The sequence below is a fragment of the Diadema antillarum genome, unplaced genomic scaffold (genome assembly GCF_040938485.1).
Source record: "Diadema antillarum isolate AM-2024a unplaced genomic scaffold, OU_Dant_1.0 seq00000166_RagTag, whole genome shotgun sequence".
Taxonomy (NCBI): domain Eukaryota; kingdom Metazoa; phylum Echinodermata; class Echinoidea; order Diadematoida; family Diadematidae; genus Diadema; species Diadema antillarum.
Genome location: NW_027271236.1, coordinates 1,715,283 through 1,787,371, shown reverse-complemented (window position 1 = coordinate 1,787,371; position 72,089 = coordinate 1,715,283). Strand labels below are relative to the sequence as shown.

The following is a 72,089-nucleotide window of genomic DNA, read 5'->3' as shown; positions in this document are numbered from 1 at the left end:
GTGCCAAGAGAGTACACACGTAAGAGGAATATACACGCAATTCTACAATTATGCTGTGCCCATCCATGCAATAAACTTCCTGTCGGAATGTCTAATGTCTCAATCAATTCTAAGACCTCTATGACTTCCCTCTTCCTACAGCTCTTTCCTTCTCCCTAACATTCCCCTGCTACCATCAAGAAGTTTGCTACCATCATGGATGCCCTAGCGTCCCCCTTGCTATCATGAATATTCTGAACACAATTTTCAAGGAACCAAAAGCAGTGCATACCATGGCTAAGCCCTGCACCCCACCAGGAGAAGCTTTAGTGAAATATGAGCACACGGAAGACTGGTATTGGAGCTGGGGACAAGCATTTACCATGGTGAAGAAAAAAAAGAGAGGAATAAAACTGTTTCAAACAACTTCACTTCTGAGGAGGGTTTATATCTATTCCTGTTTTTTGCTCACATGCCAGTAGTTGCCTAGCAACTTGACATAAAACTGAAATGTACAAAAAGACTTTGGTTTTTTGGTGGTAGTGTAATAAATGCCTCTTATGTTGTATGTCACTGTTTATCACTGTCTAGACTACATGTTGCCTCCTACCATGCTCAAGGAGGCATTAGAACAAATACACTGTATGTCACTGGTATGAAAAACCTGCCCTAGGCTAAAAGATTACTCATACTCACTGCAAGATTAATCAGTATTTATGTCTGAAGTCTTATCATATTAGAAATGAAAAATATTAAAAATCAACGGTGATTGGCTGGAAGGAAACTTTCCTTCATAATGTTTGGTCACCATGCACACATCCATGGTGCTGACATTGCATGGCTTTAAGAAGCACTACAAATGAGTAGAACTACAATGTATAATCATACATGTAGGGCATTACGTATTACAGTTTTCGCTGCTGGCTTATGAATAGAAGAAGTGGACAAGTACTATAGGCCCTACACAATTTCACAGCAAAGTGTAGGCCTATTTGTGTTCCTTGCTTATTAAGTAAGCTTTACTTGCTGGTAACTAAGTATTACTCGCCCCAAGGCAACAAGCAAACACAGATATCTGAAGTCCCCCAAATCCTCTCACTTAATTAATTCTCTCTATAATCATTATTCTAATCATCATTTTATCATTAGTATCATAAGGATCACCATCATTACTATTATCATTACTACCTCTACAATTAGGCCCTACTTCTACAACAGTAAACGCAGAAATTTTCTTGGTACATTAATTTTCGCATATTTCGCACTACTCCCTGGCCAGCGCGAATACTAAAACCCATGAAAATATCTTCATGATTTTGTCTGCACATTCTGAAAGGGTTGACAATTGCACGTCACAAATTCAAGAACCCGTTTAATATGTTTTTGAGCCTCTCAGCAAAAAAAAAAAAAAAAAAATTAATCACGCAAAAATATTGATGTTTACAGTCCTATATACCAATTTTTTTTTCTTTCCTTCATACAGCAGAACAATTGATAACCAACATCATGCCTACAAAGAAATAGGCCACTAGCTCAAGCCATGTAAAAACATTTATCTCAGAAATACTTTTCAGCATCATGTTGACCACTTCACAACACTCTCGCAGCTAGCTGAAAGAAAATTATCACCAGGGTAAGAAGAGCCTCACCGAAAATAATTTGTAAGCAGTCTCTTCAACCATAGAGGTAAAGAAATCCTCACACCTGCCTGGCAAAAGGTAAACCACTCAATACCTTTAAGGTAAGGACTCAAACCTTCAATTTATAGCCATTAAAGTAATCCCCCCTGTGTATAATGCAGGGTGGAAAATGACGATGGAATAAAAGGACAGAAATTCAGACATTTTGACAGATGAATGAAGGAGATTTTACCTTTTATTGCTTCTGATAATCTTTTCAACAAATACCACACATGCTACAGAAGGCACATTTCACAGCAGAATGAAAATAATACCTTTTAGCATGTTTCACATTGAAAAATGCAAGTTCCGCAAACAATCTATTGTGTGTTTTATATGTTTATATCCTTCCCTTTTCTTCCTTTCTTCCTTACATCTCCTGTGTATGGTTCCTCTCTTCTCTTTCCTATTTTTCTTTTCTCCTTCCATTTTTATCTCCTCTTTTCTCTCCTTCTCTTTCTAATCTCTCTTCTTTTCTCTATACCCTTTCTTTTTTCTCTTTTCCTCTTTCTTTACCATCTCTCTTCTCTTTCCATCTTTTGTGCCTGATTCCACCCCTCCCTCCATCCCTCCACTAAACTATCCTTTTCTTCTATCTCTGGTGTCACCTCCAACACGGTTTCGCCAAAAAGCCGCTTAAGACGCCAGTTGGGGCGATACCAGAGTCACGAACTTAATTACTTGGCTGGGGAGGGGGGATAATGATTTTGGCCACAGGAAAAATATGATTTGCAATAAGCTACTTGGCTCGGCCCTCTAGTGTAATCACACAAACGTGTGAAATCGAGCCTGGAGACTAATAATGATATGCAAAATATCCTGCAGTGCTTGAAGTTCTGGCGACTGCCTTACTTATAAGGCTAAAGTTGTCTTTAATAGAGTCAAGAGGAAGAATGTGTACAATGTAGCTTGTACTCTGGCTGGTGACTGTACTTCATCTCAACTAAAATGAGTTTTTCCTCTCATCCATGGCCACGCAATAGTGGAACAATGAGTATTAGCGAACTTTATTCTACAATACTCAGTAGAAACTTATTGTCATGAATAAGTGCAATATAAGCTTCCACCAATTCAGAACTTACCAGGTGGTAAATGCAAGCTATTTAATACTGCGACATCTTTATACACTTGTAGGCCTATCTATTTAATAATTTGTTTTACTGATCCTATGGTTTAAGGGACCAGTCTGGGTGAGAATATTCAAAAGTCAGGTACATACAGATCACAACGCATTTTAATACTACATCTGTCTTGGATTACATTATTTCATATAATTCATCTTATTGTGTTGAAGTGCAGCTCCTGCCTTGGTTTGCTAATAAATGTATAGCACCAGCCTGACTCTCAACATATTTACAACCTTGCACGCAGCTACTGTGATGGTGTGTTCAACAAACATGCATGCTCAAGCGTTAGTACCCACCTTTATCCAAAACAGTTTGCATCACAGCATCCCGTTTGTGCAGCTCCAAAGGAACCAACAAACCTGGCACATTTCAAAGTGATGCATCTAATGTCTGTGTTCCTCCAATCTCAGAGTCACCTGTTTCCTGAGATCAAGGAGCTTCAAAGAAGCTCCTTGCTGAGATCCTCCCCCCCCCCCCCCCCTTGCTATCAGCTTTGCTTGTTACCTAGTGTTACCACACATTAAGAGTTTGGGGTGTTTTGATTTGTTCTTTCTTTGTTTTTAGGATTCATTATAATGGAAAGGCTAGACCAGCAACCATTAATCAGGTCAGTATCTCCACAGAATGAAACGACTTTAACCAGGTAATCTTTTTTTTTTTCATGTCCATTTCTTGATTTTACCTACCATTCCTGTGAGTGACTGATTCCATGGATGCAGTCATAAAAAAAAAGCAAAAAAGCAAAAGAGAAAGTGACATCGATGAGCACATGCCTGGAAACCTGACAAACTTGTGCACTCCTACCTGGTCATTGGTCAGGGCACAAATAAAATATACATAGTATGGCTAATAAATCTCTTTTTAATAAAGAGTGGACGTGATTGAGCCTTTAAATATGAACACAGATCAATTCTATACTCCTAGTACCCAACTTTCTTCATTATATTGGTATCACATTTAACCTGTCCCTGCCCCCCACCTGCCTCTGCCCCCTACCTGCCTCGTTAATCTCTTAGCTTGTTAGCTGGGAAAGCCCTCAAGACATCTTTTCCTCTACCACTATCAACCAATAGTATACCCACCCCACCAATCTCAACATGAAATTTCTTTCTCTCCTTTATAATAGGATTTTGCCGTTCATTGAACCATGTTCACCAGCTGAACTCACATTCAGGACAGACCACATAGCAAGAGTCTGCCTCTTGTAGGAGAGATGCATTCTGGTGGGAAGAGAGACGTCATGGTTTAGGGGGAGGCTTCTAAAATTCATTGATCAGAAAGAGCAGCTGCACTGGGAGAAAAAAGCCAATCTACATTGTACATTGTACTCTCTTATTTCTGGCATAGCATCAACTCAACTAAATCTGCAATCTCTTGGTACAGGACAAATGAGGGGAAGAGGGATTCTGAACTGAAACCCTGACTGGATAACGTCACACGACGTTCCAACCACTGATCATGTTTTTCAACCTGCAGAGGCCCATTTCTTCTATAATTTCGGCAATTTCTTATTGGCATTCTGCAAAAACAAACCTCATTTCCACCTCTAGATCATTTATAATTTTAGTTCTCTATCCTATCAATTTGTTTAGCTCAAAATGTACGTTTTCATTCATGCACTACCATCTGACCTACGACTAACCCCTTTGCTCTTTGGGCTTCAAATTCTTGTATTTCTAGCAGCATGTGACAAAATGCCACCATGGCCTAGCAGTTCTCTAAAGAAACCCACAAAAAGGGCAGACAAAAACCGCTTTCTTTTCGTATCTCTATTCTACAGTAGTAAAAAAGCCATCACTCAGTCAGACAAAGCCTATTTCATTCAAGCACACATAAAAGTGTCATCAGGCGAAATAAAAGAGTGCAGAACAGCACATCTCAACACAGCCAAGATACATTGTTACATTGTTGAATGTGAATACGGTTTACACTGTAAGAACACAATGAAAGACAGAGATCTACACAAAGAGGGAACTCTGGTGACAAAAAGACAGACACTCTCTTGCACAACACATCAGTGTTTGTTGTGCTTCTTTTAACATGGTACTCGTAAATATTGAGCTGAGGGATACTGCTTTGCACTACAATGCTATGAAGTTTTAGCATCATTCAATCAATCCAGGGTTTGGCACAGCCTAATCCTAAAACCACTTCATGTGTAACTAATATGTAGATCCAAATAGATCCACCACACTTGGGATGCAATGTGGAAGTAATTCCAAACTCTTTCATTGTTTTCTAGGATACTTGCAAATTGTGTGAACTAGAGCTAATAAGTAGTGCTGCTAACAAAGCATTCATAGCCCTGTCCAAGTTTTAAAAAAGGATATCATTCTAAAGAAATATATGGAATATATGATTTCCTGAATGACTGAGAAAACTATCATAGAGCAAGCATACAATTCTACTATATAATATCCAAATTGAGAGACCAGCCATTATCATGGGTTAAAAGGCAGACATTAAGATAGACTCAGAAGACATCACTGTATACAAAATGTTGTAGATCTGAATACGAAACATGTCTGTTTAATCCTATTGAATTACCAAAATTTCAACTTATGCACACACATACACACACACACACACACACATAAATGTTCAGTCATATATCTGAATGTGAATACACACATCTGATCTCTACGTTCACTGATGTAAAACCTCTCATTGTGCTCCAAGGTCCCATAAAAACTCACCAGCACATTAAAATATAATGCTCACTTGTAATTTTTCCTACTTTTATTTTGTTTTGTTTTGCTTTTGTTCTGTTTGTTTTGCTTTTTTTACCTGGGGATTGGGTCTCGAATAACTATCAACCAAAGATTTGTTAAACCTTTAGACTTTCAGCTACTTGCAATGAATTATCAACACCTCAAGTCACTTGTGTGTGAGGGATGTCTGTGTGTGTGTGCATATATGTGTGTATGTGTCAATGAATAGGGGTTAGTATGCTCCTTGACAACTGAATGACACTGTCTATCAAGCTTTGCCTTTTTTTTTGATAGAATTTTAAACAATGTTTGCATTACTCAACGAGCTTGCAATTCAAGCTAAAATTTAAGAAAACACTGTCCCTGACATAAAAAACCACCTTCTAATAAGGTTCATGAAATTTGCAATGGCTGGTAGTTCACACAGGCTTTGTATCTCTAAACTGTATACTCATGAAATGAGCAATCATTAAAAATCATTGGTGTGCAGAAAGCATTGGCCCTGTGGTTTTCCTGTTCATTTTATTTCAACGATGTATTGTATTTTGTCAGTGATGGGCAGCCAGGCAATTCAGCTCTGGCTCTCATTTAGAATTCTAAAACTCAATATGTATTATTGGACTATTACATGTACATCGTGGATAAACAAATCATTTCTGATCTCATATTCTGGGGTATTTTGCTACCTTATTCTGAAAATTTGAAAGATGTCCACTAAACATGGGTTAGAAGGATGAATTAAATATGATAAAAATGTCGTAATCAATGCGTTAAAAGATGGATTTTTGTAGATATTTTGTGTGTCTTCTGCAGCTTGCACTTCCACTGATTGTTTAACAAGATAATTGGAAAGCTGTTTGTTTGTTTTTTCACTAGATCTTGCTGACACATATGCCAGACCTACAAAAATCACAGATTCATTAAAAATGTTTCATCTTGTGTTACAAATTTTAATGTAAACCACTTGTGACTGAAACTGATAACTTTAGATGCTCAATATTTACAAGTGTTTTTATTTTACTGATAGCAGATTTCAAAGGCCTATATGATAAAGGATCTTCATTTTGCTTGCTTATACCCTAAATACTTTTATCTAACCTGGAAATACATTTCTCATACCAGCCAATGGGCCATTAATTGTGACAAATTTGTCAAGTATTGCATTTTCTTCCAGCTTTCATTGACTTGCCTAATTGCTAGCATGATTAATGATATAACAGTAATTAGTTCTTTCTTCAAATTTTAAAGATTAAACCATCATGATAAAAAGCATTCTCTTTTAAAAATTGAAATACAATACATCTCTATCAAAAGGTACATAGTAATGCAAAGAAACTTGAAGTGGATAACTAGACAATTGTTAGTATAGGACTGTTTTCATATTGGAAATAAAGTATATCCACACAATTCTGCAACAGGATTGAATATAGACCATGCACAATACAGTGAGGATCAATTCAACATTTGGCAGGATGCAAGCAAAAATCCAAAATCAATCCAACCTATTACTTGTCATTTTACCGATTTGATTACACATCTTTGAGTCCAATCAATACTTATGGAGAGACTCTGCTGTACTGTATTCAAACCAAGTCCCAAGTTTCACATCACATACACCTCTTTTGATACCTCTTATGTAAAATAACACTGTAAGATATGTGACACATATTATACATAACTGTATTCTACACTGACACAATCATTATTACATCTCATGACATAAAAAGTTCACCAGTCAGTGTCAACTGTTGGTAATCACATATTTACAAGTTTATTGTCAACCTAAATTTCCATCGGTATCCATAAGATAATGTTCTCTAAACTCCATCAACTCTACCCTATGTATAGAATGTATGACAGATACCACCACTTTGTTAGCAGTAGGCCTACACAACAACTTAGGAACTGGGACTAATGACATGTACTTTCATATCTATGTAGATAAAGATTCCATGTACATTAGATTGTACCAAAATCACTCGCATACATTTAAAACAAATCGATTATCAGATCAACACTGATTTTAATGTCACTACTCAATTACTCATTGCGAGCTTGTAATTCACGATCACAGCGTACACTGCCTACACAATCTGAAACTGAAGTTAGCAATCATCTTATGCGAACATGTAATGAGGGTTTAATTGCAAATGATTATGGAAAGTTCAAGTTGAAATAAGTGAGTTAAGAAATGGAATTCCTGGCCGGAGCAAACATGAAAACATTTGTGTACGTGCTCTTGGAACTACATGTAGGCCTACATTTTTTAATCATCGTATATCCATCAAACGACACCATTCGACATGCCATAATCACTTGTTCATTGCTTTTTACCTCATGTTTACCCAAAAAGTTGTCATACCTTTGTTTGCCCTTAATCATTTAGTTAAAATCAAATGGCTTATTTCAATTTCAGATTGTCTTGTCACTGGTTGCAGGCCACATACACTGCCACAAACCAAGCTCGCAAAGAGCTTGTTTTTGAGTAACGGCATGAAAGGCGACATCCATTCCTTCATAGTTCTAGATGACAGATTTGGTTCAAATTTACATGAGTGATTGGAAATAACCTATGAACATGATGAAGTACATTGTATTTACTGTGGTTTGGTGCAGCCTGGGAGCGTGGAATTTGAAATATCTACATGGATATGAAACTACATTGTATTAGTGCCCAACTTGACTGACAAGTATGTCTAATTCCGCGAAAAACTTCTCATTTATAATAATGACATTTGCTGGGTCAGTTTTTCGCGAAAAACTGACCCAGCAAATGTCATTATCATAAATGAGAAGTTTTTAGCGGAATTAGACGTACTTGTCAGTCAAGTGCCCAACATGCATTCCCAACATGGTCTAGTCTACCCAGTACGTGTTTGCATTGCGCTAATCCACATCCATCACAATTTGTCTGCTTATTTCATGATCTTTAGTAATTATTTTAATTAATGTACTAGAAAACATATCCACAAATGGAACTATCCTGGATACGTCACCATCACGAAGCGGCTTTCATACATCCTTTGAGTAGCACACTCAATAGAGTTCAGCAATCATCATAGTTCATACGCTGACTGCTCAGCAAAACTGACTGCTTTGCTTTCCGTATGCCGCACGACTGGTGGTGCTGTGAGGCAGCAACACACCGGGAGCAGCTGGCAGTGCGAAGCGGAGAGTATCGGCGGACAAGACATTACAATTGCGGTCACTCACGGGTGCTCACGCCCGGCCCTTTTTATCTACAATCAGTTCTCAAATTACGGAGGAAGACCTACAACACATCATTTACGACCCTTTTATTCACATAGTATACATGATAAATGCGAACTTTCTCTTAAACACTGATACTCACGTTTCGAAATATTCCACTATTATTAGGTAGATGCTCCCAGAATTGATCACACTCGCAGGCCGCTGTGGGCTAGCTGATTAACGTTAGATAAGGCCGTAGATGATTCTGACACGTTGTTCCGTACTACGAGTAGCTAGCTACACGGACCTACCTACTAGCTACCTGTGTATCATGAGAGTAAACCCTGCGATGAGCTATCACACACAGAACTGCATGGAAACTGTTACGTGCATGAGAGCAGCTAGACCGTTAAGGATATCGAGCGCCATAATCGAATAAAATATCGTGATAGTTTTTATATTATTTACGCAATATCTAAAGTTCTGTCCTGTAAATATTAAAATATTCTTTATCATCATGTCATATATTTTAATAGGGATATAACATGGGCTTCTACTTTGAAAAATATCTTGTGCAGGTGATTAGAATCAAAAAGGTAGTCATGCAAACTACGGCGTTCCATACTACTCCTTAATAAAAAAAAAAATAAACCGCAAAACGTACCTCTTTGGTAGCAGCCGTAACAGCATATACTTGTACGAGAACCTCTGAGCTGTCGGGCTATTGCGCCCTCTGTATTAAACTGAAGTAAAGACAGAATATAAAATATACAGTATCAGTCTGCGGCTCGCGAAAACTTTTCTTTACCCAATTAAGAAAATCAAAGCATCCGACGGTACCATTGCCCAAATGATTCATTCTTACGATTGATTTTGTCATCCACAAACTGACTGAGACGGGATCATCATTACAGGTGCACATGTCAGTCAAGAAATTATTTCAAAAACTGATTTCATACTAAATCTTGCCGGTACTAGTATGGAAGTATAACATATTACTGATAATTCAACTTAATTTGTCTCAAGGTACTAAATATAACTCAATAATGAGTATTACTAGTTGTGAATAAACGTACCAACAATACCCACTTACCAAAAAATATCATCAGGCATGTACCCGATAAATGACATGCGTGTCATTTCTTGAATACCGGTAAGTTGAAATGAGAAATAAAGTAACTGAAATAGACTAAACATTAAATGATAGAGTTATGAACATATGTCAAAGCCATGTGTTAACGAGGAACACTTAATTTAAAGGGGAAGGCTAGTAACTGATCAGTGGGAATCAGTGGGAATGCTGGAGGATAATTGTTCCAATCATTGTGGGGTTCATTTAAGAGTACATTATATATATTGATTGTTGTGTGAAAATTATTTGCTTCAGAATGGTCTCATAGTCAAGCAATGTGCAGTTTAATGTTTCCAGGTTAGCGTCCCTGGTCAGTGACGGGGCATTAATCTGTACATTACTTGAATATGAGACCGTTCTGAAGCAAATAATTTTCACACAACAGTAGATATATAATGTACTCTTAAATGAATCCCACAAGGATTGGAACAATCATCCCTCAGTATTCCCACTGATTCCCACTGATCGGTTACTAGCCATCCCCTTTAAGGCTATAGACTATTAATAGTGACTTGTTATTTGCACACCAAAAACAATTCAGTATATAATTACGTAGGCCCTTTATTTTTGCTAATGGTATTTCAACAGCAGTCCCCTTCCCCTTAAACCACGTACATGTAAAGGTTATTATTACAAATAACTATATAAATATATATGTGAAGAGTTTGTTCGCAAAAACCGATAAGTCCATTTTTGAAGATTTTGAAGTACGGTCTCTGTCATAAAGTACAAAATGATACCATTTAAATGACATATTGGTCACCACATATAAAGGTACATTTTTGAAGTTATGGTCAAAAGAAGCAAATATTTTCTTATTATTCTCTTTATTTTTCTTGACCTTTAATCGCAAATATCTCTATTTGTCAAATATGGACTTATCGGTTTTTGCGAACAAACTCTTCATGTGTATATATGTATATATATGTATGTATATATATATATATATATATATATATATACATATATAAAGTTGCATTGAACCTCCATTCTTGTTAAGTTGAGATATTTGTGATTACAACTGCAAAATACAAAATGAGAGGAAAATACAGGATTTTTTATCATAATTTCTAGAATATTCCTTAGTATGTTACAAGTGAGGTATTCCAGGAAGGTCTAATTTTGCTCTATCTGATGATGGTCTTACTTTGATATGTTTAAAATAACGCTTAACTTACTTTGCAAAAAGCAAACAAGCAAACAAACAAAAACACTTCATATATGAATATATATATATATATATATATATATATACATAATAAATGTCTCGACTATAATTCTTCCTATAAGATGACAGAGGCGTACGGTACGAGTGTCAGCATCATCGCACTATATACATAATATGTATATATATATGGAAGAAATCAAGTGAATGTTGCTTTCTACTTTCCCTTATATAAAAAAGCAAAACTTTTAGATGAATGGGGTTTTAGCAAAATAACTTTTTGCTATAGGAGTACATTCCTACATTTGAAACAGAAAATGAGAATGATCTGTTGAGCACACACTAAAGACAACATTCTCACTTTTAAAAAGTAACAAAAGTCATTATGGTGGGTCTTTAAAATATTATGTCTCTTGTCAATTCTCTCCATTGGACCTAGTGTTGCATAATTATGTATGACATGGATTTTTTTTTTGTTTTCAGTGATCTTTTTATTAATTCCATTTCCTTTGAGAATATAACAATTCAAAAAAAAATTACACACATTCTACATAACATTTGTCAAAAATCATGTAAATATTCCTACAGTTATGAGACATAATCCATAATCCATAAAACAAGAATAATCATTCAATTCATTTTAAGGCAGATATCACACAGAAGAGAGGAAATAGAATGAATTATCCGATCATTCCTTTTTAACTGCAAAACAAACAAGCAGAATTCATATATGCAATTGTGAGCAATTTAGCCAAACACTAAAAAAACAGGAAATGAAATTTCTATTATATCAAAAGAACGATGACAACAACAACATAAACCACCCTCATTCCCACCTTTCCACCATACCCAACCCTCAACTACTCATAACTTTAAACTTTAACCCCCCCCAAAAAAAAAAAAAAACGTCCTTCTCATCTCTAAACTACCTCCCCACCCTCTACACCACATCCACCGAGACAGACACACTCCCTCTCATCCACCTCTCATCTCATCCACCTTTCATCCACCCACCCATTTACACACCCACCCTGCACACACATCCGCTTAACACACACACACACACACACACACACACCCACTTAAACACACTTCCACACCCCCTGCACACACATTCACTCACCACAACACACAGTTATTCCTGCTCGCATTCAGAACATAATAATTATGCTAATTATGCTTAGGATATATGCTGCATACACACAATACATGCATGCACATACACATATCATACACACAATATACATATCCACATACCTGCATATATATTTTATATACACAATACTTATCTCTGAACTCAAAAATATCTAAAGAAAAGAAGTCAGTAATCAAACACACCCAAAAGGGGAGAAGTACGGGTGCATAAATAAACTAATCCTTTACAAATTTTTTAAACATTCCCATTTCAGCAAATGCAAACCCGGTTTATTTCTTCTTATGGCAATATCATTCTCTTCCTTTCGACATGTCATTAATGCCTTTTTTAACTCTACCAATGTCGGTGTTATTAACTGTGACCTCGCTTTATATAACATATGTTTAACTATAAGAATAAGAGTGTTGTACAGTTTGATTCTGTGAGAAGTTCCTTCTAAACCAATATGTATATCCCGCCAAGCTAAATTACGTAACTCTTCTAACTGAAAGTACTCAATGAAATCATGCCATAAAGATTTAACTTTTTCACAGTTCCAAAATAAATGCGAGTAAGTTTCAGAGTTTTTTCCACAAAAGGAACATAAATTATCAGCCACAAAACCAAATTTTAGGAGCTGTTCCTTAGTATAAATCATCCCGTGTAATAACTTATATTGAAATTCTCTTAAGTCTCCAATTAGAGTTGAACTTCTGGGCCTTATAAAAATATCTCTCATACTTTTATCAGCGAAAAAAAAATTTTGGTGTCCATCTCTAATTTCTAAACAGTAAGACTGCTTTAAAAGAGACACGAAATGTGAATAAATCTTCCTGGATTGTATCTTTTTTAAATCTGTAATTTGGCCAAAAAACTTTAAAGGTATATTAAAATCACTGACATCTACTTCATACCAATTGCATAAAATTCCATCATATTTCCCACTTTTCAAAATGGACTCACAAAAACTCCATACATAAGCAATATTTTCACTTTGTAAACCTAAACTTTGAAAATAACTAATTGGTCTTATGGATTGTTTATCAAATAATTGTTCTAAGTGATAAACCTTCCGCTCATATAAATCTGCATTAAATATAATTTTCCCTCTCAATAAAAAATCTTTATTATTAAATATAATTGGATTAATTTTCCCTTCTTCAAAACTTCTGCAGTTATATAAGTCTTCCCAGGCAGCTAACATTTCTAAATAAAACGATGGTGCCTTAAGTGAAAGTTTTTTAGTCTCATAATTGCAAAGAAATAAAATTCTACCTCCTACAGCTTTAAAACTGTGATCAAAGTATACTTTCCAACTCATATTTCGTTCTCCATACAAAAGTCTTTTTACCCACATCACTCTCTGAGTTTTCACAAACAATTCAAAATTCATCATTCTCAATCCACCATCCTTGTAATCCTGATACATAATGGCTCGTTTGACGCGATCCTTGCCCTTCCACACAAAATCAAAGCAACTTTTTTGAATTTCATCAAATAACCATTTTGGAACAACAGAGGATGACGCCACATAAATCAATTTAGATAAAGCATAAGTTTTAAGTAAGTGAATTTTCCCCATGATGGTGAGATCTCTTTGCTTCCACCAACCTAAAAGTCTTTTAAGTTTACTTAATATTTCTTTATAATTAACTTCCTCCATTCTCTTCCTTTCTAAAGCAAATGTAATCCCTAAAATCTTAATTTCTGTAACTATACTTCCAAACTGAAATTGTGCTACATTCTCTTCATCCTTACCAATGGATGTATGACGTGTATTGCACACACACACACACACACACACACACACATACACACACATATATATATATATACATATATATACATATATATATATATATATATGTATATGTATAGTATATTGAATATCACACACACACACACACACACACACCAGCCCAATTATCGATATAAACCTTAACCCATTTGCTCATTATTTTGATTTGACTCTAGTAAGGTAACATTGAGTTGAATTACATTGAATTACATTGAATTACATTGATGGTGTGCAGATTATACTGAATGCCTCAGCAATATGCCCAAATGTTTTAATCTAAATGTAAATTATGAAGTTACACGGCCTGCTGAGCGATTCAGAAGTCGTAAGTCTCATTCACACACACACGCGCGCGCGCGCACACACACACACACACACACACACACATAATAAGCTATATTACCTATTATTTTTCAATAAACGGGTTTAGAATAAATTGCGTCAAAATTTATCATTATCCCCATGTTATTTAGTTAGGATACTTTTTTCATGTCTTCATACCATTGAATAATGCCTCGTCAAGAGACATTGTTTATACATCTTTCATCATTGATATTACTAGCAAAGTACTGACTGATTTTAATTCTCAACTGAATAATGTTAATATGCTGTTTATTCAATTGCGAATCATGTTCTTACGTCATAATTTTACTTCCAAAATAAAACTCGAGTCCTTATTGAAGTTTCTTTGAGGCAAATGAAATATGAATTTCATTTACAATAAAATGAATTTAATCGATAATCATCCCAAAGGCCATGTTAATCCGTTATAAAGACGAGTCCCGAATATACTAAAGCAGGTTTCCATGAGAAACGTGTGTTATAGCAAAATCATCTCTTTCTCAACGGATTAAACAATGAAACACAAAATCATACAGATTCGGCAAAATTGCAAGAAAAGACAGGAATGCACTCGATTATCGTCGACTAACAAGAGATGGCGTTGTGCAGATTTCTCCCTCAGTCAGCACCGGATGACTCTGTGCTTCCCTTGCATGTTGCTGGTAACCGTTGCCAAATTAATGAATACAGGTGAAATCGATACGGTAATAATGACGATGGTATACATATGCAGGCCTACAAGACTAATACTGTGTGTTTCTGTCACTACAGTAATCACTGGCGTGAGAGTGACGTCACTTTGAGGGAGATTGAATTTGAAACTGACTGGTTAGAAGGGACTTATTAGAGAAAACGTTAGATAGCAGAAAGTGACCTCTTCAAGAAGACGCGACATTGATTTTTCTCTTGAGTAAGATAATAATTATGTCTCTTTTAGTAATCTCACATTTGACTCCAAAATGGCATCAGTCCATTTTATCTCTAGAGAATTGATACTTTTGGTGGAATTTACTCGAAACATATCATGTAAAATTCAGTGAACAACAAAGCAAAAACAAAGCATCAAAGAAATTTTCGGTAAGTCATTCAAATGATATGAATGTTTAAAGTTAACGTGAAATCCACATGCCATTATTACTGAATGGAAGTCTACAACAATGCGCCATGTCACGGAAGTACAATGTATAAAGAAAGCGTATAAAAATACACATTACACTCAAATTACACATTCATAATTTTTATTTTTACGAGCCTATTTGACGGAAAACTGACGGTCATGGTCCCAGATACTTAATTTTTGTCAGTAACTTGAGTATTGTGATAATACTTCATGTGGACTCGTTAACAGCGCTCTGATATTGCCGAATGTTCGTCTCATTTTCCATGCATCTGATACGAGTTACACTCGAATCGAGAGGGAAAACGGAAAATGTGTGCTCACTTCACTTCCTCGCCTCTCTTTATCCCGGTCTTTTTGCAGACACTTTGTTTCAAAATTGATAGAGCAGAATTCACATGAAGGACTTTGGATGTAAACTCATTTCATCCACTGACCCTCCACGGAAGACAACGGACCAACAAAATCTCCCTATAGTGAAATAGAGTCAAGAGATTCAATATTGCCGCGTTTTTTATCATGGTGATCATGGTGAAGGACCGGACGACCCCTCGTAGTCTGCTTCAACAAAGTTCGCAGGTTTTGAATCCCGTCTAGCGCCCTCTTTCATCCTGACCTAATCGTAGCACTCTGTGGCCCTCCGCCGCAACTGCCATATTATACAGTACCCCCTTTGAAGACAAAGATGACATTATTTACCCTATCACTGGTAGATTGGTTACAGCTCGTTATTCCGAAGGTTCGTTATTCTGAAGGCTCTTTAGTCCGAAGATTCGTTATTCCGAAGGTTCATTGTTCCGAATTTCATTTTCGGATTAACAAATCTTCGGAATAACGAACCTTCGGAATAACGCCACAAATGTTCGGATTAATGAACCCTTTTTCATTTTCGGATTAACGAACCTCTAGGTATAGGGAATTTGTGTGTTTCGGATTAACGACCCTTCGGAATAGCGAACCTTCGGAAAAGCGAACTTTCGGAATAACGAACAGCAGCCGGTAGGGTTGATATCATCACATTCTTTATGATCATCATGAATAAACTTTGTGCAAATGTCTCAAAGGCAAATACCATGACCTGTCGAGTTTGAGAGATACCAATATTGGTCTTGACTTATTCTGTGATAATCACTGAGGTTAAGAGTAAAGAATGTCAGATGGTAAGTGTGAGGAGACTGTTGCCCATCATGTGTGCGAGTCCCATGCTTGTGAGGTCTTTCCACTGACACGTGCCTAGTATTAAGTTACACACATGCACACAAACACATCCCATCATCATCATCATCATCATCATCATCATCATCATCAATGTTACAAGCTTTGAGTTTGTTCGCAAAAACCGTAAGTCCATATTTGCCAAATGGAGATATTTGCGATTAAAAGTCAAGAAAAATACAGAGAATAATAAGAAACATTTTGCTTCTTTTGACCATAACTTCAAAAATGTACCTTTATATGTAGTGACCAATATGTCATTTGAAAGGTATTATTTTGTACTTTATGACAGAGACCGTACTTCAAAATCTTCAAAAATGGACTTATCGGTTTTTGCAACCAAACTCTTCATATATTATGTAGTACAAAAGTACTACATAATATTGCACCCCTCAGAAAATAGTGCTATCAAAGTCACCTCATGTACATAGTTTTGACCAGAACCTCTTAGGCCCGGTATATTTGTTTAATATGACGTAGGAACTACTAGTATGTATATTTCTGAGCCAACATCCAGAATAATTTCAGCAACAGATGAATACTGTATATACAATGTATATCTTTTATGAGGAACAGAAAGTCTGTGATTCTACGATGCTAAGAAAGAAAGGAGTATCCATTTCACTCACAATCACACTACCTTTCACTTCTCTCAACTCTTGGGAAATTATGGACAAACAGAAGGACTTATATCAAAACATGGTGTTCAAGACAAAAAGATAAAATTTTATTGATTTTTTGCATGAATCGGAGGAAAACAAATCCACAAGGCTCCAACAAAGTAAAACTTATGAGAGCATGACGTTTGTATGAGTCTGTGTGCATGTGTGCGTGTGTATGTTTGTGCACATATAAATACATAAACTGGTAAGTAAATAATGTACACACACATACACTTGATACACATATTCATAAATACCCACCCACACACACCCTTACAAATGCAGACACGGGGCGTAACTTGAGAATACACATCGTGGATGTTATATTCCGACATGTTAATACATTCATATAGATAGTGTGTATACAAATGTACATGTTCATATAGTGAAAAGATAACTTTGAAATAAGTTACAAACACGGTACATACACTGTATATTATGACCCTGTATTTGTTGGCTCAACTTTTCACACCCTGGTGCCATCACCCTATCTAGTAGAATGTAGTAGTCCCAGTCATTAGTGATCTGCTGATAGTCAGGACTATTCCATTCACCACTATAGGGTGGAAGAACCAGTTAAGCAGGGAGAAAGAATAGCCTCATACACAGTTCACACAGCAACACACATGTACAAGTATCTGAATGGTATGTATGGACATTGAGATAACTACCAAACAAATTAACAATGGATGGAGAGCTGCATTGATATATGAAATTACAGATTAATTGATTGAATTTACCAATAATATGTTATACTTTTTTGTGTTTCTACTTTGTTACTTAGTTTACACAAAAATGGCAACTACATTTGTAGAATATGCCTGCGTATCAATATTTTCTTGCAATACGGTTTTTGCTTGGCTCTGAATGGTTATTATGTACTGTATAGTCAAAATATGGTTGAACACAAATCCTTCACAAACGGACCTGTAACAGGGACATGATAATGTGCTGAAATGTTGGCTTTAAACAATTTTAAAAAAAATGTACACATGGTAACATACTACAGCTGCTTTTATAACCCACAGCAAAATTGCATGAAAATGTATACAATGTTCAGATGCTGTCTATACCCCATAAATGATGTGTTGAAAAAACCTGAACTTGGACTGGTTTCACCCAAATTAATCTCTATTACGGTCAATTTTTTTTTTTTTTTTTTTTTTTGGTAGACATTGTCCACAATCACTTTTAAATTACTGGTGCCTAATATTCCTCTCCATACTAGGAACTGAACATTGGGACAAAGACCATTTTGTACAATCTGTGTGGTCATCATTTATGGCACACTCGGTGCTCCTGAATACACAGTTCCAAATGGAATGTCTTGAAGACAGGAGATTCTCCAGACTGCCATAAAAAAAAAAAAAAAGAACTTTTCATTTCTGCAATTTGAGAGCGTTATGAAAAGAAGTACATTTCTGACCAATTCCTGGTACATTGCAGCTTTAAGTATACAAAATGATGCCTCCGGAACTGTTGGGGCATCTGAGCTACAAACAACCTAGGTACACTGGACCAAAGTTTTGGCCTTTTTCACTGCAGTAATACTTGGGCAATTCCCTCGTCTTTGAGAGTATTTGGCTACTTACAAAATTGTTCTAGAATTAGATTAATACTCATGGTGCAGCTGGCAGTGGGAGCAATACTTTTGAGGAAAACTTGATACTTTTTGTGGATTTTTGAATGAATCACAAGAGATGAACTGCAAAGAAAGAACATAAACTCCAAGGAATACTTCATTTGATTAGTGTACTTATTGCTGCTCCAATCATAAACCACTTGGATTAGACAATACTGGGTGCTCTGAATGAAAAAGGGGGTAGGGTGGGGAATGGGAGCTACTTTTTGGCAAAAAATGTTACAAAATAGCTCTAGTTACTGCAAAGGGGGTCCTAGTATGACTGGATCATTTTGAGTCTACCAAGGAAATGACAGCAAGGCTAGCAAAGACTCTTACTCCTAACATTCTATGAAAAAGCTTAGTTGGAAGCCCAAAGTTTTGATCAAACCGATTAAAAAAAAGAGAGGAAACATCACAAACTAATTCTTCTTCTTTTCTTGCAACCCAACTTACACCATACACAGATTTCCTCATCTTCTTCCACAAACCTCTTCCACAGTTTAACTGAACTGAGCAATCAGTAGAATACTGCAGGGACTACGGCTGGTACCAATATTATTTGCATTGATATGTGCGCATTGCTAAACCGTCAAATTGTGCTGCAACCAGAGATTCACAAACCACATTTGCCCTGAGTACAACAATGTGGGAAGGGGGGGTGAAGGAACCAAGCAAAGTAGTGTCTTTACACTATAACACTATATACAGACTGTTGGTAGCTTTTCTAACAAACTTTGCACAGTGCATTCTGCAAAACGAAAACCCTTTTCTCAGACAGCATCACACTCGGTGCTGATATATTTCTCCTTTGTGGGTGAGCTCTCCATATCATGTGATGTTTGGATCACTTACACTTCCAATTCAGATCATTCAAAGTCTTTTTTTTTGTTCATTCTTTCCATGTTATGTCAAAGGAGAAAGAATCATTCAGACTTGAATTTTGAGGTTATTTGAGGTAAATTCTTGACTGTTGATCATACATAGCACACTTAACACAGTTGGGATGGATGTCATATGATCCTACAATGCAGACCTGTGAGTCTCTCTGAAGTTAAACGGAAATTGTGCATAAAATTTTACTTTTCTTGAAACATTTATTCACAGCATCTACTCTAATTTTTACATTTTTTTTATTTTATATTTTTTTTATTTTTTCATTTATTTTGTTTGGTTTTTTTTGTAAGTTTTCTCCATGTTTTCTTGATATATATACTGTATATACACATAAATACACAATGTACAGGGAATATTTTTCTCACTTATGTACATATCTTATTAGGTATCTGGCATCTGCGAAACAAAAACCCACAACGTCTGCGACTTTCACATCGGAAGTAAAAGCAGGGAACTTTTCTCTATGAAAACGCCAAGATAAATACATTACTGGAACGTCCACAACATCGGTGAAACATCGTCCTGAGAGTAAAAAAACCCACCGAGGGTGGCAAAGTCGTTGATATTTTGCTAAAAAGTTATCAGGCTAAAGAGGCAAAGGATGTTTGGATTCTGAGACATATCAACATATTGAAAGTGTGACTTTTGTGTGCCACCTCAACAGCTGCACTAGAATCAAACCGGTGGTTTGATCTATTGTATGACCTAACATATGAACATAATGGTCATAACTTGTAATTTAGAACTACCGGTAATGCAGCAAATATCTCATTCCATGTTCATGAAACTAATACGGACTGACTTCATGTTCTCACATTACAATACCCACTTTCCTGTATGTTATGACTGGGGAGCAGGAGGTATTTTTGTGCATTCTCACCTACTTGAAATACATTCATAGATATCTGTATCTACAGGCTGCCTCAATTTCTACTATTTACATATGTACAATATATACAATAAGCACACACAAACACACATGGCTGCAATACTTTCTAGAACAGTATAGTATGCATGTCTGTCCGTGAGAGGACCCTGTACTTTGTGAAACATAAAAATTGACGTTCCTGTGCTACTGTTCTCCTTTTACCTAAAACTATCAGCCAAAATTAATATAATAGAAATCTTAGACTTCAACGTCTTGGAATGTCTTAGCGGCACCTCAAAAACCATTGCCACAATGATAACATTCTAGATTCTACACAGCTATTTCACAAAGTATGTAAGGGTATCTATTCATACATTATTGTTTTTGTTCACTCTCTTTGCACTTTAAATGATCAGGTGGGGATGAAATTTAGTAGAATAGTCCAAACAGACGTCATTCCATCTGGTATTCTGATTCATCACTTGGTCTCTCCTCAGCAAACAAACACCGCTCCAATTACATTGGATTTAGAGTCGGTAACTACATGGTTTTGCATGGCAGTAGCTGATGCAATATCTATGTATCTCATACACCTATACCTTCTACCATGTATACAGGAGCTGACATCCTCTTGCATTGCCAACGAGGCAACTCATTTACCGAGTCTGCGGCGAACAGGGGGGCGTTTATCAACGAGTTCGTCGGAGTTTTCACCGACAAATTTGCTATAAGCCAATCAGACGCAAGGATTTCATTAGCTTTTAACAGTTATCAGTGTAAATCCTTGCGTCTGATTGGCTGATAGCAAATTTGTCGGTGAAAACCTCCGACGAACTCGTTGATGAAACGAGGAGAAGACCAATCAGCGACAATACCTAAACAGTATTCGTCTGCATGATGGGTTGGAGACCACATGCGAATTGTTAGCGGGATTTCATCTAACGAAAGAGGCACTTGAAACACACACGCCCTCACTCTGCCATTTCAGAGATGAGGGTTGGTAGAAATTGGATATTTTTATGTACAAACTAAATTTCAGGAGAACCGCCTGCCACTGCAGGGCGTGGATTGTTTGTCGAGATTCACGACCAGCGAATAAATAGTCACAAATTAGTCAATGGGATTGCAATCACTTTCTTTGTACTTCCGAGTTGATTTTTTTTCGCAACATTTATGGAATCCTCAACCACGATCTTCCATTTGCGAAACAAATGTTGGTGCAGAAGCACTTGGTGGGCATTCACTCTGGCCATACATCCAGGGGGAAGCTGCTTTACAGTTCTGGAGCTCACTTTCGACAGCAACCTCGGACAGATGTAGATCAGTGTGGTCAAAAGCAGTTAGATGGAGCAATCCATGCGGCCCTGCTTTTCACATCTTAAGCAGACCCAGCTGAAGAATGCTCAGATCACTTTAGTCATCTCTTCCCAACTGAGAATGTCACAGAGCGCCTCTTTTTGTCCAACGTGCTACTGCTGGCTTACTTCTTCGGCAGCAAGGTGGCCCCGAGGGGCCCGCTCAGAGGCCCATACGTCGTCGTCAGCGGCAGGTGGCGCAGGGTTTGCTACCACAGGCAAGAAGGGGAGAGGGGCGGGGTGAACACAGCCTTCATGACAGGGCAGAGAGATTCGTCTGGTGTGCTTCCTAGCTGAAGCTTCCTGGATCAGATCACCCCACTGCCCAGCACAAGTTGACTGCTGAGGGTTCCTCTTATGCACGACCCTGTTTCCTTGACCTTTGCACCACAGTTTTTTATTCTTTTTTTTTTTGTTAAGTTTCATTTTTTTTTCAACTTTGACTTTTTCAGGATATGTTTCAGTTTGCAAATAACCCGTTAGGAGGAATTTGCAAACATGGCAAATGGTCCTCACTCCCTTCGCTGCTGCCCTCAATCTTGCTCAAGCTGTAGTTCTGAGGGCAGCAGAAGGGGGCGAAGGGAGCATCGTTAGACGGTCTCCCTCAGTGGGGCGGGGTGGTAGACAGCCGAAGGTCCTGGGGAATATTTCTGGAGCTCGCCTCCCATGCTGGTACCGTTCTGACTGTGGACGTCCCAGGCGTGTTGCCTATTGGCCTCAACCATTGGTCCCCAGGATGCAGTGGGGGTAGTCATGGCCTTGATGCGCTGCAGAGGGTGGTACAAAGAGAGAGACAAAAGTTAGAAGTTTTGCACACACGACATCCATCACCCCTTGCTACATCAAACACTACCTCTACCACTGACATAACAAAGCAAGAGCATCGGCAAGATACATGGATATGATACAAGATCACTCGTCTCCCTCTTCCGAGTATACAGCACTGATGCCAACCTTATAACTAGCATTACAGTATTCTGACAGTTGAAGAGGCAAAGTTTGGGTGGAAAAACAGTACTGTATACGCTATAATTTTCGCGTACATGAATTTTCGCGAATTGCTGCTGTCACACATTTTCGCGAGTGGTTAAATTCGCGATTGGGGGACCAGAGAAAATATGAAGTGGCAAAGAAAGTGTGAATTTTCAACTTACTAGCAAGTAAGAATGATACTAGTTATACACTGCATGAAAAAGACTTGCCAAACTCTGCCAACTAGTAAGTTAGAATTCAACATTTTTGAAGTGGTTAAGTCCATCGCGCTAGATTTCTGACAAGTGGTCCCCTTGCGATAATGGATTGGCTCTCTACAGTATTCGTAAGTAGACGTGGACGTGCGTAAACAAGCTAAGCCAGTATGGTCTGTTCGGTAAGCCGTGACATGGTATACTAGTACTGAAACGTTCGTATCATCAAGGCAAAGGATTCATTCTGGAAGGTAATATTTTCGCGTGTTGTTAATTTCGCGAATAGCTCCCGACTCGCGAAATTCGCGAAAATAAAACCCCCGCGAAATATATAGCGTATACAGTATTTCCCATGAAATCTGCAGTAATTATGGCAAAAAACAATACAAAATACTGCAAAAAAAAAAGTAATTAAGTGGCATCTGTGAGAGTTATGGACATCCCCTGCATAACACCCTCAATTCAATAATGCATTATTGCACACAGGTGTCTCTATTTCTTATTTCTCGGCATGTCTTCACCTAGCTGTAGAGAGGAAACTTGCTGAAAGCATCTTACCTCTCGGAAGGAGTCTCCCTTGGCACTGACAAAGGCATACACCCAGTAGATTGGAATCCACATGATGATTGAACAAATAAGGAGCCAGCCCAGGACGTGGGCCCAGGGAGGGAAGGCGTACGTCTCGGTGGCCATCGGAGGTTCCCAAGAAATCCAGCTGAATAGCATGACAAACTGTCGGGGAAGAGAAGAAAACAAGGACACTTGAATAACACCCTGCTTGCACACAGCTCACACAATCAACTTCTACAGGTCTGCAACTGTTCCATATGAGCGCCCTACTAATGATTGGTTTCAAACTCGTAAACATTAAACTTCTGAACATGCACGGAAGAATGATCGCCTTACATTTAAAGTTTACTCTATCACACACTGTGCAGTTTGAGGTTTATACCACCCAGAGGTAGCTACAAGGAAGAAAGGTTCTTACAAAATATATGTCAAGAAGTTACACAAGAAAGTAGCAAATCTCTGCTAGATATGTATAGATCCTCTAAGAAAAAATCAAGTCAAATCTTATTTTTACATTTCATTTCAACCAATACAAATATTGAGAAAAAACAACAACATATACACATTTTCGGAATATATTCTCTTCCTAGGCATGATGTTTGATAAAGAACTCTTGATCCCCCATCAACTCTGTAAGGACTTGGCTACTCACTGAGAGCACAGCCGGTGTAAGGAAACACCAGTTGAGCTTCCACCAGTTGAAAAGAGGATGGTCAACGATCCTATCACCCAGCATGCTGCGGATGTCGTTGGTAAACGTCTTGACACCGTAAATCCAGCCCATGCCGATACATTCACTCATGCCGAAGATAAGCAAGGCAAAGTCGGCGGCATATTTGTCCATAAGGATGACCCAGTAATTTCCAGCCTGCAAAACAGGGGAATACAAGATTCACATCATGAGAGATTACTTTTTCCAATAAGATAGAAGTGAAAAAAAAAGCAAAGCATATTACATGAAGGCTCGTCTGGAGCTCCACTAAGCACTAAGAACTTACAATTACACAGCAGGGCAGTATATTAGACACAGATGGTAAAATACTACATAAGGGTTGATGAGCCCTGTTGTGAGCATTTGTACTACCAATAAAGATACTACATACTACATATAGGTAATTCTCGAGAGAGCAAGCCCTCAAAATGTTGCCTCAGACCCTTTCTTTCCTGTACTCCTTTAATTTGAATTTGTCTGAGTAGCCATACACAATGTGAGATTGAGAGCAAGAGAGGAAAGATCATTTTGCAAACACTCACCTGGGTCACGCAAATTAATCCAAGGAAGAAAGCCAGAAGGCAGTAAGCTCCAAGAACAAAGATTTTTCGCTTCCTGAGCAGGTTGGGGAATTCGTCAGCGATGGACGTTACAACAGTTTCAACTATACACAGCTGTGAAAGAGAATGCATAATAAAACCAGAATTAAACATCTTTAAAACATTCAGAAAAGGATAATGATCTTTCGGCAAGTATGATTATGCTACAAGATACTAAATCATACAAATATGTCTTTACATGCAATAATACGCAAATTTTTGATTTTGACATTATCAAGCCTTTTTCATAAATACATAGTAAGGGACATGCCAGTGTTGCTAAAGGAAATGTAGAGCATACAAATTTCACAGACACAGAAATGTTTATATCTTGGCCAGTATAGTGCCTCCACATGAGACAAATATCAACGCAACCCACCTGTGAACCAAGACCAAGAGTGATCAGCATGAAGAAGAAGAGGAAGGCCCAGAGAGGCGAGATGGGTAACCTAGCAACCGCCTCCGGGTAAGCGATGAAGGCCAGACCAAACTGTTCGTCCACAACCTCACCGACAGGCTTCCCAAGCTCGTGAGCCATGTACCCCATGATGGAAAAGATAACAAACCCTGCAAAAATACTTGTAGCGCAGTTCAGAACTGGAACAATGAGAGCATCTCTGTTGGTAGAAAGAAGACAAAAAGATTGATAAGAATTCTTGAACATATTGAGACAAATACTTGTATTCATTACTAATGTCACATGCTTTCAGATGGCATTTACACTACACAAGTTAATACCAATATCAAGAACTCACGGTGGAAAATTTGTCTTGATCTCAAAGAACAGGTTAATGATAAAATTCACACAGGAAATTTACGAAGCTAGAATGTACTGTTTAAAGGTACACATCTCACCTCATGCAGTTATTCTTAAATCTGTTGTATGATGACAAGGTAATGAGACCACCCCAAGACGCACTGAGGGAGAAGAAAATTTGAACTGCAGCATCCTTCCACACCTGAGGCACACACAAAATGATATAAACAAAATCAGATGAGTTCACATAACAATAAGACCATACTTCTTATAATGAAGAATGCAAACATCAATAACAAAAAACTTAAAAATCAATATTTTTTTTTTTAGCGCCAAGAACCATAATACAAGACTATTGTGCACAAGGAAATTTACAAACAAAGTTTAACACCAGCTAAAAATAAAAAATAAAAATAAATAATAATTATTTGAAGGCTGCAACAATTGACATACTGTAAAACGAGAAATTTTCGCGTGCATTTTAATTTCGCGAATTTCGCGAGCGCCAAAATTCGCAAAATTAAAATGCACGCGAAAGTTTTTGTCTACACTACATGCATTGAACACCAGTGGCAATTCGCGAAAATTTCATGCCACGAAAAGGGCTGTCAGCTCCAATTCGCGAAAATTTCATGCCGCGAATATATCATGTTTTACAGTAGTTTCTAACCAACAGTAAAACATTTCCCAGGCATTCAATATCTGTGGCCTGCTTAGCCTTATTTTACAAAGATGATGGTGTTACAGATTACCAAATTCTGCTGCTAGAAATCAGTACAAACAATATTTACCCGTGGGTTCTTGAGGAGTTCCCATTTCGGCTTGATGAAGAAGAGGATTCCCTCCATGTGTCCTGGCAGGGTCAGGCCACGGATCAACAGAATAAAGAGGACGATGTACGGGAAGATGGCGGTGAAGTACACAACCTGGAGACACAGGTAAAGAGAGGTCATTATGAGATGGGTGATACATTCCATGCACTGGACAAGAACACTTACATTTTTTACCAAGTTATGTCAAATTCACTTTATATACACATGTAACAATTTCTTAACAAATAAAGTTGAGAAGCAAATATTTCATCATACTTTGCACTTCAAGAAGGAACTCCACGTTCGCTTTACCGGTAATGATCAACTCCACTCTATATTCTGGAGCTGTGTGTGTACTTACAGAGACCAGGGATAAAGCTGTACACAGTTCGTTACAGGAATTCCCAAATATATCCGAAGATAGTCTTCCCACTCCATGCATCCCCACGCAAACTGGGTCTTTAAATTTGCCTGCATGTTGCTGATGTTGTGGTGATACGGCACAAGGCTACAACATAAGGAGATGCTGATTTTCATGTGTCAAGGGTGGATAGAATGCAAGAGACAGTAAGCTGGAGTGACTGGAAGGAAGACTCACTTTTCCAGAAGACTTGACACCCTTGGCGAGAAAGATGAACTCCAGAGTCCAGGCCAGAAGCAGACAGAGAGCCAGCTGCCAGATAACGTAGCCAAACTTTCCCATGTCTTCTGAATCGTGGAGGACACCGTGCCTGTGGGTACCAACCAGACAAGAATACAAACATACACATTCATTCATTCATTCATTCATTTACTAGGTTGTGTGGCATTACGGCAGGGGTCGCACTTAACTTTTTTTTTAACTAGCCAGGCGGACTACTTAGAATCAATTTTGACTCTGAAGCAATATTTTGGCTAGCCAGACGGACTAGTAAATTCAGAATTTCATGATTTTTGGCTAGTCCGACGTGATTTTGGGTGGCCAATGGCCACCGGACCATCGCCAATTTCGAACCTTGTCAGGGCTGGGCTGAAATGATCTGGGTATGTAGCATCACTGTAACTACGAGTAACACTCCCCTCCCCCAACATTGTAGCCCTTCATCAGGACCTAAACTCAATACTAGATCATATCTTCTTTGTGTACTTCTACGTACTCTTGCCATCTCAAACTTAACTTGTTAGCAAGATTGTGGACGTGCTTTTTTTCCCCACATTTCAGAACAGTTAATGCTATCAGGGAGGGCATAAATGAAAACTACCCTTCCCAGGGAAAAAACAAAACAAAACAAAAACTTTCAGAAAAGGCCAAATGTCAGGGAAAATAATTTCAGTATCTCTTGACAAGGACCAATACAAGTATGTCTTGATGAGAAGGTGCTTATTGATCACCCTGCTAAGTTACAATAGTTCTTATGAATTAACATTTCTGGCTATACCATGCTAGAACAGATAGCCCTACCTGTAGTACTCTTCGCTTGGGCGGCGCCTCATGTCAGCGAGGGGGTCGTTGAAGGAGACTGTGATGTTGCCATCCATGGTGATGTTGTAGCTGTCGATCTCGTCTATGGTCATGTTGCCGACGGAGATGCAGGTGTTGTTCATGGTCATGATCCCGCCCGCCTTCATGCAGTCCTCGACCAGCTCACTGCAGTAGGGCGTGTTCCACTCATGGTGGCAGCCGATCCAGGGAAGCTTGGAGGTCATGCTCTTGAACATGTAGAAGATGGTGTAGGTGATGATGACATTGTAGTAAATGGCCACCCACGCTGAGACGGCCACCATCCCGTATCCAACACCTGAGGAACACATCCACGAAAAGATATTTATTAATAGTACATTCACAGATGACAACATATTATGAATATTTACTCTACATTATACGAAACAAATCCCCCCTTCAAAACATACGAATATTACTTCCTCATTTCTTGAGACTGAACTCCAACATGACAGCTATACTCATTCTAGTCTCTCTGACTAAAACTTCAACTAGAAATGTCGCTATGGCGACTGGTATGCCTCCGCCATAATGCACGATTCTCCTAATAGGTCTATAGTACATGTGGACAATGAGTGATTACATTTTCACAAAATTGGCAAAATATTAAAATGACATGTTTGTCACAAATGCATCGAATGTTTACCTTCCTTGACCTATGTTTAATTGGATGAATAGGAGAGCATGTACTTTAACTTCGACTTTGACCCTTTCATAAGTTTACGCACTTGAGTAATTTTCAAGGTATGGAGAAAAAGTGCAATTTCTGTATTGAACAGTAAATTGTTATCATTTTCATCTGGCCTTTGATTCATAAGAGAATCACTGTCAGGCAGAACATACATAAATATGTACTAAGTTTAAAGATTACTTGAGCCGCTTCCGAGATATGGAAAAAGTAGTAAGTTCAGCACTTTCACTTGATCTTTGACCTTTTGACCTTTGACCTTCTTGGCAAAAAAAAAAAAATCCCAGAGAATCTCTAGTGGGTAATATACATGCATACATTAAGTTTTAAAAAAATAATCCTGCTGGCATTGCATAAATATAAGGAAAATAGTAAAATTTCGAAGTATTGCCCTTGACCTTTGACCCCTGACCTTTGACCCCATAAACCCCAAATTCCCTAGCTAACTACTGACAGTCAGTACATGCATGTATACTTTGTTCCATAAAGATACTTTGAACAATTTCCAAGATACAGAGAAAAAAGTGAAATTTTAACATTTTACTTGACCTTTTGACCTTTGACCTTTTGACCTCATGACCCCAAACTTTCACCAAAGAATCTTAATTGGGTAATACATGTATACACTAATTTTCAAGAAAATATCTTCAGGCATTGCATAGATATGGGGGAAATAGTGCAATTTTAAGCATTTGACCTTGACCTTTTGACCTTTGACCTTGAGCATGTGCACCCAAAAGTTGATACGCACAACTTCAACCCTAATACACATACATGCCAAGTATCATTAGTCTACCTCAAAGGTTTTGATAGTTACCCTGTCCACAAAATTCATTACGGACGGACGGAAGGACGGACGGACGGACGGACGGACGGACAACCCGAAAACATAATGCCTCCGGCACCACTTCGTGGCGGAGGCATAAAAACAGACAGGAAAGGTTGATGGCAGTACTGTTAATGCACCACACAGCATGGATACAAATGCAATTTCTTGTTTCCTCTCATTCTTCAACACACCTCAAGAACATCTCGTATGTGATCCCTTTGCTAATTTGAGAATTGGCTATAACCATATTTTTTTTTTCTCCTACTCAATGAGTTAACGCCCACATCAGGATGAAAATCATGGTCTTACCCTTCATCATGGGCACAGATCTCCAGGCACTAATTGGTCCACTGCTGCTGTACTGACCAAAGCACAGCTCCAGGAAGAAGAGGGGCAGACCAGCAAACAACAACATCACGATGTACGGGATGAGGAACGCTCCTGGAGAACAAAAAGATGAAGGGATGGAGAAAAGAGATACAAGATTTATAAGGAGGCAGAATAAACAAGAGCGTACATGAAGATGGTGATTTAATTACTGTTTGTAAGAATGGTGACTCATGTTGTAGGAATGTTATCCATCCAGGGTTAGCGCACCTGGAAGGTGAGAAACCAAAAACTTGTGGCAGATTGCAACCAGGAAATACATCTTCCCCTGCCAGGCCATTCACTGACTCGAGGAATTCCAGCCATGCTCTCACGATGCCTCCCATTTTTCAGATGTCACACACTGTTATTGGCTGCACCCAACATACCTGAGGGACATTCCAGAATGATACCTCTTTTTTTTTTTTTTTCTTCTTTTTTTTTTTTTTTTTTTGGGGGGGGGGATTAGTTTTTGATTCCGTCCGAAGAAATTCAACACAGTCACTCAGGGTACAAGTTGGGAAGAGAGAAGACTGAAGGAAACGAACAGAACTGTGCAGACCTCAGCAGAAAAGGGGAAAATTATACCATTCTCATGCAAAATGCTGTTAAATAATGTTACTTCCTGCATCTCACAGACTGAAATCCACTGTCCTATGTCTTCATGTATTTTCTAGGTGTCTGCTTATAATCCTTATACTCCCAGACACAAATTTAGCTTCTTCATTTTTTATAATCATGAATTGTTTTAAGCTCTACAGTATTGTTAAAAAAAAAAAAAATAAGGGGCTGATATGCTTCAAGGCATTGGTTCTCTCCCTAACATACAGCATTAGATTATTTGATAGCATGGACACAACTATTCCCATAGCACATACACATGTACATTTTGACAGGCAAAGAAAAGTCTAGGGGAGTTTGCCCTAGTTCTACTCCCACAGCTCAGCAGGATCTGAACATCACTACTCCTAGCCGAGACATTGGAGACCCTTATAAATAATCCAAAATGTGTTTGCTCCTGTGTGTTCCTGCCCTTTTATGCCGGTCTTGCATCAGCATTTTCCTTCCCTTCTTATACCCAGCATTTTCTTTCCCTCCTCACAGGCTCACACCAAACCAACATGCACATACGCACACACACATATACACACATACACATATTCACACCGTAGGCAGGTCTGCAGCAAACACATTCACTGCCCCGCCCACTCGCGACTCACTACGCAAGCTTTGGCCAGGACACTTCTTTGCACTCTCTCTCTCTCTTTCTGACGAGGACACACAGAAATTTCTCTGTTGCATCACTCATCCTCTATGAACACGACTTGGCAGACATGTACCTGTCCTTGACATGAGGTGCCATTACGGGAATCTTTGAAGACACCCCCCCCCCCCCCCCCCCCCCCCCTGCTGAACTACAGTGTAGATCAAACTCAGACAAAATGGACTTAACAGCAATACCAAACCATATGGTCTCTTCTTCCTTTACTCTACTTATTACAGTGCGTAAAATCCTACCAGCATACATCAACCCACATACACCCAGCGTATGAATCTGAATAAAATAGTATGTGTGAATATAATTACGGGTAAATGCACCGCAAATATATATAGTGTAACTGATCGCAGTGCGTTGGAGTAGCAGATGCTTGATTCGTCGAATTGACCCTGTGGTGGGCTGTTAAAGCTGCGTATCGTCACATGTGCTGTTAAACCTCACGGCTCGGGACAGTGATCATGTAAAAAATATGCTGGTAGAAAAACCCTTGCTTAAGTAGCTCCTCGTTTAAACAACCACTGATCACGTGTTTGGGTCTCCTGATACATTGACGCAGGTACAAAGTAGGTGAACTTAACCAACCATGATGCAGGACATGACTAGCACAGATCACATGACATAATATTGCATATGACTGGCATGTATAATGCCTATTCGTTTTATACTGGCAGTCAATCTATATTTAATGTATCAAATTGAACATGGTTTTACTTAACTTCACGCAGGGTTCCCAGTACAATTTACAAAACTTAACACTTCTCTTACTTACCCTGGGAGCAGTGTCTACATGGCTAAAAATTTGCTTTTAAAAAAATACAACCTTTATTAACTTTTGCAAATTTTGCATTTCAAGCACAACAATCCACCAGTCCAACAAATCAACCTTCTTCCGTTAGAAATTTGATGGGGAAGGCAGCTCTTTTCTACCCCCCCCCCCCCCCTTTCTTCTTTCAGTCCTAAAGCCGCAGGAAGAAGAAAGCCATGGGTACACAAAGGTTGCTCCAGCCTCCCAGACAGCCTTGGGGAGCCCAAAGAGACTGGAAGGTACTGCAGACCACTGCCTACACACCATCGAGGCCATGTAGGGAGTTACCATATGTATCGATAATGGTGCACACCTAGCAGCAACCTCTTCTCACCTTTTCTTCCCCCCAAGAATTGATAAAGTTCCAATCTTTCTCACAGAAAACCCATTACTTTTTGTTTGGGCGACTTAGAGGCAATTTTCTTGGAAGCTGAAACTTTTTGCAAGTCACAGACAGACAGTCCTAAGCCCTGAGTAGAGGCACACTGGCAGTCGTCCTTCACCAAAGAAGGCACTGTCGGCTCCCATGTAAGGTATGTGAAATATGTAACCATCTACACTGTGCACAAAAGCAAAACGCTGTGAATTTTGTACCACGAGCAGCACACAAATATTCCGAAACACTCTAATGTGCACCACCGACAACCCACACCGCCACTCCCTTTGCATTCAAATCAAATGTTTTCTTTTGTGCAAACCCTCTGCACACTGTAAAGACAGTTTACTTGTCTGGAAGGGACAGACTATACACGACACAAAAAAAAAGAAGAGGAAAAGTTGCTGACTCAGGTTGAACAGGCTAATGCCATGTACAAATAGAAATCTAAACAACTCAAGAAACTGAAAAGATCTGCACATTCTGAATGGTTTCTTTGTAAATGTCTTCTTACCCAGAAATATGAGGCATTGCATTATCTATTGTGTCTGCTTTCAACAAATGTACAAATGGATCAGTGAACAAAAAAAAAAAACTCAAACAAACAAATGTACGCACCTACAAATACACGCATTTGTGAAAGTCACCTTCCCCATTCACACAATCAGTCACTATCTACATACATGGACCACTGCATCGCACCACTCGCCATGTGCTTACCCCCTCCCCCAATATTCCCTAGCCTTTCTATTTCTACCCATCTTATACAGTTTTGCGCTTCAAGACAGACTTTGCTTGGCTTTCAATTAAAGCTATCATAGAAACTAAAAGATTTTCCCATACAATCTACTGTACTTCATGACACCATGTCTGTTTACCCTCTACCAGCATGTGTCTAACAGCTATGGTATATGACCTTGGGATGACCTTCCTACCTCCTTGAACACCTTCTTTCATGTTGAATAGCAACGACTACAAATATAATTGTTCAATAGAAATGCAAATTACGTCAATATCCTTGTCCTCAGCAAGAAATCAATATATCTCACTATAAATGTAAGACATCTTAGGACTAACCAACACGTTCACATCCTTGAAATAATCAGGATAACACAATGGCAGGTGTAAATAATTTTTCATGCAGTTGTAGGTGGTAGAATCCTGCTTTTTTTGTCAGTAACAAGAAAATGTTGGGAGGTAACAGCAAAATATGCTGGGGCGGGGTATTTTTCTTTGTCGCTATGATCTGCTATGGAATAGTTGCAGTGGCACCCTTTGTTCCACTGCCATTTAGACTGGTCTACACTATGTACCAAGTAACAAGTCAAAGTAGACTACACATAGTCCACTTGACACCCAGCCAAAACCACCAAAACTTACTGGTATCACCTGACAACTTTCACTTTAATACCATTCTTGTTTAAGAGTGATTGTTAGACTAAGACTACTGTATAAATGCATTGAAGATTCCCTTTGTACTCTATGTTTTACGTCTAAGGGAAACTAATGTTCCACCACAAACCCTTCAAAATGTTTCCAATTCTACCTATGAACTCAACAGGACAAGATCGTCTTTGCTCATTTTGCATTCTGGCTTACTCTGCTACAACTTTACACTATGTATTATCTAATTCAATTTAAAAATAGTAGTCCCTGAGGGAAGTTGTAAGACTATTACTATTTTGTAACGTGCTAAGACTAGCAACGGTTCAGTGAGGACCTTGCACAACTAAGGGAGAAGGCCCAAAATCCACAAACGCGCCAAACCCCCATTGTTGCACTGGAGGCTGAATACCCATTCTTGCAGTCTGCCCAATCAATACCGCCCTTGCACTCACCGTCAATCACACCTCTAGCCAATCACCATCCTCACAGCTTCATTGACAATACAGCCCTCATGCATTATTCATGATTTCCTGAGAAAACTACAAACTGGCGCTTGGCATTCCTTTCTAACACCGTTGCTACTCAACAAGTGGCAAGCTTTGTACAGGGGCGTAGAATTAACTCTGCTTTACACCACTGAAGCAGAAGAAAAGAGGTAATGCCAATGGAATGTGATAATGATATATTGAAAGGAAACCAGAGTTTGGGAGAGTTTAGCTGAATATGCCAAATTCTATTTCCTTTGTAGCTGAATCTTCCCATGGCATTTGTCATAATATCTGCCCCAGAAAAAAAGAAAAGGAAGTAAGCTCTTTGGCAATTCTGAGGTATATGAGAAATGAGATATACAAATGTAGTTTGTTACGAGTTTATTGATGTGTGCTAAGAGGATCCGTATCATCTCAACTGACTCCATACCCAAGCCATTGAAACTCTACTTCCTCTTTCTTGTGTTCTCTCCCCACCCCACCCCCCCCCCCCCACCCCCCAACCTCAAGCCCTTGAGGGAAAGAGATGAGTAGGGACAGTCCCTTTAGCATGATATCAAATGGCATGGCTCCATGCACAGGATACAGGAGGGAAAAAAATACAAAGAAGAGAAGTGTGCCAGATGAAGCGGATCTCAGAAATGTATTTCACATCTACTATTAACCTGTCATGCCAGTATCTATGAGACAATCCTCCAGTGCCCTGTCCATCAATCCAAAACAAACACAAGGATAGTACAACTGCCTACTTCCTTTTCTTTCCACAAATACAAATACAGAAAACAGAAATTCATGCTTGATTACAAAAGGGAGTCATAAAGAAAACATGGGGTGTGAAATGTCATTTTTATCTTCAAGGATGTCATCACCACAATGAACTCAATCACACAGAAAATGAATGAACTATGAGTTGGTGTAGAGCAACTATTCTTACCTCCCCCGTTCGAGTAACAAAGATAAGGAAAACGCCAGACGTTGCCGAGACCCACAGCATAGCTGACGCACGACAGGATGAAGTCCAAGTGGTTGGACCAGTTCCCACGTTCCTGGTTCTCATCTTCGTTCTTCTTCGACGACTTGGAGGTCTGGGAGACCAGGGACACCTGGTGGGTCTGTGTGATGCAAGATACAATCCCAAACTTACGCCATAAACTCAAGCTGAACAGCTACCATTTTCATTTGATGACTAACAGCCAGGACAAAAAGTTGGATAAAATTTGTACGCCACAAGTCTTGTCATAAACAAAAGATATAATTTACAATGTAGGCTAACATGCTGTTTGAATCCAATGGTTATAAAATTGGTGCAGTATTAAAGTATCGTGGCAATATAGAAATTTGACTGTAACATAACCCTCTGTCCAGACTATGAACAAGATTGGTTTAAGGCTGATCAGAAATTGTTTCAAGTTGTAAACCATTAACAATGACTGGATAACAATTCTAATTGCCATGAACCATCAAGATGGATGGTCATCAAAGAGGAAGATGATGCAGAAAAAGACGGAACAGAACAGTTTGCATACCTCATCATTTGGCAGTTGTCCATTCGGCAATCCGTTCTGGAGCAGAGTACCCTCCTGCATAGAAAGAGAGAAAGATTATACACTTGACATGCAAGAAAATAACTTTGACTGATTTTAATTCATCAAGCACATGAAAAGTACAAGTAACAGTCCCCCCCCCCCAAAAAAAAAAAAAAAAAAAAACCTCTCTCAAGACGAAACCTAAAGCACTTATAAAAAGTGACAAGTTTGATTCCTGCCATTTAATAATTTCGTTTTGCTACAATGATGCACTCTATCAGCCAAGACCCATGTCAGTTTCAGTACAATCAAGATATCAACTTAAATCAAGGAAATGCTCACAAGAGTGTGTCAAAACCATTTGTTGCACTCTGTCATCACACGTTTGAAAACAGAAATAAATTTGTGGGAAATCTCACTTTGCTAGTAGAGGGAAAGATGGACAGACATCAAGATGTACTTCATCAGCAGGATACAAGGATTCAACAAGGATGCATGTCTCATCACAATAAACAAATGCTGTTGATGCTTCTCACGATAGGACAATCATGGGGGAAAAAACCACTATTGGAGGAGACAAGATCACATTTCAGGGACAGAAGGTACATCCCAACTCGAAGAATAAAGCCATCAAGGAATCACATCTTGTCACGAGATTATGACATGGAGATTGCTGACAGCCAGATCTCCAGTCAGGATGGAAAACAAAACATAACACAGACGAAAAAGAAAAAGAATGTTGTGCTGTCACACCCAAGGGGGTTAGAAAACAGCATGGGAGTGGGGAGGAGAGATGGAATCATTGACCTTTGATGTGAAACAACTGGAAGTTTCAGAATTGTGACAAAAACAACTTTATTACGCCCTGCAACAGGTGTTCGCCAGATAACAAGAATGCACTGCATGAACACAAACAAATATACAAACATACACACATACACTCACAGAGCTTGCACACGAAGAGCAACACACACATTTGTTGGCGTAATGAATCTGAACACGATGAAAGCTGATTCCCACAATATCGTAGAATTACATCTATGAATAGAAACAAATCATGTAGGTCCTATACATTTCCACAGAATTGATCATGCAACATCTATTTCTTGCAATTTGTGCTTGAGTACACTAAACTGCATGCACGTGCAGTTTTTGTACGAAAAACCCAAGACAGAAATGAACCGTGACTCTTATTTCCAGAGATTCACTTCACTAAACACATTGTCATTTCTGAGACCATGGAGAAGGAAGAGAAAGCACGGAGAAATTAAAACTATCAGCGACTGCTTTCACCGATCTCTCTCCCTATCACAATGCCGTTTCCATTTCAAGCGATGCATCTAGTCTGTCCTTCTTTCTTTCTTTTTTAACCAGCCAAGCAGTATGACTATTAAATGCAACCATGAAAACTTTCTTTCTCGTCTCCTTCCCATGGCTAGGTTTCTATGCATGACTGAAATTCAATTGTGGGATCTCATCATGTGACAACGATCACTGACCGAACACACGGAGAGGGCAAAGACTTTATACGATTAACAGCTTTGCGGTTGTGGATAGGGGGCCTGTCATGTGCTTGCTGTACATGTCAATCAATCTGGGACAGCACTGATGCTTTTTGTATCCTTTAGCATGGTAAAAAGAAGTTTCACTAAAAAGATTCCTCCACAGGTTTGTGCTCACTCTTCTGTGGCAGGCAACCTAGTCCATAAAAAATGAGTAGAAAGTTCAATGAGGACTTTGGCCTCGGTTGTGTTGCCTGAGCCCTTGTGATCTTTTTCTCACATGAAAATTTACCACAGATACTACTTTACCAGTGTGAATAAGACAATCAACACAGTCCCTGTGCAAAATTCTGATATCAGGACTGCCACAGTTACATGTACAACCATATCTGTCCAACCATCAAACCATTGATCTATTATCTATTTCTAGATTACCTCCTCAACCTTGTCCTCGTGTTTCAGCTGCGTCCACATAACTCCTGTTTCAGCCAAATCCAAAGCACACCACAAACAATCCAAATCAAGTCCCAAATTAGACAAGAGGACAGGATGAAAAGTTATTCCACAGGAATGAAGAGGAAGAGATGTTTCACCAGGGACGCTCTTGAAGAAACTGACCAGTTGGAGCTTCTGACTGAGCAAAGACACTTGGAAATGTCATATAAAGACATCAGAAGAAAGAAAGATGATGAGAACAGACTCGGGGAACAATAATAAGTTTTGATAGTGTCTCGGATGCTGGGCTCCAGTGTTCAATTTCATTTGGTATAAAGAGGAGCAAACACACCCCTGATGTACACTGGCAGACTTCTGGTGTCACTTGTGAAAGTTTGTCAAGAATATGATCGATCCGTCACAGAAGCAAGCACACTGGGGGTAAAAACAGACATTCTTTCTGGAACTTTGCTGTCGCAGCCTTTAGCACAGCACTGATTTCACTCAAATATTTTCACTGCGGCCAAGAAACACCTGTTCTGAAGCCTCAGCATCTGATCAGATTCCAGGGTTAAGATTTCAGCCCTTTTTCATTCGTTGGGTCTCTTAAAAAAGACAGTTCTGCATTCTGGAGTTACAGAGCAGAAGACTATCACTTCTAAAGGAGAAGTGAGCATAGGCTCAGCTACTCAGAAGTACAGGTCTTTCAAAGGCTTTGCTCAGCACGCCTGCCTACATGTGCCATTTACCACTGCAACCTATTTTCGGTTCCAGACTTCATGCCCAAATTGAGAAGGGAGGAATCGCTGTGATGACAGGATGGGTGAGTAACTTGATGTCAGTCTGCGATAATCTGAGGAGAGGAAACCCTCAAGGTCGGCTTCATTCCAACCAGTTTTCTTTTAATAACTGCCTTTTATGTTAAGTATGTTTCTTTTTTCCCTTGAAGATATTATGTTCATGATATTTGGCACATGAACTACTCTGAGATGGTTTCAATTCCTGAAAAGAGGGGGAATAAATACTTTGGGAATACAGTATTTCACTTGCAACAGCAGTGACCTTTGAAGAAAGCAAAAATTAAGAAAATTCCTATCCACATTCAAGTGGCAATTCATTAACTTTCCTCCTACATGCTAACAGATAGTTTTTTCCACTGGTTCAACATGTCTGGATCTCAGCAGTGTCATAAAAATAATCGTATACAACGACAGATTGATGGTTGCACTTTAATATTTTCCAAGAAAATTGCTTTTCATTAGGTGGCTAAGCTTGCATAATTTCTTCCAATATACATGTACTCCAATCGATCACAGGAAAAGGAAACAAAATAACGGCAAGATAATCTTAGATTTAATCCAGGAAGGCTCCACTGCAAGCCTGGATTAAATCTACCCGCGGGCTCGTTCACACACCCACCCTTATATAAGGTGGAATGAGGGCATGCAGTTGATCTGTGTTTACATCCTATCCTAATTTCTACTGTTTATCACCTGCTCTAACGAGGTGAAGAATTTGGGAAGAAAATTAGAAGTTTCCCCCTCGATGTCACCCCGTACTACATCCTTCCCTTCTCCTTACGTCGCTCGAACCTTTTCATTAAGTCTCAACATCCCCCTATCCACAGGCCACTCCCACCAATCTCCACCCTGAACTCTACCCAACGACCTTTGTCTGAACCCATCCTGGAAAATTACCAGACTCCACATCCTCCTTTCAGAGCAAATCTTGAAGCCCTTCTTTCCCCCTCATACGGAGAGTACTTGCCAGATATTTCTGTCACATAACGTCTCTCCCTCTCTCTGCATGTCCCTATCTCTCTCTCCTCCTATGCTGTCAGGATCTTTCATCATCCTGTCTCGGGATGCAGTCACTCTGGCATGTGCAGGAACGGGGATGCTGCTGAGTCATATGCAAACCCGGTCGGAAATTTGCATTAGAGCTGCTAGGCCCATGCAGGGCATATCATCCCATTTATATGAGGCTTGAGTCGTAGGGGGCCCTGCAGCGGTGGCGTAAGCCGGCATTTTACAGTCAGGGAAGCATTTCGTTGCCCCAGTTTTAGTTTCTGAAGCAGGAATGTCATTAATGTTGGGCTAATCTCATTCCCATTTCCCATTAATGATTATTGCACAAACCATGGGTACTGGGAATATATCAATATCATCCATGTGACAAATGTTTCTAGCTATTTTAATACAGAATAAAATAGAGTATTCTAAAAATGAAGCTTTAGATAAAACCACTTCTAACAGCCAGTCTTCTGTTATCATTATTATCAGGAGAGTCCTTTGCAAATTTCATAATCATTTACTCAAGATCAGTTCAGTCACATCAGGTATGGTACACCCTACCTGATCATAACTACATGACCAAAAGATCTGTAAGACCTTACTTCCTCTTCCCCACAACAGATCTGTAAATCATCCCCACCATCAAATCTCGGACAACTGACCGCTTGTTGCCTGTAAGAAATTCTGCCCCTTTCCTTTACCAGTAACATTGACAATAGGATACCACTAAGCTAGGCGTTGTCTTTCTACCTTTTTGTTTTGTTTCTCATAATCTATGTATCACACATGCCTTGACAGGTAATACTGTAGAACAGGAGGCAAATTCTTGGCACTATGGGAATGTTGCAACATTTGTTGTTAATGTTATGCACTGAGCCCTTGTTCTCTGTTGGAAAAAGAGTCTACTGCTATCTCAACTGGGGGCCAAAGGTGGGTGTGTCAAAGCGCTCATGCTGATTGGCTGGCACACAGGGACTGCTTCGACAAGAAACAAAGCCAGTCCGCAGAAACATGGCACACTCTTGCGAGCCGCCGGCAGCGAGCCAAGTCTGACAACAAGCAGAGAGCCTGACAACAGTACACTGCGCAACGGAGGGAAAAGGAGGAAGAAGGGATCAATAAAATTGATTCTTCTTAAATTGATCAAATTTTGATCCTCCCAGTGCTGGGGAAAAGTCGACTAAAAACAAATAACTACACACACCTCTATTGACGCACTTCGCTGCTTGAACACTGACAAGATCTTGTGCGACAGACCAAGGTTTGTTTACAAATAAACGTGCAAGAGCTTGCCAGGAAAAGCGTGGCTGCGCTATGCAGTAACTTTCTTTGTCCTAAAATGTACTGGTCCCACTACTTTAAGTTCGTAACACCACGTGACAGCACTCATCATGCATATGATTAATGCCACCTACATTGGCTCCAGCCTTCAAAGTTTAAGCTAAGGTTGCAGAGACCCAACAATTCCACCTTTCCATTGGCCCCCCTAGCAAAAAAAAAAATGCGTTGAGTAACGTTTAACTCTAAAATTAGTAATGTGTGATTTACACAAGAAACATGAAAACCACAGAATTTCAACAACTGTAACAGTTGGTTGAATGCCCAGTTATAAACCGCAATAACCGATAGTCACTGTGATTAAAAAACCAGGCACTTCCTGGAGCCCAAGGGACTAGACTAAATGAACAATTTGGCAATGTGCCAATCTCAAAACATATTTTTTCCTTTAGGTACATTCATATAAAATAGACACAAATGGCCTCCATTATAAAGTGGTTTAACATGGAAATCCATTTCTGCTTGGCATTTAATACTATAATTCTAAAATTCTGAAATTTTACCCTCTTGTTCCCCTAAAACTTCCTACACTGTACCTCTGCGACAGCAAGCCACCCACCATTTCACGACGAGCAAATATCGCTTGGCACGTAAGTTTGAATCAATCAAAACCCTACTGTCTCTATGATGACAATATGTGCCAAGACCAAAAACATACAACGTACCGCGCCAAAACTTCTTGGCAGTTCACTGTCACTATCTCAATGTCTTCGTTTCTCAAACACTTGTTGCAAAAATACTTTCTTTGTACTCCTGCAAATGCTTCACAGATGGCATTTTCAGTTTACCTTCTCAATTTGGCAATGAAGAGTACTTATTCGTGAGTTTTCTGACTTAAGGGGCCTATACCTCCAAAATCCATGTGTACTTTATTTCTAAAAGGGTCTGTCTGTGTCTCTCTGTCCCGTTTCTCAGTTTGGATATGGATAAAGCAGCAACATGCACCACGCCGCGGATACATTCCGACCAGCAGAATCAATTTGAGCACAGTAGTCGCGACGTCACGCACGGAGAGAGCCCGGCAGTGGGCAGCCTCACTGCTGCCGTTGTGCTGATAGTAATTTTCCATCCCCAATCACTTGCTGGCCCCATGAAGTTCAACTTCACTGCAGTGATACCGGCTGCCAGATGTCAAACACATTACTCAGACAGAATTTACAGGCCAAGAGTGATCGCACTGCCAGAAACACATTCTCCCTAAGGAACGGGAGCTTAATAATTCTAACTATTTTGGCGACGTTTTCACTTTCCTGTTTTGGGGTCTTCAGATATCCATTGGCAAATAGCTTGTCCGTAGTCAATATTTTTCTACTCTTTCTTTTTTTCTCAAAAGTACACCTCATGGATCAACGAACAGTAAAAGACCCAATCTGCTATATCTAACGAAGAGACTGGCAGTAAAGACTAGCCTTCAGTTCCTCTCAGTTTCTTGCCCACTTGCCAGTCAGCTCCTAGCCAACCAGGAAGGAAGAAGTGATTCCAAGAAACTGGTTATCAATAAACATAACCCAACAGTGGACCTGAAACCAACACATAGGTTGCCTATGCATATCACCTATCAGCCTGAGGTCATTTGCTTTTGTCTCAACACAAGTTTGGCCTAAATGAAGGAAGCTATAGAAATGAACACAAACTTTGACCACTGAAATATGCATAAATAAGAGAGCAAGAATGTATTTAAATACTCAGGATCAACACCTTTACACAAAACTATTCGAGGCATTTGCAAAGCAAACACACAGTTTTAAGAGATGCCACTTCAACCAGCTCATTCCAGAATAACTTTGGTTGCCACAAGTGTGTGGAGACGTTTATGCAGCGCCATGAATATTCACAACTCCACAAAGTCAAAGTTGGACATAATAAAGCTTGTGTGTGGTTCACGGAGAACCAGACTGGCGGGAAAATGCTGCCACGATCTCTTTGCTAGCACTGCCTGCCACGAAGCCCTTCAATAGGGAAAGTGCATTCTTTTCAGGCCGCTGAACTGCCCGCGAGGATTTACAACACAATGGATGCTTGTTAGCGTTTTCTCCACCCCTACGCTGGGGTGTAGGAATGTGAACAGAGTGACCAAAACAAAGGGCAGGACCCAAATTCTTCTCCCCGCTATCCCAAAGATCAATATCAGAAGAGGGAAGACTTGTCCCCTTGGCCTGCATTGATAACAATGCCCTAAATGCAGAAGACAACTGCATGGCAATACATGGATAGTATGGCTTTATGATGACACGCTTGTTATAAAGACTAAATGTAATTATCCTGTCTAAGCAATTAAGTACAAGCATTAGTGATGAGGCGTCATTTTTCTTAATTAATAGTTCTGCATGACATACCCTGAACTACTAATGATGGCCAACACCATAGCATAAAGATTATATTCTGCAATAATCCTACAAAAACACACCAGTTTAATACAAAAATCAACATGGAAAATGCAGCATTATTCCAGACATTTTTCACGCTTTCCCTGTAACAGACTTTGGAAGCTCTGGAGCATTAAATCTTAATACCGTAAGGAATGTACTAGAGACACGCGGGAAACTGCTATCTCATCCAGCCAAACTGTCCGAAGATGGAAGAAATCCTCCTCAAGGGCCTTCGTTTCGTAATGGTCAACGAAGTGTACAATAAGGATTGCTGATTTGGTTGCATCATACTCTCACCCCTAGCTACTGGGGCGTTCTTTCACCCACGTGACGAGCGTCCACGGCATAGTTTACCAACAACGTTGATAGAAATGCAGATTTTTTATTTACAATCTTCCAAAGCAAACTGCTTGGGTATGTCATGACATAACAGGACTATGAAGGACACAAGAAAGACAAAATTGTGCTACACGTGGGCATGCTATTCTTGTTTGGTCTTCCTTATCTTGATTCAAAACAATCTTTGTTTGCTGTGTCATGTAGGACCCTACTTTGTCAAAATGACGAAATATTCATATTGAAGACTCATTTTTTTTTTTCCTGACGTTTTTATTTCACTGTCACATAGGCATTCAAATAAATCTTAACTTACATGGCCGTTCGGAATGAGACAGATGTTGATCACTGTCATTACAAGCTAATCACATGATCAAATAAGACGACCCCCGTGATAATTCAGGTGATCAGAGTAATGAAATTTTCCTGTACATGTGAGTAGCTATCATTTATAAACATTCCCTGAAATTTGTTTTATACCCGAACCGCTGAAGTTTTGCTTCCACACCCCCCCCCCATCAAATACAAAACTTCAAACATATGGTAATCCTTTCCAAGTCTTACATTTACAAGCTCTGTATACTCATCCCTTCCTTCCTCTAAAAATGTTCATACCTCATTCTCAATTACCAATGTGGTTTGTTTTGCTTGGCATAGAGGATATAGGGGCCCATGTAATCAAAAACTTGCTTGATTTACCACAAACTTTCGAAACTCATGCTGTGGGGCACAGATCACACGATCCTTGTACAATCTTCGTGATAGGCTGCATTTTATAGCCCTTTGAAGATTAAAGAAGAAGATCTGTTGGCTTTGCAAGATAAATGGTCAGAGAAGCCGGGTTTGATCATGTGTGAAATGATCATTCTGGGCATACGAAAGCTATCTCTAGCAGATATTAGAAATGGTACGTCTTTATGTGAGCAATAGCTTATCATAGCTCCTACAAAAGATATCATAATGCTATGGAGCTCATACCTACATGCACCATACTAATATCACCTCACCTGGCAGAAAAATGATTGGAATTTCAGCCAATTATTCAAGCAATGATCAGTATCAATACAAAATTTCCCTTTGATATCAAGGCTTGCATGAGATACTGCATATCACCAGTAATCTCGATGACTGTCAGAAAATAATCAGGACACATTTTGAGGAGACACACAATTTGCATGGTTGTCCTCCATTTTTCAGTTTGATCAGTCTGCCCAACCCCACCCCCCATTTACTACGCATTTCGCATTTCGGGGCAGACAATCCAAAACATTACCAGTCAGACAGAGCTGCGCATGTCACTGATGTGAGTATACACACAAAAATCACACACAATGCATTATCACTGGTGGGCAGGGCCGGGTAAGTTCACTGTGCTGTAGAAGCAAGCAAGCATCGCTCACATGCACACACATTGAAGTATGCACTGACTAGGGCTGTCTGGGTTCGGCTCATTAACATTTCATCTACGTGAATGGGATGGGCTTCACTTCCATTTATGGCAATGGCGCATAGCACGCTACATGTACTAGCACTCTCTGAGGCAGATGCATGCATGCAGGAGTAGAGTACTGCATGCTATAGTCTACTGTCAAGGCCATAGGCAGGCTTATTTCCGTTCCAGACAGAAACTTTTGAGAAAATGCTGCAGCCATAAATATTGGTACACCTTTTTTCCCCTTCATACATGGACCCTCAACGTAATCTGCCATATAGCAGGTCTTTTGATATTTACATACATCATGTAGGCTTTGCTTTAAAAACTGAACGGTGAGAGAACATCCAGATTGAATGTGCACAGCTCTCTCCATGTACCAACTTATGCCCCTCAAGTCTTCCTTCAAGCCATTTGCTGGAGGAATGAGTGGGTGAACTTGCTTAGTTATGAATGGAACATGAAACTTGATCCCAATGCCCATACATGTCCCTCCTGGCTACCCTCTACTTGACCCCACCATCTTCCAAGTCCATCATCTGTTTCCCCTATTCTTCATGGACCTAGCACTCATCCACTGTGCTCTGCAGTTCTCAGATCTACAAACACCAGATCTTGTATTGATGTTGTATAGATATTGTATAAAATTTTATGGCGTATAATAGTGCTGTTTTGTGAGTGCAATACTTGCAAGACTGAATACAAAGGAAGCTAAAGATGACACACCTTACTACACCAGTACGTAGACTAGTAAAGTACTACTAAGAATAAGACAAATATCTTCTGTAAACTCTTGTACAATGTACTCTAATTGTGTGAACTGAGTAAAGGATATTGCAGTGCAATCTGTCCTTCAGAGAGAGCTGGTTTATTCTGGTTCTAAATCTTTTTTTCTCTGTTCTCGCATGGATGAATTACAAATTCCTGAATGGTACCTGATTTCAAGGAATGCAGGTAAGGTGGGAGACAGGTTGGCTGGGTGTGCTATCTGTGTTAATATTTGGTCCTTTGTCGTGATGTATTCCATTAAAAAAAAATCCGGCAGTTAAGTGTCATCTGGTAAGACAAGCCATTAATGGGTCATTCACCAACAATTTGAAGCCCAAAGAATCAGAATCCAGTCTTTCAATAAGTTACCATACATACAGTAGACAACTTTTAACTGATGCACTTGAATGAACCATCAATGAAAGAAACTGTTTGACTTGTTAGTATTTCTAAACTGTCAAATTTTGACTGATAGCCTAAGCTAAGATTATGACGCAACTGTTACAAGTGTACTGCAGAAGTTATTACCTTAGAACTTTCCGACTAACAGATTTTTGCACTAGAATCCTATTTAAACAGTAGTAGAAATTACTAACGTTAGTATGATCAGGTCAAACACGAGACTGTGTAAAAATCAAAATTCCAACTCTCAGTCCTCTCTCTAGTTCTACTCTAGTAGTAACTAGATCTAGGGCCTACTGCGTAGAAATCTAGATTTTTTTTCTACACCACTGAAGCACTGGCACTGGCACTGGCGCAGATCCTAGACTCCTGCTAGAGTCTAATTTCTTTTACTTAGGGTGTGGAAACACATAACCTTCTAACGTTCGGTTCTACAATGTACTTTTGTACTAGACCTACCGCAAGTCTGCAGAAAAGTACATACTAACCGTTACTACATTTTCTAATTATAGAAATAAAATTGGAGATCGACACAGCTGTCTCGATAGAAATGTCTGGGTTCACTTCTGATAGGGTCTAGAATTTAATCTAACGTTACTACGAATATGATTGATAGAGGCCGACTAGAGTAGAAAACACCTCGCTCGAGGCTCTCTGATTTTACCAGACAGCCACTGCCTAGGACCAGACCATCTTCTAGAATTTTCTTCAACATGTTCAAAGTAATCAAACTGTAGCCAGTACGCAGTAGTGTGTCAAGTTAAAGTTTCAGTTTGTTCCGATTACCGGTACTTATAAATTACAATGTGGTAACCTGCACAACAAACATTGACAAAAGAGAAAGTTTACGTCAAATTACACCACACAGGCGACGTGGAGTCTAGTCACAAAAAGGCACACTTAAAATCTTACAAACATTAGACCTAGATCTAGATTTATGTCATTAGAATTAGATTTTACAAGATCACGCCTGCGCCCGAGTCCTTTCTAAAGTTAAATTCTAATTCTATCTAGGGTCTAGACTATTCCAATTCAACGTTACAAACACTTTTCTTGAATTCTTCATATCACTGGTTCTACTAGTTTCTAAATTTCCAACGGTTAGCGTTAGTCGTAACTAAAGTCTTGGAAAAAATTCTTCCACATTCGCTTTACCAATCTTGATTCAGATATGGATGTTTTTTTTTAATCATAATCACTGGCTAAACAGAGCTGTTTTCGTAGAAAAGTGTTTTAGCTGATGTGCAGAAAACGAGCAGTGCGCCAATACAATCCAACCTACGTCCGTGAGAGTGTGCGTGAAACGCCGGGCGGCGGCGCTGAAGACATGCTGTACCCGCCCAAAAAACGCATGGCTTCGACAACAACAACAACCCGCCTTTTCAAAGGCCAATAAAAGGGAACCGCGTGGCGCGGATGCCTCGAACATGCAGTAGAGTCTACATATGGTTCAGGGAAAGGGGATGGAACTCGAAAATGAAACATGAAAATGCTATACATTTCTTCAGCAGCTTACTCCTGAACCGTTACAACAATTCGCTGAAATTATTGAGAGTGAATCGTGTCAGCTTAAACCATTTTTGATGACATAAAATCGACTGCCATGCCACATGTGCATGTCTTTGTTTTGTTGTCTGGCTGGATGTATTGTAACAACATCAACATCGATGAATGATCACATCTAGCAACGGATTCAGAATGAAATTATCTTGGGTAAAGATTAATAACAGATCGTATCATTAAGTACATACCGCTTCCATTGCTTTTGTTGTCTCGTAAGAAGTCATGATTTTTCTCGAACCGATGACTTCAACGCTATGGTCTATCCAGAAAAAAGATGATGATGCAGACGCGAGCAGCAGGTAGATGCTGACTTTACTCGATGCTGTCTCTATGTAAAATCACGTAAGATAAAGCACACACTCAGTGTGCCGACACCGGTACGGTACGGTCGAGCGTGTTTTGTGTGTACACATACTATGCCGGGATATGTAAATTAGATAGCGTAGTTTTCCATTCACTCACTCTTGGGAGCCATCATTCTGGTACAGGGGGGAATACGGAAGAGTCCCTCAAGTTTCGTTTTTTCAAAACAAAATGTTAAGATCAGAAATGATGTCAAAGCAAGTGTTTTTTTGAAGTTCCTATCAAATTATTTTGTCTGATCAAGCACATGTTTCGTTCTGTGCATTGGCGGAAAAAGAACATCATTGTAATATGGGTACCCTCACTATAAGATGGTTACGACCAAAACATAAACAAACGTGAAAGCAGTGCGTGGGTCGTAGTATTTTTGAGCGCGCAATGTATGGCGTTTCAAGGCGGGAAAGCGCAGAGTGCCCATCAGAGAGCGGTTGTCTCGTGTGTCGATGGAACCCAGTATTTACAGTCCGCATGTTCTCTACGTACAGCTAACTGGCTTGGAATGTTATGATTTGGGCATGGCAGCGAGTACTGTTAGTAGCTCTATAGATCTGGGTGTGAGTGCCCGATCCCGTATACAGCGTACCAAAGAGTATACTCTTTGCAGTGTACAACTGTAGTAATGTATCATCATTATCATGATCAATGTAGGCCTACTAGCGGTACGTTGTTCCCATAGCTCTGTCGCAAGACCCGAACAAAATGTTCTAAAACATCTTCTTACAAAGTAAATGAATTTTGGTAAATACTTATACTGCAAGTGCTAACACCTGACCTTTCGTTAACATCATTGCCATCGCCACTATTTATACGGGCGAGAATCATATCACTGACCTCAAGATAAAGCCCGTGGCTTTATCCACTAACCTAAGAGCAGTGTTACCAGCGAAAAAACAAACAAACAGACAAAATAAAACAAAGATGGCATTGTGCTTGAAGCAGCCTAAAATAAAATTGTGCCAAACTGCCATGAAATCATATCAACTAATTGTGGTGCCTTATCAAGTGACAAGCAAAAAACAAAACAACAACAAAAAACAGTCCTCATTTTAATTGTTTTATTTTGTTGTTTTTGTTTTTGTTTTTGTTTTTGCTACGAATTATTTTGCCCGGGACGAGCAATTAAAAAAGAAGAAAAAAATAAAAGAAAAAGTCCTCTGTTTTATGCCAACTCTGGCAAGAGAAAACTCAGCTGCTGACTGGGATTATAAGTCGCTGAATTTTACATTTTCGGGTGTTCTGTACGAATCATTCCGAACCTGTCCCTTTCAGGAGCCTACTATTTCTTTTCTCACAATTTTATCAAGAAACAAGTGTATCAAGGCTAGTTGACAAGAATTGCAGAATTGACGAATTTTATTGACTCTCAATCGACCCCCTGTCGATGTATGCAAGTGTAAACAAACATAGATTCTCAAATAAGGGTATAACAGACTAGTAAATAAAAGAACTCACTGCGAGTATCGTGTGCATCGCAGTCTGCTTTTCCCTATAAACTCTTATTGATTGAAAAGTGCATTACAATCGTCCTTCCTTTCATCTGTGTTTCGCGTCGGACTGCTGCCGGGATTTTCTGCCTGGGGTCTTGCATTTTGACTTTTGGTCAGACTTTTGGATACAAAAATTGATGTCTCGGATGAACAAATCACCCTTTTTGGTTTTGTTTGAAGTCACGAATACGGAACCCGACGGCTCTCATCTGTACTCTGAAGGGGAAAAAGGCGGGCGGGCAATACATCCTGAGACAAAAGCTGGGGGACAAAAGAAGTTCTAAAATCAATCCCATCCCAGCTTAGCAGTGCACCCATGCATTCCTAACGAAGCCAACGCTGGGTTTTTGGGCTAGAGACCAAAGGAATTTGAGGGAGAAAAAAAAAAAAGGGGGAGGGGGATGGAAGGGCGATTTGTGTCTAGAAGAGTCTGGAGAGAAAGAACATTCCTTCGCTCTTGTTCCATTACAAAGTAAATGTAGGCAACTATTGGATATACTGTATATGAAATGTATGTAATAAAATAAACACTCATGACCCTTTGCGCAAACCAGGGTATATTATAGACTCCGAGTATAGACTATAGGCCTAATGGATATCAATAAACACTGAAAAGTGTCAAATAGGGCCTGCAATAGGCCTACTCATTGCTTTACTTATAATTTACCATGCATGGTTGTACAAAAGCATTGTTTTAAATGTAATAATAATAATAATTCACAACACTTATATAGCGCGTTATTACATAAAATGTCTCTAAGCGCTATAGGCCTATTCATACTTATATCTTATGCACACTTTCTTCAAATACATTCTACCATACTTTGCCAGTCAGATATCGTTGTTTGTTCGGACATTTTCCTGAATAGCTCCACATTGACGTTTATTGGTTTTTTTTTTAAATCTCCAATCAGTATATTAGGCCTTACATGTAAATATTTCATGGTCTGTTCGAATGTGCTCCTACCCAGTTGTACGCCTCACAAGTACTGTTTTAACAAAAATGACTGTATTTCATTTGTAAAATATGCAATGCAGAAAATTCTACAAGAAAGTAATATCCGTATGGAATCCATATCGCACTTGAAACTAGAAAAGCACTCCGAGAGCGCAGACCTCCGCCAATTTGATGCAGCTATACTTTCTACTGATGATCTTGCTCTTCGATTGAGATCAGTGATTTTCACCATGCTATTAAATACGTATGCATGCTGAAAATAATTATCCCGATATTCCAATATAGAAGCCTTTGTTACGTCATAAACCCTCAGCTGCGCGCCTCGCCCTAGCAGAAACCAAAGACGCTTAAGAGCACGCACTTTTAGTGCGCGTATGAAAACCTAAAACTGCGCAGCTTGAAGTCCCAAGTTCATTGACCCTACCTACCAAAATATCGAAAATCCTTCATAAAATCAATCAAAATTTCCGGATCACTACCAAAATTAAATCTGTTCCTTGTCTCATTCTTGAAACGAAAACATAATCTCCTTCCTTGGCGGAGGTAATGACAGTAGAAAATGAATAAAGAAATGTTCGGTATATTTGCATAGGTGATATAAATAGATATGCTACCATAATTGGCAGAACAAGGGGAATGCAGTAAAAGACAGAATAATTTCGTTAAAGACAAATTATTCATAAATTTTATGTTGCGAATGAATTCGCAGCAGCTGTGAAACCGCCAGTGTCAAGAATAACGACATTGAGTTTCTACCCACAATAAACAGCAATGCATTTGGTAAAGTTATACCAATAATTTGTTCATTTATATTGCAGGCCTCTGAGCTAAATTATTTATACTTTTACAACTGTAAAATGCTTTTACTTTATGCACCGTGTTCTACCAAAGAAAACGATATGGTAGTATAAATCTAAATAAAGCACCCATTTATGTAACAACACTTTCCTTTTATTTTTTGATACATCGGTTGTCAGAAATTACTTTTTGAAATAGGGCCTAAATCATTTTTTTTTTTCATTCAAAACATTAACGAGTCTGGTATTGAATTGTTGTTTTATCACATTGCAACTGATTGACACTTGAATGTAGGCCTATTATCGTGTAGGGCCTTATACTTGAAACTAAAATAATCCCTGTTACGAACAGTTCATTCAAAATGCGCGCACGATTGCAAATGCTCAGTAAACAGTATCGTCATTTTCGCCTCTCTACCATAGGCGAAATATAACAGAGTGAACTTAAAACCATGCATTGCAAATGGCGTAGATTCTCAGAAATTATTCTCATGTTAAGCAATATTCATATAATATTGTACTCATGCATGTTCATTTTTATCATTATTTTTATGAATGATGATCTTTGCGACTTCGACGATTTTTATATGTTTTTTTATTGTGATGAAAGGAGATAACAGTTAGGTTTCTTAGAAAGCTATGCACGGTGTGATGGGATTACAATCTTCCTGATAGGATAATCACTTGACGGGAACTAATTGATGTAATACGATACTTTCAGTCTAGAGATTTTGGGCTACTGCATATAACGATACCAGGGCTGTAAGTGTGGGCGCGCCCATCAAACTGTATAAAGGGGTGAGCCAGTATTTAGTGCTCTTTCTTTGTTGGTGAGTTAGAGTTTGTTGTGTTTATATCTTCGTCTTCCTCTTCTTCTTCTTTTAAAGTTGGGGAGGGGGGGGGGGGGCTTACGACAGGAGCGCGGGCTTGCAGACACAAAGGGGGACAGATAATCCTGATGACCTTCCAGCGACGTACTTTCCCCGCCTTTTGTTCAGCCCCCATTCATTGTTTCGTCACGGATGCCTGCCAGTGCGATGTTCTTTGTATACATTCATGTGAATCTCTGTTGTCTATTACAGCCCCGCTATCCTGCCGCTCAGATGCGACGGGAATATCACAGAATCGAAGAATTTCGCGGGACTCTTTTGTAAAGATTGACCTTTGGTTGAACCAACTAGAGTATGCTGAAAATAAAATGCAGGAAATGCTGTTAAATAAAATAGTACAGCGAGAGATAAAAAAGGAAAGAAAGAAAGCGTGTACAAGAGAACAGAGGAGGGAGAGAGTAGAGAAACAAGGGGCGGGGGTGAAGGCGGTGAGTGCTTAAAAGTTGCTTTTAAGAAATGGTCAAGCAGTTCAGAAAACTGTCAGCGCTATTTCTTCAGTGTTTGCTGAGTCGCTTGGGACATCAAGACCTCCCATGCTAATAACTTTCGACCATATGATTTAAACACACACAAACACACACAAACACACATGCACTTTTAGTTTATCAAACAAACAGAAAACCCACTCAAGAAAATCAATAACTTCCAATAACGTCAATCATCGAAGGGGGTGGGGGAGGAGAATAGACCCTTGACCCAACCAACCACAAGCACTACCCCACCCCATATAGCATCCACACCCCCCACACGCGTACGCACACACACACACACACACACACACACACACACACACACACACACCAGGCGCACATACACACAAAAACATGCTGAAAAACTTTCTGCCACCCCTCGGATCTGCACTAACCAACCCAGTCTCCTGTGAGTAAACATTAAAACTGGAAATTAAGTCGCCACTGTTATATCTGCAGTGAAAATTAATCGAGAATCTTATCTTTAGTGTGATTCGCTCATTGCTGGGTCCGGATTCAAGCATTGTACTTTTTATCCAGAGTTTCCAAAGTTCGGGGAAACGAAGAAGGGGGGGGGGGGAGGCAGAGGAGAATGCACCAGACTATAAAAAAAAACTCCATGAAATTGATCTCTATAAACAGGGGCGGATCCAGATGCAGGAATTCCGTAAAGGGGAGGCGCCTTTACAGAATGCTGAAAAAAAAGGGGGCGCACGCGCTCCCCCATTTTTTCTTTATATATATATATTTTTTTGCTTTGGCAACCCCCCCCCCCCCCCCCCGATCCGCCGCTGATAAAGGTACTGTACTGTGTTTTATTGCATGGAGGGAATAAAACAAAGAGATCGTGTATAGTTTTGGGAGAACGAATGATTGATAAACAATACTCATTATGCGTGTGAAGTGTCCGTTAAAAGACTGTTGACTGTCTCGCCGTCAATGGGCTAGTACGGGGAGATAGGAAGCAAACATAGACACGCTAATCACACTCAGTGTAATATTTACCACTCGCGAACAGAGCAAGAGCTGTGTGAGAAAACGTTGATAAGAGGCGGCATCAATATCATACTATCCACAAGATTGAGGAAAGGCGGAACTCACACGAACGTGTCTAAAGATACGTCTACATCACAGTTCGTTTACAGTCATTGCAGTATACTTAATGCGGTTGATACATCACTGTATGCTGATCTATTTAGAGTACACCACAGGCGACCATTATGATTACACTGTATCACGTCGGCCTTTATATGCTTTTCTTTCGTTGCATTTGATTTATGTCCTTTCAGTTTGAAATATTGAAGGAGTCTGTTAGTCCGTTAATAATGTTTGATTCCTCATAGTCAGGAAATGCCCAGTGACTGTTCTAATGTTAAAATGATGGTAAGTTTTATAACTTTTTACTAGCGTCCTTGATATAGTGAGTCTGCATATATCATCATGCGTATAATAATAATGTGTGCAGGAATATACCAATAAAGAAAATTGTGCGACAAATTGAGAATCACAATAATGTCAGCCAGTAAGTTTTTTTTTTTATTGTTTTGGTAGTGAATTAACTTTTACATAGTCTCGATTCTGATGTATACAGTATGGAAAATGTTTTCACACAAAATGATAATAATTTTGAAGGACTGACAGACAAAAAAAGATTGATGTTCTCCTTTAACACTATTTCCATCATGTCAATGTGACGATATGCATAAACGTAACTAATGTTTCGAAGGCGGATCACAAAACCACATTGCACGAAACTATTATTAGCTTTTATATCGATGGTCCAGCTATATATTATGAGAAAAGAATACGAAAATCTGGAAGAGATGAACTCTAGCACAATGGACTTTAATCTGTAAACTCGTGTCAGTCAATGGTTGTTAAATTAAGTGTGAAATATCAAACCATTTTTTTACTGCAGTGACACTAAACTTGACTCGCCTACGCCAAGACATTCTTTCGTTTCCATAGAGCTATACAAGTGGGGCATTTTTTTGGTGTATTCTCTCCGACAGTGGCACTCAATGGTCGCAGGAAACCTTTATGAGTTCTTAGGTCGTGTATCAATAATATACCTTACTGGTTGTGTTATAAAATCATCATAACAGAATATTATTATTTGCGCTACCCTGTATACATTATCAGCCTATCCAATGCAGCAGTACTGGGTATCATTGCAGCAAAATACACACACACACACACACACACACACACATATATATATATATATATATATATATATATATATAGTAAACGAATCAGTAGAAAAAGAACGCCGTAAAAAATAATAATAAATCCTAGATCTTGAAGATCTTAAAAACGGAGCATAGCTCTCAAATACTGAAAGGCAAGGTCACACTCTTCATCAGTGCCCATGGTGTGACAAAAGATCTTAATAAAATATATGTATATATGTATATATATGTAAAGATCTTAATATGTATATATATATATATATATATATATATATATATACATATATATATATGGCCTATGTATTCATTTTCATTTATAGAAATAGATGTGCAAATAGCCTATATCTCGCTCATTATGCTCCTTTATAGTATGATAAACGAGAAAGAGCGGATATAGTAACAGATAATTAGATAAAGCAAGGCTCCCAGTTAGATGTCTTGGAAACACGTTATTCGATGACATAAATACCCCAAAGTGATATCGTGCGTCTATCATAAAGACCAAAGATATTCACCCTTTTCACCCGTTCTGTAATGACGTTATATGACGTCATAACATTCGGTTCCATTCTTCTCGCTCCCTGCGCGTGCGCTCTCTAGATTTTCGTCTTGTGCTCATACGCTTATTTTATTATTACGTAGTATTTTTTTTTTTTTTTTGGTCGTAATACCCACATAGCGTTCACAAATGCATTATGATGTCATAAATAGAATGCATTGATTGTCAAATCGTCATTACAATCCCATGCAATACAGTATCACTATAATACAAACGCGCTTGGTTGACGGAATATAGTGACTACAGCAATAATCTCGGACACAAAGTTCATGATTGATTTTGTGATCATAGTAGAAAACAAGCAAAATGATATGCCATCAGTCTGCGAAAGATTGGTGCCTGGAGACAACCAATTTATCGTAGTATAATGAACAAAAAAATTCAATTTAATACACTTTAGTTATGCTATATAAATCGTAGAGTTTATTCATCAGTCAGCAAGTTCATGTTGAAACATTTCGTTAACGTTTGTTTCAACCAGGAACACGAGCACACGATTATGAATTAGAGTAGTAAATAATAAAACAACTGCCTTAAACTGACAACTGAATTCTTACAGGACAGACAAAGGGTGGTGAAGAACGACGATGAAATCTAACAAAAATATTATCAAAATTCTAAACTTAATATTCTATTAACAGTTTTTGCAAAACTAGAAATAATCGATTTTGCCAAAATTCGCATTTCTGTCCAGACCATTATAGAATTACGAGACGGTACTTTCCAAGCAGGCGAGGTTTCAGAACGAGAAGAAAAGAAAAACTTTCTCTTCGATAAAATACATTACTTTAGAAAATACAGAGAAATAAAATCGAAAAATCACATTCTCTCTTAGCAGTATTCCATGTAGTTCTGAGAAACTAGCAGGAGGTAATAAGAAGCATTATAACTACAATGTATGTATCATATCATACTAATCTAAAAATTCTTCTGTTTTGCCTTGTCCATTAACGTTACTCCGTATCCAAGCGGGTCAAACCACGGAGCTGGCACGACTCCTGAATACTTCCGCGTAACTTGGCAATCTGGAGGATAGCAAGATATGTAATCTTTTCTCCTGTATAGTGTACACTGCAGACAGGGAGCAACGCCCGTGTATAGACCAAGGCACCCCCTGTCTCTCTTCAGGAGTCCTGGCGAGTAATCAAAGCAAGGTATGCGACATTCAGAAGGTGCCAAAACATCGCGACTGAATCACGTCCCACACACCCCTTAATCAAGACCGCGCTGCTTCACCTCACGCTGACTTCAAAAAGGAAAGAGAGAAGAAGATAGGATGGGACATCTAGCCCACAGACAGACAAGAACAGAGCAAAACGAAATAAAACATATCAAAAACTAACGAAGAAGACCGAAATCAAGTCAGAGATTGAAAGGATGGGTAGAGAGAGGTTAGAGAGAGATGAGGGAGATGATTGAGAGATGGGGGAGGGGGAGATGGAGGGTGAGAGAAGGAGAGAAAGTTGAAACATATTCGATTGGAAGAGAGACATTGAGCAAGATAAGAGAGAGAGAGAGAGACTTTAGAGAGGGAGGGAGGGGGAGAGAGGGAGAGGTGTCGACATTAAAGTTTCTTAGGAGATTGCTTCTCACCTCACCTTACCTGACTCTTCAAAAACAGGCTCTGGTTTGATGGGGGAGGTTGGTCTCACCTCCCTGGTCTGATGTGGACAAGACATCGTTTTATCACTCTTTTTACCGTTCTGCATTGCTTTTTTTTTCGTGCTGCTGACATTAAGTATATAATTATGAAATTGTAAGATACTATATGAGCTATATTCCGGATGGGCGGGAAAATTCATCGCAGACACGAATACATAACAAACACCAAGCGTCAATATAACATTCATCATGTCACTTTTTATTTCCATTATGCCGACTTTGCCAATTTCCAAGGTTAATTCAATTCGAATCAGGTCGAGTGTAACAGAGGATTCTGACGTTGAGAAACAGCATGGGCCCTGTCGAAAAAGACCGAGTTTGCTCTAAGCTCTGCACGTATGAAAAGAAGCAGTATACATGATATATCGACAGTAGGATACAATGACATCTCCCTGGAAGAGAACTGACCAAAACCTTTTGTGGAAAAAAAGGAGCCGGTGGTCACCTTCAAAATGGCGCCGCTATAGAGCTTCTGTGGAATTGAATGAGCAGGGAGGGGGAATACTCCACCTATAACTGGAATGACTGACCTTTTTTGTTTGGTTACAACCTGCTCCTGAAGAATCCGAACATCAAGGTCATTCGTCCTGTCCTCGTCTGTCTATTTTAGAAACCAGTAATCTCTAGAAACCAAGATGATGTCTAAATCGACAGAAACCTTATGATGGACGGACACACACACACACACACACACACACACACACACAAACCCACACATTATAGACAGACACAAAAGAAAACATTCCGTTACCCCTTTGATATCCCAAGAATAAAAAGGAGTGCTATTGAGGTATTTGAATTAGAAACAAAAAAGAATCTCACCAGTTGTAATACATGCAAATATAGCATTCGTTTAAAATGTTACCGAGACTATTATACCGAAAACAAATTAGTTTTTGAAGATTGTTTTGTGTTATTGTCTTTGCAGGCGAGTGAAATTCATTTAAATGTTGCCGCTAGCATTCCGAAAACTAATTACAGTCAGTTTTTAAAGATTTGTTTTGTGTTAGTGCCTTTTGTTCTGTCTTTTTTTTTTCAAACCATGAAATTCGTTGCTTAGAATTCTTAAGCAGGCATACTGTACAAATACATCAAATTGTTTGAAATTCATTTTTTTCCTTTTGTCTACAATTGTCGCCTGAAAACATGTCTGGTGGCTGATTGCATGAGAGTTCCCATTTAATTAATGGAATTGTTTACAATTGGGAGCAGTGATTTGAAAAGAAATTTTCGAGTTATCACATTTGATGAATGATAATGTGTAGGACAGTTGTATCACAAAACATCCTACCACATAAAAATTTCACAATAAAGCCTATAATCTGAGGAGATATCACTATTTGTCTCAATAAACCGTAACCGTAGATGGTTTAGTCTATAAACAATCTTATTATAACTATTGTTTACATTTCGTATATTCAACAATACTTTATGTTGAGTATACTGATCAAAATTTTTACACTTTTATTTGGTTGTTTCTATCCCTAACTCATATTTTAGAACTATTTTGAAGCACTGTACAGCTGGATTTTTGTTTCATCTGCAAATGGTAATTAGTGCCTTTAACAGAGAGGTGGACATCATATGTGAGTAGCTCCCTACATATATAGTATCATGCAGCGTTTTATCAGGGAGGCATTGGGCTTCCCACCTCCCTGCTTTCATGGTTCCAAGACTGTGATTCTTAGAAAAGAGCATTCATCAATCCATAGCAAGGACCAGGTTTCTGTGCTGACATGTGATGCCGACAATGGACAGAGGACTTGCGGTAAAAGGAATAACAGAATATCATTCATGTGTGTGTGTGTGTGTACGTGTGTGTGTGTGTGTGTGAGTGTGTGTGTGCGTGTGTGTTTGTGTGTGTGCGTGTGTGTGGGGGGTGGATGTGTAGGTGTGTGTTTAGCGTGTTTTGATTCATATTCTTCTTTGAAAATAATGCACTAGCAATTCAATCAACCCATCAGCAATCTTGTATATCATTATGCCATCAATAGTGCCTGTTTCGTTTTGAACACACAATTGTGACTGCCGCTTTAATTTCACTATACTAACAACTATATTATGCAGTTGATTACTGAAAATTATATCCGTGTTTTTTTCTGAATTAGAGTAATGTTATTGTGTGTTTTTTTTTCTACCTTCTCTTTGTTCTTTCCTTCATGTGCTCATAGCACTGTACAGGTAAACGATGATAGCAAGCACAACAATGCTAATCATAAGGCATTATCGTTTTCATCAACAACAACACACATCATCATCATCATCACCATCATCATCATCATCATAATTTTTTTTTACAGTACTAACAATCCTACTTCGACGATGACCCACTGTCGTCTTGTTATGGACTCTGAAATGAAAGTAAACAAGTCTGAAAAAAGAATGTCTGAGGAAACTCTTCCAGATTACTACGACCAAGGAGATATTGTGACCCCAACAGTAAAAACAGCACATTGTAGAAAATATGCAATCATTGACAAACATTTGCCATTTACCGTCTTCTCATGCTGAAGGCTATAAGTGAATGAACACTATGTATGATATTTTCCTCCACTCCCACTTTTATTATTGTCTCCTTATTATTCTCTCTGATGTGGTATTTTCCCCAGAAGTGAAGAACTAAAGATAGCAAACTTTCTGTTTTCATACACCTTGCGGTTTCCGGGGGCGGTGAATAACTGTGTTACAAGATGCCGAGAAATGTATACAAGAGTAAGCACTGTCGATACCATACGGTTACAGGAGTGTACCACAACACGATAACCTTATACGGTAGCTGATGGGGGAGTTTACGCAGGCCTTTGAATAGAAGTTCCTCGTGCCTGAGTATTCATTGCTATAATGCTACGAGTGTATATATCGCATAATATCAAGTAATAAATTTTTGTTGGCAGTTGATGACAAAAGTTTATCCTAGAACTCGATTGGAATAGCATTTTTTAAATAAAACTTTTCTGTCTGTTTTTCTTTCTGTCTGTCTGTCTCTCTCCCCATCTATCTATCTATAAACTATATCTACATCTACTTATATCTCTATTTATCTCTCTACTTTTCTGCCTATCTATTTATCTATTTATCTACCTATCTATGTATATCTCTCTACTTTTCTGCCTATCTGTTCACTATATCTATCTACCTATCTATGTATTTATTTATCTACTTCTCTGTTTATCTATCTACCTATCTATCTACCAACCTATCACTATCTATACTTCTCTGTTTATCTATATCTATCTATCTACCTACCTATCTATCTATCTACTTCTCTGTTTTCTATCTATCTACCCATCTTTCCTCTCTTTCTTTGTCTACTGTATTTCACCACTTCCTCTTATGTGGAATCAAGCAGGCCATGCTTCCTATTTCACTGAGTCGGATCCAATGTAAAGACGTCCTGTGAAAACGAAACTTGCATGGTGCTTCCCCTGCCCCCCCCCCCCCCCCCCCCCCCATTCCACCTCGCCGTGCTGCCCTCGCGTCATGTCTAACTTTCATTCGGGGACAGTCCCCAAATTTAATGGTGGAACATTTATATATTATAAATATATACATAATAGTAATAGTAGTAATAGTAGTAGTAGTTGTAATAATAACAATAATAACAATAATGATAACTACATTATATATGTATGTATATATATATATATTTTTTTAAATGTATGTGAAAATTTCTGTGTAAGAAATCATAATAAGTAACATAAAAAAAGAACGCCAAGATGCTGCACTGTTTCAATGTACAAGTGTATGTGAATATATTTATTGTTCAAGCAGGGCCTCCACGAACATTACGATCAGTGTTCAACTCACTAGTGTGGAGCCAACCTGTAAAATACGACAAATAAAATGAATAAGTAATATGCACCATTAGGATCGCGGGGGGGGGGATCACAATTAAATATAGACTATAATACAATTATTATAGGCAGAGTATATCAAGTATCTGTTATGTACGACTGTTCGTGGCTATTAATAATTTTGTAATTGCGCAAGAATGAAACTTACCACTTATAGTGATAATCAGGAAGGTGGAATAAACAATCGTCAGTGTTCGAGGAAATGAAGTAAAAATAAAAAGTGATTGCAATATGGCAAGTGTATCCAGCGCTAAACACACAGCAAGTCACGATTGTCAAGCATAGTATCGATTTTAAGTTATTCCTACCACTGGATATTATACCAGGGAGGTGGGAGGAGTTCCCACCTCCCTAATACTGCCCTCTCATGCATCATTGTCATTATTGTGTTTTCTTTCAGCGTGAATAAAATGATTAGAATAGATCCTCTTTCTCCAGAGTTTGATTCACAAAGTGTCCTCTACGTGGTCTACCAAACAAAGAGCTAAACGTTATAGCTCATCGTTCCCCAAGACTTACTTCTCTACGGATCACAAAATATTCACCATTGGTCACACGATACACTTGTGATGATGGTGGTGATGGTGGTGTGTGTGGGAGGAAGGGGTGGGGGGGGGGTAACACCTGCTTCGTTATACCCACACATATGCACTTCTCACAGTGTATATGCTTCCATCTTTCGCACATTATGTTGCAGATTCAGGAATAGACAAGGCTATATCCTCATTACCATAATATTTACTCATGACCATGATCGAATGATACAAAAATAAATGAAAGATTTGGATCAAATGTTACGCAGGGTGTACAACGTCTAGGTATGAGAAAAATTTGTGGCGTGCCTCGTATATTTTGATGGGGTTCACTGATTATTTCATTGTTATGCGCGCGTTTTCCCATGAAGCTCCTTGGTTTCCCGCGCTTTGAATTCTTTCCAATGATGATTAGCACAGCGTACAGTCTGGGCAAGTCATCGCAATTACCACAACACTGGAGAAATGCTCTGTTGATGTCGGAAATGAAATGAGAGTAGTCTCCATGTTCTCATGTACAGTTTGGTGTTCTAATTTTAAACGTTCGTTGGTTGTGCGAAAACAAGACAAATCCGGATTACAGGGATACTCCAGACGCATTGTTGATTTTTCGAGATGTAATGCCTATGGATAGGATACAATAATATGAGATCCTGCTCCATTCATGGCTTAGGGTTTTATTTTTGCAGAAAATAAACTTCCGACAGCGTTCTGGAAACGACGACCAATAGGCCAAGGCTGGAGATGTTTAGGGTGGGGCGTAGACGTGAAATTCCTGACTTTGCATCCGCTGTACAGGGTGTCCTCCCGCCCACATACCAGCAGGATTTCTCTAGCCGTCTTGCTTCGTTCCTCTTGAGAACTAACCGCAGCGTGATCATAATATTATTGGATTCGGCCAAAAGTTGATTGCGCATGCGCAGAACTACAATATTGACCGTCGTCGCAGCTGTGGTGACCTTGTACCCAATCATAACGCCGTCTACTGAGGAAGGGGACCCCCCCCCACACACACACACACACCCAACATCTGGAGACAAGAGCGACAGTCTGGCTGTATGTGACGTCATGTAAGAACTTTTTTTTCGGTCTATGCCACGGTTGCGTTCCTCCTCTGAGGTCATGAGCCGTCTTTCCGCTGGATAGCAATCTAATCATATGCAGTCATCATGTCTTATAATTTATTATAGTACCTGCATAATTTTCTTCTCGAGAATCTAATTGGACGCATATAGAGTATATACATATAGGCCCTATGTGTATGTATATATATATATATATATATATATATATATATATATATAATCGTATTTTTTCTGATGGATATTATGGATGTTGTATATACGTATTATGATTATATCATGATACATATATAATATATGTGTGTGTGTGTGTGTAATTACATTCTGAATACATGTATATTTTTAAACATGATATATATAATGTATATAATTATATCATATACATTCTATATATGTGCACATTATATATATATATATATATATATATATATATATATGTGTGTGTGTGTGTGTGTGTAGAGAGAGAGAGAGAGAGAGAGATGTTAATGAGTGTGTAACTATGGATGTTTTCTTAATCCGCGCACTGTGTCTGGATACACAGTGACTGTGTATTTTGATGTGTGAATGACGAAGGAGGTTCTTCCTACTTCTCGGATGACAATTTCCTGAATAAGTTTTACAAGCGGTCACAAAAGTCCTGATCAATAACATTAAAATTGTCTAGGATGGCTGTCGGCTATGGCGTGTTTGGCTTTTCGTTATCTCTCGACTGAATTCTTTCTTAGATATTATGTTAGAGCATACGATACTAATAGGTGATATATTACAACTGACATCATATCGCAATCTTGTGTTTTTCAAACTCCATATACAGCATAAGCGTTGAATCTTGGAACGAATCTGTCTATTCACACTATACAACCTAAGGAAAAAAAAAATAGAGGGAAAAAATATCGTTCTTCTGATTTAAACTTGATGTAGCAATCTCAGAATTTGATTACACCAAATACACCTTGTACTATAGTACATCATATTTTATTTTGTCTGCTTTCTGAAATTTAAGATGACTAGGTGGAGTAGAGACTGCACACCTGTCGTTTCTCAAGAAGACATGACACACTCGAGAGCAATATAAATAGCCGGTGTAAATCTCACCATTGATCGTAAAGCCAGGCGCATATAATAGCTTGCTACACTCTCGTCATTCTCACCAGGTGTATTGCCATTGACTTTGTGTTGACAGCCGGCAGCCCGTCCCTCCGAAGCCCATACCACTGCACATACGTTCTGGGCATTTATCCGAGTACAGTACAGTACACTGTCATGATCGACATGCACAAACGATCAATCGCATTGTCAGTGTTACCATCTAAGAAAACAGTCTTACTATATAGCCTAATATGATAAATACCTTCTCTTCTAACCACTGATAATATCCCTCAAAGTCTGAATTATTAGCACACTGTCGGTGTTCATCTTGCAAACTTGTCGGCAGAGAACGTAAAGGTGTTTGACTCTTCGTGCGCATCAATGACATTACGCTCACCCCTGAGACGGTTTCTATATTTGGCGATTAAATTGCGTAGTTGATCATCTACGTACGTTTTTCCCCAGGTGTATGTTACACTTGTTCTAATGTTGATATTGTGACGTATGGAGTAATTTCTTGGTTTGGAAGTCCCGAATGATGAGAAAGTATGTGTGTTTTGTTTTGTTTTGTTTTGCGTGTTTGTCTATCTGTGAGAAGCATGCGCGTCAGTCGTCAAAACAAGTGTGACTTTGTTCAGAGTAACGATTTTTTTTTTCTCGAAATGTAGCGGTTAAGATTGTCTTATCATTCCTCCAGTCTTGCACATTAAATCCATCTTTTCTGAAAATTCGTATGGTTTTGAAAAATACAGGATATAAAAAAAGGATACCAATAATGTTTTCGGCTACTAAATTAATAGATTATTGTATAATGTTAGGCAGATTAACTGAGATTCTGTCTTAAAACTGACTGTAATCAGATTATTGGTGTGAAAATCCTACCTTTTAAAATGAATTGAAAGGGAACTTCGGACGCACGTGATTGTGATATTATTGAAACTAATATATTGCATTAGGAATTCTGAGATGCCATATGCTTTTGAAACTCTGACGAAAAGTTTATATCACATTACAAGCACAAATTGTAGCTTATTACTCATGTCTGATTATCATCAAATAAAGTTGATCAAACGAATGAATGCTGTTTGTAATGATAATTACTTATAATGTACACATTAAGCGTGTATATACATACATATATATATATATATATATATATATATATATGTTATGTATATTATATGTGAAGTGTGTAGATACAGAAACCGATAAATCCATTTTCATCAACTAGAGATATTGAGATTTAAGCAGTTAATAAACAAAGAAAATGATTGTAATATGTGTGATAATTATGTTATTGTCAAAAATAGTTCTTGCTATGTTACACGTGCAGTATCATTGAAAAGGTTACATTTTCTCTATTTGAAAATAATCTTACTTTAAAAAGATTTAAAGTGTCGTTCATCTGTTGTTGCATTCGAATTCTTTATAATGGGGAGAGAATGCGTACATGCACTGTCTTGTGTGTAGATGTACATAATGCAACGATATAAACTTATTATGATTCATATATTCTATGACCATTATAATATTCATTCAAATTAAAATAAATATTTACATATAATTATTATAACTCATTAGATGACATGACACGGTGTGTCAAAATCATATTCAGTTCTCGCAGCTCATTTAAGAGGAGATCCGATGAATATTCGCCAATAGATCTGAAATTGGTTAACCACAATTGCGTTTTGACTCCTCGTCAGCTTTTCACATGAGTTGTATCATTCAGTTGACTTTGCTTATATGTTACAGCAATATCCATGATTGTTCAACTGAATTTCGAACATTTACACCAGCATAGATAAAGAATATCTACAACACATACACACACATACAAACAAACACACAAGCAAACAGACCCACATAAATGAATATATATATATATCTAACATACAAGCACATTATGTTACAGTTCAGTTCAGTTTCAGTTTATTTTATTTAAACACGGCAATTTGCTTCAATATATATGTATATGTATAATATAGAGTATTATATATAAACATACACAGACATGTATACTGTATGTATACATTATATGCATATTATATATATATATATATATATATATATATATATATGCATATATATATCTTGCTGAAGGAATGACATTTTGTAGGAGCAAAAGCCTATGGTATAAGGTTGTCGCAGTTGGAAAGCAGGAAAATGGATGAAGACATAATTCAGCAAACTACAAAAATAGCTCCATCGCGTCAAACGCTATTATGCTATAATCGGCGCCCATCAGAGAAAATCTAGTTGCCTTCGTAATATTTCACATCAGGAAAGAAGTAAGAGATGAAAGGAGGGATGGAGAAGATTAGAATAGATCGATTGTAAGTCAAACAGAATGGGGTAGCAGATGTTTGAAGTGCGCCTGCGTTCCTGACGTCATTAATGACGTAAGCTAAAAAAGAACACTCGCCCCATGTTTGCAGTAGGGGTGAGGCGGTCGGTCAGTCGTCGCATATGTCTCTCTCGCAGGTTTGTTTACGTTTTGGCTTTGTCTAAAATACACGGTGAATTGGATTTCAAACCAGCAGTTCGTAAGACATGTTATACTCTTGCTGTCTGCAATTATACAAGGTACAATTACATTATCTTTATTATCTTGAAGCATCCCGTTCACTGACATTAATTTGTTCTTCTATATTTTCTTTTTTCTATCACACACACACACACACACACACACACACACATACACACACACACACACATACGTAGAAAGAGAATTGTGTGTATCAATTAGTTGACACGTGCATACATGACATCTACTCTGAAGGAGATACACTGTGTGTCGCATATGCCCATACATTGTATATAAATTGAAGCATGAACTATGTTCCTCTCACATCAGAATCATGACGCATTGCTGAACAGAACCTGGACAGAATTCATCTACATCCGTACCCTCTCTGTGTACACTGGTTTCGTGGCGTCTCGACGGCTAGATCACGTGACTGTCTGCACAATGCAATTTAGGGCTGTCTGTACTGCATTGCATGCTTTCTGGGCGATACTTGGCACCCGTCCAAGGTGGTGGCGTATACACAGAGACGCCAAAAATGCAGAGAGAATACTGGTGTGTTGATTCCACATTGCTGTATACATGCTCCAGGCATCAAGTCATGAAAACACGTTGGATGTCAAGTACAAGTACGTACAAGAGAAGCTATACAGTATAAACTAACTACATCACGTTAGACAGGGGGAGGGGAGCGACGGGATGTATTTTGTCAAAGGTCAAAAATGATGCATTCGTGTTTACAACGTTGATTATAGAAGCTGGTAATAATAGGATCTATTTAGTGCTAAACTCTGCATTTTTAATTGAATGAGGTAAATAACGGCGATAAACATAATCAAAACTGCGTAACAAACATCGTCTTGAGTAGTGTGGGCATAACCGTGAAGAAATCTCACTCAATCTATTGGTATTTATAAACCGAAATGCCTTCGTGACTTTTTTTTTCAACCAATAAACCAGTTCACAGTTCCAATCTGAGCATGTGCAGATAAAGGTCATTGCAGACCTTCTCTTGAAATGGATTTACAACTGTGGTATTCAAAACCTGGATAGGCTTCATGACAACTGTGTTATAAATGAACCAGGTGCAGATTGGTATTTACAGGTGAATGTGCATTCTTTTCAGCAACATTTAACAAAAGCAATTCATGCAGCACTGACATGTAAATTACCACTTCCTGCGTGGCTGTTTTCAACTGCTCTTCTTGAAGACTATTCCATGTTTTGCAAAGTCTAAGGTTGGAGAGGTCATTGTAGACTAGTGCTAACTGTGAACTGGCTTATAAAGATGATAGTAGAGCTCCTGAAGATGTTGGGGACAATTATCATGTCAGGTTTGACAGAAATGCGGCCTTATGCAAATTAATCCAGGGACAGACGATAACATTGTCCCCTTCCCCCCCCCCCCAAAAAAAAAAGATTAAAAAAAGATATATATATATATATATATATATATATATATACATATATATATATATATATATATATACAATATTTATCAGAGACGACGTTAATATCGTGAGACCTATTGGTTCAGAGTAAATCGCTTCATACAACAGCGTAGTCAAAATATTCTTTTTAAGCTGATTTTAACATCCAGATGGAAAAGGCGAATAAAAATTGGAGATGGAAGACACAATGATTCACCGAAATAATTAAATTACCATGATTCAGGAGCTTGTCGTATTATTATCAGTGCCTGCAATGTTTATGTCCAGCATACCCTTTATATTCCAATGAAAGTCGACACCTACATTTTCAACCAGTTTTATCAGGCCTATAAGTCCTTTTTAAGACATGTCATTCAAACAATGTATATAATTATGTAAAAGTATAAAATGTAGTTTGAGCCTTTACGCCATGCATGTTAGACATTATATAGATTTATACTCTAATGTGAGATGTATATTCATTGTATAGTATGTAATGATAATGAATAAACAAAATCATACTTTCTTGCATTACTTCAACACGTGAAATATACTCAAATGTAAAATGATGTGATGTAAATGGATGAAAACGAAATGGTCTTATAGAAACAAAAAAGATAACGACATCGTCCTGTGTAGGAAAACATGAAGATTCATTACATTAAGAATGATATCACACGTGATAGAAACACGTGACTGCTGACGTCATCACATCAAAGAAGCAGATGAGTGAATCGTGCAGTTGTCAGTGATTGTTCTCAATTCAATTCAATTCAATTCATTTATTTTCATTCTTCTTCTTTTTTCTTTTTCAACAAAAACATAACACAAGATAGATCAGGTTTTACATCATAAACAAAGAACATTTGTCTTGATTAATAAATGGTTTCAATAAACATAGGAGCGCATACTGGCAAAAAAAAAAAAATAATAATACAAAGTCATGCTTCAGTTGAAAAAAAAAAAAAAAGGAACCCGTGTTACCCCGTGTTACCCCGGGGCAAGGAGTAAGATTTATAACTCGTAGAGCTACATGTAGATCCATGGAGCTACTAATAGTAGCTCCATGTGTAGATCCATATGGATGAATTAAGTATGATGTTCACCTGACATACCATCGACTGTAAAAGGGGAATTCTGGACCATTTAGAATTAGTCTGAAAAGAAGAAGTATAGTTTTACAAGCAATGCAGTGGATATTTGATCAAAACTATATTAAAAGTAAAGTAGTCATGTAATTTCAAAGATTCACTAATTTTTGAGAAATAGTCACTTGAACAAAATGATATCAATGTGCAAAATTTAATGACTGAGGTGATGACATCACCCACCAAATTTTCCATTGATTTTGTAAAAAAAAAATGCCGAATTTTTTGTTTTTTGTTTTTTGTTTTTGGTGCTATAAAAGGGTGTATATTGTTATTACCGGCTGAATATCTTCAAAATAAAAGTCATCAGAAAGGTTAGGATTTGAGACTTGAGCGTAATTGCTTCATAAGATAAATAAGAGGATATTTCAAGATTTTACAATTAATGGCAAATTGTGAGGTGATAACATTATGAACTCACCATGCAATGAGGACTGTTCAAGATGTTTTTTTTTTTTTTGCTTTATCTGCGAAACCTCATAATGTCATAACTTCCCCAATATTTATCCGATTATGATGAAATATTCACTATTGTTTCAAGTGTTAAGATTTTACTCTTTCTTTTCAGACCAACTTTTAATTGGTCCGGAATTACCCTGCAATGTTGCTCACACAATGCATGTTGAGATCAATTAGTTTGGCTATATTGAGTTTGGAGACTGATTACCAAGGAGACTACAGTGGTAGAGAGGGTATGTCTCTAGACTCTTAAACAAGAGATCCAGGGTTCACATTCCAACGATGAAAGTATCCTATACTGTAAAGGATGAGAATAATGATGTTTTATCCGCGATGTCAGTATTGTTACATGGATGTAACCCTATATTATTTCATTACACATCTATGTATTTTTTTCTCTCTATCACTATATACAGTATATATTCTTACGTATTGTCAACACCGATTGTTGTAATGGATGTCTCTATATCAGAAAAAGAAAAGATATTTATTCATAGCACGAGTGTCTGATGATTATCCGAACAAGTTATCTGACTAAGGGGGTGTTGTACGAAAGTCGAGTTGCAATTAATCGCAAATATCTATTGCAACTTGCAATCAATTGCATCTTTCTTGCAACAGAATTGATTGCAACTTGCAATCAATTGCAAATTTTCAATCTATTGCAGGATTTGCAATAGATTTTGCGGACTTGAAATTAATTGCAAGTTTCTTGCAACACCCCCTTACTAAGTCTCATCTCAACCTGCTGTTCATGTATTTATCTCACAACTACTATAATTATACGAATGGAATAAATGATAGATCACTGAGATGTAAAATTATTTGTGCTTTCTTATTAAGCAAGGAGTGGAGGAAAATGAATGGAAGAAATCGACTGATAAACAGACGAACTCCTTCAATGTTCGTCGTGAGGACACGGAGTGTGCGCGGAAGACCCCACAATTATTACGTAATGATTATCAACGAGTGCAAATTTCTTTTTTTTTTTGTCAATTACAATACAACAGAACAGCAGTGTCTCTCCCCCTCTCTCCCTGTTTTCCCATAGCCAAATCACCATCTCAAAAGACGCCTCTGCCTGTTCCCTTCCGTTAGATTGGAAAGCAGTTTACACTCCATATTTGCGATGACGTCAACATCCACTTTACATTGTTCGCTGTACATTGTTGCGGATTGGGGATGTCGCCATGGTTTGAGAGGCTCTTTAACACACAAGACTCCTAGGTCTCTATGCCTGTCGGGTAACAGTGGAAACCTGTCGCAATGCTCTGGCGTGCATATGACCTTGAGAGGACGAGAGGGAGGTGCAAAGGGGTGAAAAAAGGGCGCCACGAGTTTCTCCCCTACGCAGCTTTTCGTATATCTCTTAGTAAATAATTGATAAACAGTTCATTTCATTTGCTTTTGAGTTCTTCTTCTTCTTCTTCTTTCAATAAAGTACAGGCCACCTTGTGGTGTATCACTCTAAATGTACTGGTCTGTGTTGTTGATATTCATTATAATCATATAGAAGTGGGTATATTTCGTACAATTCTTCTTAAAGCATTGATCGTTCCAAGCTCCCGCTTTTCTTTAGTCTAATATTATACAAACCTTCAAGTGCACATTCAGTCATTTCGCATAAAGTAGGTATAGGTTATACAAGTATATTGATTTAGTGGGATGAAAAGGCATTTGTCTTGTGTTATCGTGGCCATATTGGAATATGATTTTGTGGAATTTATTCAACTTTGATTGACTGATTGATTGATTGATTGATTGATTGATTGATTGATTGATTGATTGATTGGTTGGTTGATTGATAGATTGATTGATTGATTGATTGATTGATTGATTGATTGATTGAATGATTTTAATCCATTTCCACGTTGTGTTCACAAAAACAATGAAATAAACATAACTGAGTTGCAATGATTATTGAAATACAATATGCACTTTGTCTTTTTGACGTACAAAAAATAAATAATCGAAACTTGTATTCTTATGATAACGTATGCACTTGCAAAAAAAAAAAATGTTGAATTACCTAATAGTCATAAGAACCAAAGTGGGGGAGCTTAAATCAAAAGCACAGCTTGTATCATTTAGGTATAGAAAGACAATAAACAAACAACAGAGAATATACGCGAATGGCTTGAGTAAAAAAAACAACAACAACTGAAGCTCCGCTTTATGAGAAGGAGATATAGGAAGATAGGATAAGAAATAGAGTGAATAGATGTAGAACTTTGATTCAATAAAAAGAAAAATCGTGCAGCCAACATATCGCTACGAAAATGAAGATGAAGAAGATGTAAAGAATTGCAAACAACGAGAAAGTGTAAATTTAAAAGGTAGCATTTCCTTTTGTTCATCTAAACATCATCTACACGTGTTGAATGTGCACTCATTTTCACACCCACACACACACACACACACACACACACACACACACACACACATACACATGATAATATGCATATATATTTCGGAAAGGCATTTCTGAAATTGCATTATGTCTCTTCGTCATTTATACTGTATTCATCTTTTTGCAAGCTGCTCTTTATTATGAAACTCTGTCGATTTTCAATGTCATGGAGGATTATCTAAAACTTGCCAGAATTCTGCTGCATCATGGTATACATTCAGGGCGAGTTAGCGACCTTTGAGAGCCCCTTTTAGTCACTGATGTTGGGTTACTGTTGACACCCCAAAAATGCCTCCAATGCGAGGATTAGTCTCAAATTTCAGACAACTTTGGAATCAGGTTATCATCCATTCACAATAAGAACAGAAGAAAACATATCAAAGCCC

The 72,089-nt window shown here is 38.5% G+C and overlaps 1 protein-coding gene across 1 annotated transcript; it reads right to left on the bottom strand.

Annotated features, from left to right (window-relative positions):
* Positions 1-21,393: 21,393 nt before the first annotated feature.
* LOC139728143 (sodium- and chloride-dependent glycine transporter 1-like) lies at positions 21,394-48,113 on the bottom strand. Its single transcript, XM_071639110.1, has 13 exons — positions 47,982-48,113; positions 35,856-35,909; positions 35,264-35,441; positions 29,939-30,070; positions 28,074-28,410; positions 27,231-27,363; positions 26,612-26,746; positions 25,919-26,022; positions 25,443-25,680; positions 25,007-25,138; positions 24,405-24,620; positions 23,741-23,914; positions 21,394-22,762 (listed from the first exon to the last, which is right to left on the bottom strand). Exons 1-13 carry the CDS (start codon positions 48,015-48,017, stop codon positions 22,586-22,588), a joined length of 2,046 nt encoding a protein of 681 aa, XP_071495211.1. The 5' UTR covers positions 48,018-48,113; the 3' UTR covers positions 21,394-22,585.
* Between the last annotated feature and the right edge of the window lie 23,976 nt (positions 48,114-72,089).

Bases quoted from the DNA above. Each gene is read 5' to 3' on its own strand.
- LOC139728143 (XM_071639110.1), bottom strand. From the start codon at position 48,017: ATGACTTCTTACGAGACAACAAAAGCAATGGAAGCG. The intron at 35,442-35,855 runs GTATGCAAACTG...TGCATCACACAG, and splicing joins GACAACTGCCAAATGATGAG to ACCCACCAGGTGTCCCTGGT. The intron at 26,747-27,230 runs GTGAGTCTTCCT...CTGTGTCTCCAG, and splicing joins GTGTCAAGTCTTCTGGAAAA to GTTGTGTACTTCACCGCCAT.